General features: G+C 35.1%; 4 pseudogenes; all 4 read right to left on the bottom strand.

Annotated features, from left to right (window-relative positions):
• Nucleotides 1-14,144: 14,144 nt before the first annotated feature.
• LOC132174173 (ankyrin repeat-containing protein BDA1-like) lies at nucleotides 14,145-15,757 on the bottom strand (annotated as a pseudogene).
• Nucleotides 15,758-27,524: 11,767 nt separating this feature from the next.
• Nucleotides 27,525-28,933, bottom strand: LOC148586917 (uncharacterized; annotated as a pseudogene).
• Nucleotides 28,934-29,421: 488 nt separating this feature from the next.
• On the bottom strand, nucleotides 29,422-30,286 carry LOC148586916 (uncharacterized; annotated as a pseudogene).
• Nucleotides 30,287-37,492: 7,206 nt separating this feature from the next.
• On the bottom strand, nucleotides 37,493-51,001 carry LOC148586915 (ankyrin repeat-containing protein BDA1-like; annotated as a pseudogene).
• Between the last annotated feature and the right edge of the window lie 21,088 nt (nucleotides 51,002-72,089).

The raw sequence follows: 72,089 nt of genomic DNA, 5'->3' as shown, positions 1-72,089 counted from the left end.
CATACATAATCCAATCCAATCCAATCCAATCCAATCAAATATCCAATACATAATCCACCAAAAACATCTAACTAGAAGGAGCCATTTGAAAATGCTAATAAGATTATGAATTTCACATGCAACATTTGCAATATTTTTCAATTCATATTCAGAAATATCCAAAAACATTGTTATGCACATTCATATATAGATAATATTCAACTATGAGCAACAAAATCATTTAAGAAAAATCTAACAAAATCCATCAATTCTGACCTAACCAAAATAAAGTCCATCTACCAAATAATTAATATACTAGAGAGTACTATAACTAAACCACCACCTCATAATTTCTTTCAACATTCTTCCAAGAAACTCAATAGTGTTCATAAATGACTGCCCAGCACAAAGCTCAAATTGTTAAAAATCAAGTTAAACTAGACTTCAAGCTTCTAAGCAAGTTTCTAATATAGCTACTAATAGCTCCAGCCCACCCATTAGCAATTACAAGAATATATATATCCAACACAACTTCATTAAACAAAATCCAATATCCAATATATATATCCAACACAACACAACTTCATTAATAATATATATCAAATATCCACTAATATATATCCAACACAACACAACTTCATTAATAATATAAATCCAATATCCAACAAACATAGATCCAACACATACTTCATTAAACAAAATTCCAACACACATACTACATTTCAACACAACACATAACAAAACATATATATACATTGAAAAAAACGTTCTAACACAAGGCAAAACAAATATACAATAAAACATTTATGGACTATCTACTAGAAATAAGTTTCAATTAGTCTCAACAAACATATAGTTTGATTTAACTATATACAAAACAATAAGCAATAGTATGTATATAGAACTTAACAAATAGCGATGACCAGCCCTGTGGCGCCCAACTCAACACAATCATTCCCCAACTCCTAATTTGCATTACCTGCAAATGAGTTGTGAACCAATAATAATCAATACAAAAATTAAAAATTACTCTATAATATGATGCAAATATACGTAAGTTCTAAAGTGGATCGCTGTAACTAGGGGTTTCTAACAGTTATTTCTAACAGTTAACAATTGTTAGAAAAACAAAATAAAATATATCATTACCTCTGGGGGGCGCAGATCCAGACGTCGACCCAAACATTGCCTCGATCTGGTGGAAACGAGCCTCAATCGTAGCATCTTTCTCTGCTATCTGGGCTTTTTGTGCTTCAATCCACCTCACCATCTCATCCATTGCACTTTTTTGTGTTGCCCGCTCCTCTTCAAGTTCTCTAATTCTATCTGTCATCTGTGAGAACGAGGAGCTCCAAGAATTTTGAGACCGTGTCTGGGACGGTGTATAGTATGAATGTATGCTGCCCCGCACCGACAGCACATTCGAACCCAGCTGGCGGACCCTGCCAGCATACTCCGGCTTCTTTCCATGCGCCTGAGCATACGAGTCATCAGGTGTCCACTGTACCGTCCCTTCCGTCACGGTCTTAGTATTTGCCGGGTCAGTGGGCATCAATTCCTTCATCCTCTCCTGTACATTAAAAAACAAGTTAGTATCTCGTATAAGGAACGTTAATTATAAATAATTTATCAAAATATATATGCTTGAGTACTTACACATCTATCCCTGACCATGTCATTCGGATAGCCACCTTCCTTGTATATGTGAGTCTTGATGTAACTTTCCGCTCGAGTTGGAGGAGTGCCCCCTGCGGATACGGTCTGCATAGAAAATATATCAATACAACAACAAAAAAACAAAAAAAAATTAAGAAAATGATCGACCTAAACAACCGATTATATATATATGCAGTAAAGATATATAAAGACCTCTTGATATGTCGCTCTAGCGAAGCTCATCGACCCAGTGTAGTGAGGCGTGTTATTTTTTGCTCGCAATTCCTTCATCTTGGCAGCATACTCCTACATGTATATCACTCTTAAAATGTCAGGCCTAACCCAATTACAATTAATGAAACTAAACAATTACAATTAATTCCACTAGCCAATTACTCCTTTTGTCTTCTTATTCAAATATATTCATGTTGTTTTAAAACACAAATTAGATTGGTCATTGGGATGGATCATGGATCAAATTTATCTACCTTCATCGGGATAGTTTTTTTTTTCCCCATTTTTCCATGTTCTGTTTTTGGTTCCTAAAAGTTGTTTTTTGGGGAATAACTTAAAAATAAGAAGCATGAATATTTTTCTTTTTCTTCCTAGTTTTTCTTTAAAAAATAACTTCTATATATGTCATTCATAAAATGTTTTGAAGCTCGTGATTGCTAAAAACACTCCAGACCTACCTAATTTTTTGAGTCGCACCATCTCGCCAACAAGACATTCAAGTCCTCGGCGTCGTATTTCCTAACGGCAGCCTCACCCATTCTCGCCTTCACTGAGTCTGGAGTATCACCCGCTTGGATTTTTAATGAGCATGTTACAAAGTGTCTCAAACTCTTCAGCTTCATGCCCATACCTTTGAAGGCGTCCCTTTTAATCGCCTCAAGATCGTACTCAGGCGGCATGTAGAACTGAGTCTGCATATATAAGTCGAACAAATTAGGCGTATAATTGAACACATTAACGTTTAAAATATTGAAATACATGTGCGAAAATATGAGAAAAAATTTAACCATACCATCAAGGTGTCCCATACAACTTCCTTCGCACGGGGATGTACATGCTCCCATTCATCCCAGAGCCTAACATAAGTCCCGGCCCTTATGACGTTGCCGGCCCCCCTTCTGAATTTCATCCCGCTAAATCCTACGGGCTGCCACGCCTTATTGTACTCGCAGACGATTTTTTGGCCAAGGGGGACCTCCCACTTCTTGTTTGATTCTGGGATGTCCTCCACCTGAAATTGGGTGCTCCCATCTCCCCTGATATAACACATTAATAATTGCAAATGTTAATTATTTGAAATTTAATAGTAACTACATAAATTTTATACATATTTAAAATGAGTTTTTAAAGCATATATACTTACTTATTGTCCGGAGTTGTCGAACGCCCAACACTTCTGGAGGATCATCGGCCTCCAAGTCACCTGTGCCATCATCCACATGCTCCCCATAGTATTGTGTCTCGCTGTCATCTGGCTGCGATGGCTCACTGTATGGGATACTCGGGTTCAACTCGGGGGGGAACATTCTCTCTACCTCACCATGTGCACATACACCCAGCTCGCTCATGGTAGGATATGGAGTACCAAGATCATATGAGGCCTCCATGTGATAGGGAACCGGTTGAGACCCTTCCCCATGCTCCGGAAGTAAGGGTCTATACCCCTGGTCATCTATCTGTAGGGACCCCCGTCGTCTACTCTTCCCCCTCGTACTCATGTCAACCTGCAAAACACATAATATACTCAATTAATTATGTATATAATAGATAAAAAATTCACCACAATAACCAATCAATGTAGAAAGAAATAACATTAAATACGTCAAAATAATGTGAACGATATATATTATTAAAGTTTTAGATTTTTTTAAATCACATACGGATCTAAGTCTTGTCGGATGTAGTCAATGTCATCCTGCGGATCCACTTCATTATTACTGGTCAATAGGAGCGGCTCACACTCGTGGTAGTTGACACTTTCATCATCAGAACCTTCACCTTGTCCAACGTCGTATACGTTTCTAGGTTTAGTTCTTACAACACAAGCCCAATCAGGGTCCCTTTCATCTTGGACGTAAAAGACTTGGTCAACTTGTGACGTTAGCACATACGGCTCATCAGTAATTTCCTGGCCCTGGTGGACAAGGTTTTTGAAGCTGACAAGCAGTATGCCATACTCGTTTACTTTGTACCCCCTGTCCCTTGTGTTGTCCGCCCAATAGCACTTGAACAAAACATACTTAGTCCTGTCAAAGTACTCCACCTCAATTATTTCCATCAACTTTCCATAGTACGTTTCGCCATCAACTGTTGGCACGCACACCCCGCTGTTCTAGGTCCTTTTTCCAGCATCGAATGCAATAGTGCGAAACAGCTTTCCGTTAACCACATATCTATTATATCTGGTCGCTGTGGCCTTCGGACCTTTACAATGCATTACCAATTTGTCACCTAATTCCTTCCTTTGTCAATCGTCCAATCGATCAACCTGTTAGCACATACGTACAATTGACCATAAGAAAGGTAGTTTTGTTAGTTGTTATGAACCAATAACTAAATATAATGGGTCTGTAATAGTTAAACATCACGGTAGTCTTACGTAGTCACGGTACCAATCGAAGAACAGCTCATAATGTTGGGTTTCCAATTGATCCTCCGTCGTTCGCCCCCTATCGCATGATCGCCTAAGTGTATCCATGTGCACCCTACAATACAATGTTTAAATTATATTATAATTCACAACTAAGGGTGCAAGGTGACATTGAACTTGCATACACTACTAACACAACTTACGTCCGTAGTTGAAGGAACTCATCCGAGTTAAACATAATGTATCGGTGAATTTGTGTCAATGTGACACGGTCGAGGATGACTCGTGTTCCCGCCCCCTTTGAACCATCCAGGTTTTTTACAGTCCTATTGTGAAATGTTGGTGCGTGATCTAGATACCTTGAGCAGAACGCCACCAACTCCGTTGCTATGTAGCCCTCCGCAATGCAGCCCTCAAGAGCCGCTTTATTGTGAATATTAGATTTGAACACGCCAAGGCTTCTACATATGATCATAATTCATTCATTACAGTTAGTGACGGTTTTATATCGGATAAAAAAAAAATAAATATGAATATTAGTAAAGTTATTTTACCTTTCTGCCGGATACATCCACCTATATTGTACCGGTCCACCAAGTCGGCATTCACGGACAAGATGCACGACCAAGTGAACCATCATAGTAAAAAAACTTGGGGGGAAGACCCTTTCCATCTGGCACAAAGTAATATAAATGTCACCCTCTAATCGGTCCATATTATCTTGTGTCAATGACGTTGAACATATGCCCTGAAGAATGCAGACATCCCGACAAGTGGTCTAACCACGTTTCTTGGCAATGATCCATGCAATGCAATAGGGAAAAGTTGTTGCATAATTACGTGACTATCATGGCTCTTCAAACCGAATATCGTACGATCATTAAGTCGTACACATAGAGAAATATTTGAGGCATATCCGTCTGGCACCCTTACATTTCGAAGCACTTTCAAAAAATGTGTTTTCTCGTCCTTAGACATCGTGTGACAAGCTGCGGGCATATATGTTTGACCATCCTCGCTCGTGTACGGATGAAGTGTATGTTTCAACCCCATTTCTTGCAAGTCTGTGCGGGCTTTGATGTTGTCCTTCGTTTTGCCAAGAATGTCTAGTATTGTGCCAAGAATGTTGTCCATCACATTTTTCTCAATGTGCATGACATCAAGGTTGTGCCGTAATAAATTATCTTTCCAATACGGCAACCTAAAGAAAACACTTTTCTTCTTTCACAATACGTTAGCAGTATCGCCTTCTCTTTCTGTCGGCCCACTTTTCTTCCGTTTCTTGTCTTTTTTCTTCTTATCCGCCCTTGCCTTACCGGCATTCTCATCTCCATATGTCATATCTTGTAATTGTCTAAGAATTTCATCTCCACTTGGCACATTCAAATTCTTGTTTGCCGTCAAATGTTATTCTATTCCTCCTCCACGGATGATCAATGGGCAAGTATCGCCTGTGTCCCATATAACAAAATTTTCTGCCGTGTTTTAACCGCCTGGACCTCGTCGAGTACATATAGCAGGGACATGCCTTCTCACCCCTGTTAGGCCACCCAGACAAATCTGCGTATGCCAAGAAGTCATTAATTGTCCACATCAACTGGGCTCGTAGCACAAAGTTCTTTTTTTAGGACACGTCAAATGTGCGTACACCTACAGTCCATAATTCCTGTAACTCCTCAATTAAGGGTTGTAGGTAGACATTTAGATTCATTCCAGGTGACTTTGGGCCCGGGATTATCAGGGATAGTATAAATGAAGTTTGTTTCATGCACGTCCAAGGAGGCAAGTTGTACGGTATAAGCATTACAGGCCAAGTGCTGTGGGATGTGATCATGTTCCCGAATGGATTAAATCCATCCGAGGTTAGTCCAAGCCTGACGTTCCTGCTGTCCGCCGAAAAGTCTGGATGCAAATTATCGAATGCCCTCCATGCTTCACCATCGGCCGGATGCCTCAATACACATTCCTTAGTCCGGCCTTCTGAATGCCACCTCATATAAGGAGCAGTATGCTCTGACATAAACAATCTCTGTCGTCGTGGTATGAGTAGAAACCACCGCAACACCTTGACCAGGCGTTTCTTACTCGATGATATGGGTTGCCCATCCTCATCCAACTGAATTTCATCTTTCCACTTAGATACTCCACAAACAATACATGTATCCAAATCCTTATTGTTCTTCCAGAATAACATACAATTATTAGGACACGCCGAGATCTTCTCATACCCGAGGCCCATGTCCCTTAGAAACTTTTTTGCCTCATATGTATTAACCGGCAAAGCTTCATCACTAGGAGGCAGCAATTGATTGATGAACTCAAAAAAAAGATGAAAATATTGCGTTACTAAGTCCGCCAACACACTTCAAGTTGTACAGATGTACAGTAGCATTAAGCTTGCTATGTTTGGTCCCATCATGAAGTGGCTTCTCTGCCTTCTTAAGCAAGTTATTGTACTTTAGTACATCACCATCGTTGGCTTCTTCATTCACAGTTTCTTCATTCCCCTGCATCGCAACTTCAGGCTCATAATTGTCTTCCATGACACCATGCATGCCGAATAGATCACGCAACATTGACTGCATGTTTTCACCCTGTGCTACGCCTAAACCCTGATCTGTGTTCATGGTAGTCGACGTAGAGACTGCAACAGGAGCCCGGACAGGCTTCTCCCCGTGATAATACCAGGTTCTGTATGCAATCATTATTCCCTTACCCCCTGTCAAGTGGTCAAATACCAAATCCGGCGGGTGGCGCTGCTTATTACGACATACCTTACAGGGGCAGTGAATTTTTCCATCAGGGATTGTACAATTCTTAACTGCAAAGTCCACGAATGATCTACACCGGTCTTTGTATTCCCTCGTACCCCTAGACTTTGTCATCCAACTCTTGTCCATAGCTTTAGCTACTGGAACCCTAACTGAATAAAATAAATCTTAGTTACTTAGATGTTTTTTTTTTTTTTTTTTTTTTTGTGGTTCTTTAAGTACATCGTTTCAATTTTTTTATTTTCACTTTTAACAAACAATCACATACATTGACTTTTACTTATAACATCTACATAATCTAAATATGCAAAACCTAAACAAAATTAAGGTCCAATTTTAAAAACATTTGACGTTGCACATGGGGACCCTTGATAAAATATATGTGGCTATCTTATTTGCTGCAATTTTTTTGTTATCATTTTTTTATGACACTTACATAATATAAATTTGTAAGAACTAAATTAATTTTTTTACATATGGGCACCCTAAATAAATTACATATATATGGAGACCCTAAATAAATTACATATAACTAGTTAGGTTAAATGTTGGGTTTCTTTTTTTTTCGTTTATTATAGCATTTATGCATTTGTATGGGAAGTGTAGATAAAATAAATCCAACTTCCAATGTTAGTTGTTTTTTACTTTGTACTTACGCATCTTAGCATTTACATAATTATTCTAAATTTTCAAAATGTAAACATTAATTAACGATCGACCAAAATAGATATGCCCTTGTTAATTATTTGTTTGTTTTTTTTTTTTTTTTGGTTATGATAAGGTGCACAAGCAAAACCTACACAAAATATGGGTCTACATCCAAATGCAAAATTCCCCAAAAAAACATAATTTCAAACTATTAGGGTACGTAATTGTACATGCATGCATGCAAATACATTAAACAATATTCTCACCATATACAAACCAAACATGTGAAACAAGTAATTAATATTACAAAACATATATCTTAAGCAAATAAATTAATTACTTAACCTATAAAATTAATTTGCTAATATAACTACATCAAAAATATTTAATAATATACATTGTAAATTACATTTTTATATAATTTATTTAATTATCTAATAAATGAATAAATTACTCACATACAATATATATATAGATTAAATCAGGAATATATATATATATACCTGATTTTCGAGTCGGAGAACGAGTGAGAGCGTGAGAGGGCCTTCGGAGCTTGAGGTCGTGGTCGCCGGAGGGAGCAACGGCGGTGACGTGCGCCAGCGAGAGAGAGAACTACCAAGAGAGAGAAACACCACGTGAAAAAGCGAGAAAATGGCCGGGCTGGCTGAGAGGACGCGGGTGAGACAAATGCTGCAGAGGTGACCGACCGGGCTGAGGGAGAAAAAAAAAATGGCGGAAGAAAGTTGCAGGTGGAGGAGTTGGGCCGGGGAGAGAAAGAAATGGGAGGGAAGAAAGGTGCAGGAAAAAGCAGAAAGAAAAAAAGAAAAAAAAATATGTAGGTACATACGTAGGGGAAGGCACCTTCCCGAGGGCATGTCTTGACGTGCCACATGGCAGGTCAGGAGCTTTTGATGTTCCATGTGGCACGTCAAAAACCTTCTTGACGTGCCACATGTGGCACGTCAAGAAGGATGTTTATTTATCTATAAAATTTAAAATTATATTTATTTTAATTTTATTAAAATTATTTTTACTATATCATATAATTTCTATTAAAATTATATTTGTTCTATTATATAATTTTTTTCTCTTATACTTAGAACTAATTAGATAATAAATACAATAATATTCTAGATGTATAGATAATTAAATATATTTTTTAATAAGGGCTCAATAATCTACTCACCGACCACATATTTTGTGTTGGCCGAGTTCATATGACGTTTGCAGGTCATATTAAATAAATGTATTCGGTATGTCTTATATATTTTTAAAAAATTAATATCGCTATCATATATATTAATATTACTATACTGCATTATGCATGATAATATCATGTTCAAATTAATATTAATGTAATGGTTGATTTATATGCATGCATGTGATAATTATATTAATTGGTATATAATATATAAAATGATTATGCATGCATAGGATAATTAATATCATATATATGATATTAATTGGTATACAATATAATATTAATAATATGATATGATTATGCATGTACGTGTACACACACACACACACACACACACATATATATATATATATATATATAATATCGTTTATATGTGTGATATATATAATTTCATATATAATTTTAATAAAATAAAAATAATATGATAAATTATATATTTTTAATTATATAATATAATTAAAAGAAATTAATATAATGTGTATTATGTTTTTGACGTGCTATGCATAGCACGTCAAAAGCTTTTTGACATGGCACGTCAAAAAAATAATACAAATTATATTTAATTTAATTTCATTATATTATATAATTAAAAATATAATAATTTAGATTTATTTAAATTTTATTTCTATTAAAATTAAAATTTATATTAAAATTTATATTTATTCTATTATATAATTTTTTCCTCTTATATAACACATTATCCATACAATACAATTACAATTAATTAGAGAATAAATAAATTAATATTCTAGATGTATAGATAATTAGATGTATTCACTCACCGACCATATATTTTGTGTTGGCCGAGTTCATGTGAAGTTTGTGGATCTTATAAAATAAATGTATTCAGTATGTGTTATATATTTTTACAAAATTAATATGGCTATCATATTAATATTACTAGAATGATTTATGCATGATAATATCATGTTCAAATTAATAGTAATGAAATGGCTGATTTATATGCATGCATGTGATAATTATATTAATTGGTATATAATATATAAAATGATTATGCATGCATAGGATAATTAATATCATATATATGATATTTTAAATATCATACAATATTAATAGTATGATATGATTATGCATGTACGTACACACACACACACACACACACACACACACATATATATATATATATATATATATAATATCGTTTATATGTGTGATATATATAATTTAATATATAATTTTAATAAAATTAAAATAAATATAAATTATTATATTTTTAATTATATAATGATATTAAAAGAAATTAATATCATTTGTATTATCGTTTTGATGGCACGTCAAAAGCTTTTGACGTGCCATGTGTGGCACGTCAAAAAACTAATACAAATTATATTTTATTTAATTTAATTATATTATATAAATATAAATATAATAATTAATATTTCTTTTAATTTTATTAACATTATCTATTAAATTATATTTATATTAAAATTATAATTTATATTAAAAATTATATTTATATTAAAAATTATGTTTATTCTATTATATAATTTTTCCTCTTATATAACACATTATCCATACAACACAATTACAATTAATTAGAGAATAAATAAATTAATATTCTATATGTATAAATAATTAGATGTATTCACTCACTGATCACATATTTTGTGTTGGCCGAGTTCATGTGAAGTTTACGGGCCTTATAAAACAAATGTATTTAGTATGTTTTATATATTTTTACAAAATTAATATGGCTATCATATTAATATTACTAGACTGATTTATGCATGATAATATCATGTTCAAATTAATAGTAATGAAATGGCTGAATTAGATGCATGCATGTGATAATTATATTAATTGGTACACAATATATAGGTAGAATGATTACGCATGCATATATATACAACAAACATATATATATATATATATATATATATATATATACATAAATACCAAGTAATTTATACTAATATGATAAACTTAATTTTCCTCACCAATCAAATTTAATTTTTTATGCCAATTAAATTTAATTATTTTTTAATACATATTTTTGATATTAATTATTACTTAATTATTTACAAATTAATGTTAAAATATTATTGACGAAAGTTTTTGACGTGTCAACCTAACACGTCAAAAACTTTTGACGTGTTAGGTTGACACGTCAAAAACTTTTGACGTGTCAAAGAAACGCGTCAAAAGTTTTTGACGTGTTAGATTGACACGTCAAAAACTTTTGACGTGTTAAAATTTAGCACGTCAATAATATTTTTTTTGACGTGTCTATTTAGACACGTCAAAATGTTTTGACGTGTCAAAAATTAGTTATTGTTTGCCACGTCAAAAAAACTTTTTTTTTTTTTTGTAGTGTTGGTTTTGAAAACTTCGGTATCGGGAGTTCTGTTGTGGGGTGGTGAGTTTTGGTTAGAATGAATGAAAAAGTCTATGAGATTAATTTGAATTAAATATATGGTATTTTCATCTCTATTGTATTTGGTGTTTTTACATAATGTGTCAAATTTCTTGAAAGATGCAAACTAGGATTTTACACCACATTCTTATCGAAGGGACTTTCATTTTGTAAACTAAATTAAATATGTGGGATCTATGTGTTAGACCTATATAGATCTAATGATAATTTGTAAAATAGGAAAAATGAAAGAAGGACCACAACATATTGTATAGCATGTCTCATAAAGTAAGGACATTTGCTAGATGAGATTCATATGTACGTGAGCCTGGGTTTGTTTGGTTTGTGTTAGATTATTGATTAAATAATTAAATTTACTTTTTTCTATTAGCTTAAGTTTTTTGGATAAGTGGTAGATTCAAGTTGCAGGAGCGTTATGTTGAGAGGGGGATTATTAAGGTATAACAGTATTGCTCTGCTCACGTGGATGATTCACATAAGAGAAACATGGAATAATATATAGCTTTTTTTCTTCTTCTTCTTTTTCTGAGCAAAGTTCAAAGTTGAAATTGTCGAATAATATATAGCCATAACACTTCCGTGACAAAAGAGAAAAGAATAAAGGAAACCTTGGAGACTTGAAGGGAGAGACAGGAGGTATTCTTATCGTCGGAGGAGTTCATCATTCATGACGAATAGTGGTAGGATTAGTTGACAAGTACTGTTACACTTCATGTCTATTTATCACACTTAATTCATACAGGCTATTGTCGCATATTTTCAATATTAAAAATATCTAAAATTATCACAATTTGGACCTTAAATTATTATATGATTAGATATACTACATCTACTAATTAGAGTGTTCCTTTGAATGGAGTCGATGTAATGGAGTTGAATTATGCCATCACACCTAATTAGGGAGTAAACCTTCATAAATCATAGACCATTCTGCTCAAGGATGAATTGAAGTAAAAAAGCCAAAAAATTTAAACTCCAAATGATTTATATTAGGATTAGTAGAGGAAGGGCGGTACAAGTATTCTAGGTGCATGCCTTGAGAAATATAGTCTTAAAAGGCAAGACATAGCAAAACATAACTTAACTTGTTGGGCTTGGGTTGTCCGGTGGGTTTGGGTTCCAACAATTTTGTAGAGCGGACCAACACCCAACCAAGGCTTCAATGAAATTTTCTTCATCCAAAAGGAGATCAATTGTTTCCTAGTTAGATGATTCTCCTTAATTGCTCCTTTGTGTGTCAAGCCTTCTCTAGAACTTATTATATTAATTTCTAATTTTTTAAAACTGCTTAAATTTTTTTGATTATTCCTAGCATGTAGTTAATATACTTTTGTATTGATTTGTAAATTGAAAGCCCTATCGGTTCAAGTTCGATCTCCATTGATGGAGTGATAGCTCAGGCCGAGCTAGACCTTCATTTAGGGCCTTGCAATTATTGGCCTTCATTTACAACCTTCAAATTTAAAATTAATTTGAATAATAATTTGATTTTTTTTTTTGGTAAATATATATTTTTAATTTTATTAAAGATTAGTGATGTTTGAACGGTGCAAGTGTGTTTTATTATTTTTTTTTGGTAAATATATATTTTTAATTTTATTAAAGAGTAGTGATGTTTGAACAGTGCAAGTGTCACATTTCAAAAAGGTGACGTGTGTACTATTAACACGTCGCCTTCCAAAAGGTGACGTTTGGGCTTAAATGTCATGAAAATTTGACATTTTCACTGTTCAAACATCTCCAATTTTGAATCCAGCTACTATGTTTAAGGGCATTTGCCAAATGTCACTATGCAAACGTTACTACATCAGTAGTGACGTTTTTTGGGCTTAAGACATTACATTCCAAGTGTCACTATTTTGGATTTTTTTTTTTTTTTTTTCTGTTTTTTTTAGTGTAATGTGCTTGCTTAAACAAATGCTACACTATCATGCATGGCTGTCTTTTCCTGATTGCCTAGAACAATTAGATATGATTTGATATGGAGTAATTAATGTTATCACCTCTTCCTCTTTCTATTCTCTTAAAGCCTATGTATGTAGCGTGATTTTCATAATAATATTTGATCCTGATTTTTATAATAATATTTGATCCATGAAAATAATTAGTTTGTTGGTTGAAAGGAGCACGCCACATAAACTTTGATATTTCTATTTTGTTATCTTGTTTTACTCTTTTGAAAATATGTTTTTATATTGTTTTGGGATAGATGGGTTATAATTACTTTGAATCTTGCATTTCCTTTGAAATTTTCGATTCCAGTAATTCCATTTAATCGATCTATTCCATTATCCCAATTACTATTTCATAAATATAGAACTTTACAATTGGTATAAAAACCTCCGATATCCTACCATAGTAGTGAGTGCACGTAATTGGCAACAACAAGAATTGAAATCTTGACAAAGATTAGTTTTCGACACAAAAGAATTAAAAATAACTACTTTTTCTTATCAATAACGGGAAATGCATGGAAAAAGTAATAATTAAAATAACTGCTCAGCTACGTTGGTGGAAAAGAAAAAAGACAAGAATAAAAAATAATAATAATAACTCAAGAAACATTCATTAAAGCTTACTAATACAACACACAAGCACATCAATCAACAAAAAAAAAAAAAAAAAAAAAACAACAACAACAACACAAGTACATCACACCAATTTCCCCTTTTCCCATGATCTTCCTCGCTTGTCACGCATAATAGTGGCAATCAAATGTGAGTTGTCACCGATTTAAGAAGTCAATTCAGGCACTCCTGTTAGTGGGTACGAGAAGATTAATGTAGCGATACGGCATGAGAAAGGTAATTTGGTTTGTGGAGAAGGGCGGTAACATGGTGTAGAAAGAAATTAAAGCAACAATAATAAAACGAAAAGGATGGCGGGTGGTTAATCTATATGTATATCAAATGAAGAAACACGTTTGACGCGCTTGCCCGGGAACAGAAAGATGAAAAGATAGAGAATAATTAAAGCAAAAAACACACCAGTGGTGGCTATAAGAGGAATTTTTATTAACGGACTTGAAAAGCAAGAGCAAAAAGAGAGGAGTACAAGGAGTGAGTAGAGCACGAGTCCAATAAAATCAGGAGGGACGAGGAAGAGAAGTGTAACTGTTGTTAGGAAATAGGTTAGAGTATTAACCGAAAGGAAGGCATTCCCATTTAACACGTTCTTGTTGATGGCATTAGACGCTGCATTGATTGCGTTCCAATAAGCTCTGAGCGGGGCTGTGCTGTTGAACAGATGGGCGAGTGGGTCTCTGCTGGCGTTGATCGGGGCTGTGCCGTTGAACTGATTGGCTTTATCATGAGCTTCTGCAGGAGCGCTGAGTGCTGCTTGGTAGGTGACCGTTAATAGTAGTGCAGCAACAACCAACAGTGCATTGCGCCTCTCTTCTGTCATAACTGTTTCCTGACGACGTATTCATACGAAAAGCTTCCCACACAGTCGTTGTACGAAATTTTGGAAAGGGGTTAAAGATAATTTAACTATAGCTATTAAACGACTGACACAACGACAACATGCACGTGGTCGTAGCCTATCTCTCATCCGTTGTCTCTCAACATGTGTTTGGCGTTCCAAGATGTCAAAGACCGTATCACCCTCTAAATTCTTGGCCTTTAAATCAACTAATTTTGTAGCCATTAACAACGACACTACCTGCAACATGTAGAGAATTGGAAAGATGCCCAAGAAAAAATAAAAACCCAAATATTGCTAAATAAAATTTTACAACTACCGACAAAAATAAAGGCAAATATCACACGGCAAAGCTTACGTAAAATTTTCAAGACAATTTTTGATAGACCTCCATTATACCAACTCTATTCTCCTTTACTAGATAACTTTGAGTGGAAAGGACTTACCTCGAGTTGATTTCTGTATACTGCAACGTGCAATAGAGTGTTGCCTTCCTCATCCTGCCAAAATAACAATTTCTCCTCTAATAATTTGGCATCTTTAAACAAAGCTTGCCGTATCCAGTTTAGCAGGAGCTTAAAAGCTTGGACCATGCCATATTTCAGGGCAATATGCAGTGCATTCTCTCTTCGAATTGTTACATCTTCAAGAGACTTTGGGCAGACTTGTAGAAATTTTTTCAAAAGAGGGAGGTTACCTATTTGAGATGCATAATGCAAAGGAGTCACGCCCTCCCTTCCTCGGATGCGGACAAGTTCCTCATTATCGTCAAGTAGCCGGTGCACCAATAGGGTCTGGTGTCTTTGTAAAACACAGTCATTTTGTACGGCATAGTGCTTTTGCAAAGCAAGGTGCATGGGAGTGAAGCCATCTTCATTAAGCTTCCTAGCAAATGAGGGCTTTAACTTCATGATCTCCATGGCAAACTGGATGTACCCTAGAGATGCAGCTAGGTGTAAAGGAGTTTCAACAAATGGAATGTCATCGATCCTATCCAAAACATTTACATCTTCCCGTATCAATGCGTATAAGGCGTCAATGCTTCCTTGCTCAACAGCATTTCTCAAACTTTGATCCATTAGAATTAAGAGGAAAGTGATAGTCAGGCTAGGAAATCAAAAGAAAATTGTTGAAACCGATTAGTTGTCGCGACAACTAATGCAGATGAGGAGAGTTACTAGTTACTGGGGCAAATGAGAAGATTAGCTCGTCTTTCTTTTATAGGATTGGCTGAGTGAACAGTAATGAATCTAATTAATGACGCTAAGATGGATGGATATAGGGATTCGGGAACCGCTGTGACATCACCGACATACAAGTGGAAAAACACATGATACCTGAACCCACCTTCAGATGTGTACAAATCCAGCTTCTTTTAATTTTTTTCCGTCGATTTTCTTTTGTTTAACGAATGAACAAAGGAAAATCGGATGTGCCCATGATAAGCAGATATAAATGTGTAAAGAAGTGTCAACAAACGGAATCTTGTCCATCCTGTCCAAAACTTTTGCATCCATTGTATCAATTTGTACAAGTCGTCAATGCTTCACTAAAATGAGTTGGATTTGGATCAGATCTGCACACGTCACTCAAGCAACGAGTTTTACGTTGTTTCCAACAATGAAGCGTAAAGGACGTCCCGTGCGCTTTATTTTTTTTAAGGGGTAACGTACTAAAGATTCTAAACTTTCACTTGACAAATTTTCTTAAACTTTAAAATCTTTTAATTTAGTCTCTGAATTTTCAATTGCAATCAATTTGGACCCTTCTGTCCCATTTTCAACGTTAAATGACGTTTATACCCCTGATTTTTTTTTTAATAAAATTCTAATTTTACTCTTAATTCCAAAAATATTTTTTTATTTTAAAAAAATGAAAATCAGAGATATTTTAGTCTTTTTTGGTATTTCTAAAGGCTAAATTTGATCAAGGGGTTCATATTGAGAGCAATTGAAAGTTCAGGGGACTAAATTGAGAGATTTTAAAATTTAATTAGCAGAACTTGTCAAATCGAGTGAAAGTTCAAGGGTCTTTAGTGAAGTTACCTATTTTTTTAACATCTTAATTGGAATATTATGGGTTTGTCCAAATTAATTAATTAGCTTTTGTTTGGTTTTTTTTAGCGTCTTTGTCCCCAAAAAGATAGAAATCCTTTTTCTTTCCAAGTATATGAGATTAAGAGTGTCAAGTGAGCAAGCCACTCGTGAGCGAGCTAAGGATCGGCTTGTATAAGCTCGACTCGTATTCGACTCGATTCTTAAATGAAACGCTTCGTGAACACAAATCCTGGCTTGAATATTAAACGAAACAAGCTTGGCTCAACTCGGTTAGGCTCGTGAGGAAGCTCGTATAATCTCGTGTGTGTGTGTGTGTGTATATATATATATAAACTAAGTAACACATTAATTATAAATCTCATAATTATTAAAATCTTAAAATTGCATTTATATTTAAGCATTAGAAAATGAAAAATTCTCGACCCTTCGTCATCAAAGAGAGAGAGAGAGAGAGAGAGAGAGAGAGAGCAATCATTAAAAATCCATCAATTCAATTAGAGCAGACCCAAATGAATGGAAGAAGAATCAAGCAAAAACTATTGATGGAGATTGCGAAAGACATAAACTATTGAAGAATCAAATAGACCCAAACACTATCACTACTTGTTTAGTGAGTGAGAGTGACAGAGTGGGAAATAAGAGTTCAGGTGAAAGATGCACTATGACTGATGAGGGAGCTTGAGAGAGAGATGTTGAAAAAATATTTTTTCGTAGGGGGCGTTATCCCAATGCCGTCTGAATACAACATGTTACCTTGTCCCACATTTATAAGAAAACATCAATCCCCAAGTTTACTTATCTATAAAATAATGTATATCCTCTCTCTTTGAAACCAAGTGCCTTTCCGCATTGACTCAGGCTCCATATTCAGCTAGCCAAGCTAAGCAAATACTCATATGCAAGTTAGCTTCTTAAGCCGTTTAAGATTACTTGAAGTCAATTTTTTTTTTTTTTTTTTTTTTTTAAAAAAAAAAACACTAAATATAAGAGCCAGCTCGCGAGCTGGCTCGGCTCAACTTATTATGAGCTCAAGCGTTTTTTTATTTATTATTAATTTAATAAGGCAATGCTATTTATAGAAACGTTTCTCACTATAAATTAGTCTATAATGCATTTTTAATAATATTTTCAAATTTTGCCTGTTTTTGGCCCTATACTATTCATCACACTTTTTTAATTTTTTAATATTCTCTTACTTTTTACATCATATCAATTATTTTTTATTATTATTCAAATAAAAAAATCACTACAAAACAAAAAATTTTCATTTTTTCATATCAAATATTCTTACTTTTTCACTTTTTTAAAAAAATATATTCTTACTTTTTTTCACTTCAATCACTTCCTGCTACAGTATCGAAACAAAACCAAAACAAAATCGTTTATCAAACGAAGCCCAAATTTGAAACAAGAAACCAGCTTTCCAAACCAAACTATTTAAAATCTGATTTTTTATTTGTTTTTAATTTCACGAGTTATTTCCTTTGCCAATGAGAGAAAGAATAAAAGAAATATCTGGAGTTTTTATAACTCTCGCTTTTATTGTCCTATGTGAATGTGTCACCCTCTTAATAAAAAGAAAAGAAAAAAAAATTGGTTTGTATTAATTAATGGATTTTGTCGGAGAATATTTTCAAGGAAGTCATTTTTCCTAAAAATATTTTATGTCGAAAACATTTTACGGCGTTTACCGCGCGCACAGAAAATAAAGGGCAAAATGGCGTTTACCAAGTACCCGCGGGACCCGCACAGTACATGCCAGGGACCATGCTGAGACCCGCCCACGACTTGACTAGGACCCGCTCGGGACTTGTCCTGGACGTCATCGGTATCTGCCCGAGACTTGACCTGGACTCGCCCGGGACCTACCTGGGACTTGACTAGGACCCGACTGAGACCTCGTTAGGACTTGATCGGGACCCGCCCGGGACTTGCCTGAGACCCCGCCAGGACTTGCCCGCGACTTTATTGGAAAATATATATATATATATATATTTCGTACACGTAGTAAACGCTGTAAAATATTTTTCCCCGAGACCTGCCTGGGTCTCAGTCAATCCCCATTCAAGTCCCAGGTGGATCCCAACGAGGTCCTAGGCAAGTCCCAATTGGGTCTCGGTCAAGTTCCGGCGGGGTCCCGGTCGAGTTCCGGGCAGGTCCCAGCGGGATCCCGGTCAAGTCCCGCGCGGGTCCCGGGCAAGTCCCGTCGAGGTCCCAGGCAAGTCCTGTGCGGGTTCGGGTCAAGTCCTGGACGCGTCCTAGCGGGGTCTCGGTCGGGTCTAGGGTGGGTCTTGGGCAAGTCCTTGGCGAGTCTTGGGAAGGTCCGAGCGGGTCCCATTAAAGTCTGGTCGGGTCCCGGGCAGGTTCTGGTCGGGTCCCGGGCAGGTACTGGCGGGGTCCCGAGCGAGTCCTGGAGAGTCCTGGTCAAGTCCCGAGCGGATCCCAGGTAAGTCCCGACAAGGTTTTGGGCGGGTCTTGGCAAAGATTTGAGAATGAGATGCTTAAAGTTGGAAAATGGCTTACGGTTTTGGTCAAAAGGAAAATATTTTTCGTTGACCACTATTTTACACCAAAGTAAACATCGTAAAATGCGAAAATTATTTTCTGAAAAGCATTTACGTCGTTGTAAACGGAGCCTAAATCACTATAAAAAAGTGAAAAAAATTTATTTTGTAGTGATTTTTTTTATTTGAATAATAATAAAAAGTTGTTGATATGATGTAAAAAGTAAGAATATTGAAATTGATTTTGAGAAGAATTTTTTGAATTTTTCGGTTCGATCCGATCCGCCCTTCGCCAAACATAGCCGAAAAGAACAGGGGAACCTCTCCATGTTGCTTATAATAGGAACCTAGGCCTTGTTTGGTAAAAGGGTTGGAGTTGGCCTAGACACTATTCATCACCATTTCTCAAAAAAATCAATATCAAAACATTCTAACTGTTTTACTTTTTATATCAAATCATTCACTTTTTTTTATTATTCAAATAAAAAAATCACTACAAAACAAAATTTTTTTCAGTTTTCCATACTACTTTTTCATTTTTTTTACACCAAACATTCTTATTTTTTTTTCACATCAATCTACATCAACTACAATATTTAGACCAACCCATTTACCAAACACCACCCCAGTCACCATACCTACAAAAATGAAAAGGACAAGGGAACCTATGGGAGAATTCAGAGAAGAGGCAAGAAGTATATTCCTATAATTAATAAGCATTTGCATCCCTCCTATCAAATCAAATAGATAGACGGTTAAAGGAAATGGCTTTAAATGATGAGAAGATTGGCCTTAAAGTAGTAGTACTGTATTTATAGGATTTGGATGAATGATCTAGATCTACACGTCACTGAAGCAACGTGCATGTTTAACGTTGTTTGCTCGATGGAGATGGAGCTCTTTCAGATGAGCTTCTTTTTTTCTTCTTCTTTTCCTTGGCAAAGTTGAAAGTTCAAACCATGGAATAATAGCCAGAACACAACCGTAACAAAAGAAAGAAAAAGAAGAAAAAAGAGAAAGGTAAGCATCGTGGTACAGGCGAAACAAAAGTGGGTTTCGTGAGAGAATCGGAGGGTCCCATAAAATAGTGGGCTTGTTTATGAAGAAATCCTTTGCAGTATTTTTTTGACCCAATTTATCATGACACCACCTTTTTTTTTTCCTCAGGCAGATGTGTTTAATCTGGAAAAGCACCAAATTATTTATATTAGGATTAGCAGAGGAAGGGTGGTATAAGTATTCTCTTAAACTTTTTATATTAATTTTTTATTTTCTAAAACTATTTAAAAATTTTATGAGTATAAAGTATTCCAAGTTTGTGGTTAATATACTTTTATCTATTTATTATAAATTGAAAGTCCAATTGGGCCAAGTCCGGCTTTCATTGATGGCCTAATTGCTTAGGCCGAGCAAGGCCTTCATTTAGGGCCTAGCAGCGCACCGGGCATTTATTTAAAACCTCGCAACTTAGCCAAAAAATTCAATTACAAATATCTTTTTTTTATTATTATTTTGTTTTTACAAATATCTATTTGAAAGTACAATAAGCTTCTTTCATGAACAAACTAAACCAACTAGCATTCTTAGCAGCCTCATCAAACTAGTCTTTTTAACTATTTTGGTGAGCCAAATCATTAAAAATCACAAAACACTACTCAACAACCTCAAGAAAATAACTAGTAATTTTCGTTTGGTTCACTTAATAAATAAATAAAAAATAATAAAACTTTTCTCTCTCCCTCACTAGTCTTTGAAAAAGGTTTAGTATAGATATAATATTTATAGTAATATTCTGGGGTGGCCGACCCCCCCTCACTTGGCCCTAGGAGATATTGATAATTTTTGATAGTTTAGCATAAACATTGTAAATGAGGTACAGATTGAGAGGAGTATATGTACTTTTTTCTTTGTATAATTATTTTTTGTCTAGTGAAAATAAAGTTAAATTTATGAATTTGTACAATTAGGGTAAAAGAAAAATGACACAAACTATTTATGACATGTTTATCAAATATAATTTATTTATCGGTTCGGGTTCTAAGTTTACAAGTTCTTTTAAGAGAAAAAGGCATGACATAATTAAGAACTTGCTAGGATTAAGATTAGGGATAAATACCAAATACCCCCTGGGTTTGGTAACTTTATTTTTACCCCCCTGAGGTTTCATTTTTATCACAGGACCCCCCTGGGTTTTGATAAAAGACCAAGTTAGTCCATCCGTTAGTTGACCGTTTAGGACTGACACGTGGACCAATCAGATGTTGACACGTGGCACCAATTTAATTTTTTAATTTTTTTTTTTTAAAAAAAAAAAACAAAAAAAAAAAGAAAAACAATTGGGGGTGGCCGAGCCCCCCCCCTTTGGCCATGGGGGTGGCCTGGCCACCCCCATCTGGCTGGATGGGGGTGGCCGACCCACCCCTTGGGCACCAGGGGGTGGCTTGGCCACCCCCTTGGGCTCCAAGGGGGTGGCCGAAGCCACCCCCTTTACCCACTGGGGGTGGCCGAGCCACCCCCATGGAGCCTTGGGGGTGGCCGAAACCACCCCCATCCGGCCAGATGGGGGTGGCCAGGCCACCCCCATGGCCAAAGGGGGTGGCCGAGCCACCCCCAAATGGCCAAGGGGGTGGCTCGGCCACCCCCAATGTTTTCCGTTTCTTTTTTTTTTAAATATTTTTTTTTTAATTTTAAAAAAAAAATATATATATATATATATTTTTTTTTTTTAAAAAAAAAAAATTAATATATGTGCCACGTGTCGATGTCCGATTGGTCCACGTGTCAGTCCTAACGGTCAACTAACGGTCGGATTAATTTGGTCACTTATCAAAACCACAGGGACCTCCTATGATAAAAATGAAACCCCAGGAGGGAAAAAATAAAGTTACCAAACCCCAGGGGGGTTTGGAGTATTTAACCCTTAAGATTAACGTGGTTGATATTACTTCTTTTTGTTCGTACGAAACTAGATGTACACTTAGTTGATCCAGAAAGCTAACACTACAAAAAATGATTTTTTTTTTCCGGACAGGTAGTTTTTGACGTGTTAGGTGGTCTGACACGTCACTAAAATTTACTGACGTGTCATTATTGACGTGTGTCGGGCGTTAAAATTATGGGTGTCAAAAACGATGATTTTTTGACGTGACACTTTTAATACATCAATAATTTTTGACGTGTCAAAAAGTGGCACGTCAAAAAAAATTTCTAACGTGGCAAGAGTGGCATGTCAGAAAATTTTTTCATGTGTCAAATTGCCACATCAACAAATTTTTTGATGTGTCAGATTTAACATGTCAAAAAATTTTCTGACGTGCCATTTTCTGACACGTCAGCAATTTTTGACGTGCCAGAAAATGGTACATCAGAAATTTTTTGACATGTCAAACGTTATGACACGTCAAAAAACTGTGACATGTCATAACTTGACACGTCAAAAAAAATGGTCAGTTTTAAATTTTGTTTTTTTCCCTCTATATATTTTTTGAATTCTTCCAGGGCTGTACCCAAATTTTGGATTATAACCTGATATACAATTTATCCATCGATCTATGAAAATAACATAATACATATCCATCAATCCATGCAAATAACATAATTCATATCCATCAACGTCGATCACATACTATCAACCAAAACCAGCTTCAAGACACAAATAAAGACATAACACCAAGTGCGAATAGTCAACCACAAAAACTATACACCCATAAAACTGTACACCAACCACAAATAAAGACATATACACCAATATAACTATCTCTATTATCATATATATCTAATTACGTACATCAAGAAAACTATCACAAATGCAATTACATCAACAAAATAACTTATGTACACCAAGTGCGAATGACCAACCATTTGTTCAATCCAAGTTATCATCGATATCAATAGCATCCTCTCTATGATAGCCACTAGCTGCAAATGATAAAACAAACAATCACCAAACAATATTCTACAATATTATCAAGTCTTAATCATTGAGCAACGTCACTATATAAACGAAGGTTATCATACTCAACAAATTCAGATTTATATCTACACTCCCAACATATTTTCGTGATCAAATCAAATGGACGTCACATTCTACAAGGGCCATAGTAGTCCATCTCACAATACCAAACATTTCAAATGCAAAGCTCTAACCCACATCCACCACCAAACCAACCATGATATAAACCAAATTCAACAGAATTTGCAACATCATTAATGAGAATCACTACAACATATCCAAAATCTAAATTTAGAAGTGCACATATATAAAGGGACAGTTCTAAAACCACATTGACCATTAAAAAATGTCATTACCTGATCCACTATCGACCGATGATCTCACAACCAAAAAGGGTGGGGAAGCTCTGTCTGGCGCTCCCTTGTATTGAGTCACCTCGGGCGTAGAGCTCGACCGCATCATTTCCTCGAGCTGGCAAAAACGGGCCTCAAACATTGTTGTCATCTTAGCTTCCTTTTTCACAATATCCGCCACCATTTGAGCCTCTTTTTCAGCTAACTGCGCATCTTTCGCAGCCATCTACGAAGCCACCTACTCTGCCACTTGCAGAGCTACCTGTGCAGCTGTTTGCTCTTGCTCTGCTGCCAACAAGGCATCCATCTCTGCCTTGTGCTGTGCCCTCTTCGTCTCAAGCACTCTGTCAAGAAGTTCTTGTGAGACTGTGGAGTGTCCGGTGTTTTGTGACTGTGCCTGTGACGGTGTATAGTACAAGTGTATGGTGCCCCGAACAAGTAAAATATTCGGTCCAACCTGCCGAACCCTACCAGCATACTTAGGCTTATTTCCAAGCGCCTAGACGTATGCATTGTTCGGCACCAAACTGACTGTCCCCTCTGTCACGCTTGACGATGTTGCAGGGTTAGTGGGTCATACAACTTGTTAGGTTATGTTTTGGCACATTCGGTTTACATGTAAGTTGTTGAAAATGAAGCATCTTAGCATGTCCAGAAAGCTAATTCTAGAAGGCCCTGTCTGGACCGCCAGAAGCCGGGTCCGGACACAAAATCTAGCAAGCTGAATTTGATGTGCATGTCCGGACCGCCAGAAGCTGGGTCCGGACCCAAGTTCCAGAAAGCTGCAATTGAGAGTCAGGTCCAGACCATCAGAAGCTGGGTCCAGACCCAATTTCCAGTAAGTCCATTTTATATGGCCTGTCCGGACACAAGACTTGGATGTCCGGACACCACGTGGTTACGCATATGTAACCCTAGCTGTGTCCGAACACCCTCTTATTCTTGTCCGGACACGACTGCTGAATGGTGTTTTATTTTCTATTTAAGCAAATTGTTTTGCCTATTATACGTACGTATTTTGGAGAGCAAATCAGAGAGCTTCGAGAGAGATATTGTTGTAGCTTATTTGAGAAAAGATTAAATATGTGAAGCCAAATGGAGTTCCGGTGAAAGAAAATCTTATAGAAGAATTGTGCCAGATGTTTTGGAAAGGGCTACTGCGGTAGAAGTCAAGTGGGTCGCTTGTCGTGTGCAAAGAAGAGTTAATTGCAAAGGTTTTGTAATTCTTCTTGTATTCCTTATTCTTCTTATAGTGGATTGATTTCCTGGGTTTGGCTGCCCCGGAGAGGTTTTACATTTAAAGAGTTCTCTAAATAGTTTCCTCTTCGTAACCAAATTTCTGTATTCTTGAATCTTCATTACATATCTGTGTTTGGTTGAATATTAACTGTTAGGTTAGATCTTATTTCTCATAATCTGAATGAAACACCTAGGCAGTTGAATTGGTGTCGTTTGGAGTTGTATTATATTTTTCACAACTGTTAATCACAATTAAATTATTACATATATAAGCAAAATAACATATGAAAGGTGAGTAGCATACATATCTCTCCTTGACTATGTCATTCGGATATCGACCATCCTTCTTCTCGTGTGTGCGGATGGAAAACTGTGCTCGTGTAGGAGGAGTGCCCACACTTACGATATGCTGAAAAAATAGAACATATATATATATAAGTCTACCTGCACAAGTTCAAAATTGATAAATTAAAAAAATCAAAAATATATGTGTATATGTATATACATATATGTACAACTTAGAGCGTATATATACATGCATTAGGAGTGTTTGACAAAATAAAATACACATACCGTCAAGGCGTCCCATCACTACAAAAAAAAAAAAAAAAGGTTCTCCCAGCGTTTCCAATTCCAATGTTTCTATAAAACGCCATCTAGAACATCATATGCCGGCATGTTGTGTGGCCGCTAGTAATGGGCCAGTAATGGCAGGTTTTTTAGATGAAACACCCTCACTAGGTTTGTGTTTGCAAAAAAAACGCAGTCCATTTTGGGGTAATGCGTTTCTTTGGTAGGGTTTAATCTGAGGAGTTAAACCTAACTAGCTAAAAGATGGGACTAGGGCGAGAAGGAAGAAGGAGGAGATCGACGGCTGGTTTGTGAAAAAAGAAAGGCAGGATGGAAGTGAAAATAGGTCTGCAGCTTATTCAATCAAATTGGACACGTGAAGCTAATTGCATGGTGGGTGAAATCAGCTGGCAAGCATTATTGGTATAATGCTTAACAGCTGGCAAGCATTATTATTTTATTTTATTTTTTGTAAGTAGCTGCAGACCTATTATGAAAAGGCTTAAACGTGGTCTTTATATATATATATATATATATATATATATATATATATATATATATATATATATATATTAAAAAGTCATTATTTTAAATTGTTACTGTACACATTACTGTTCAATGCGCAATAATAGATCACTGTGCACACAGTGATCCAGAAAAATACTTCGGTCTCTGTGCACTGCACAATAAAAAAATTAAAATAAAAAAAAATCATAAATTATCACTATTTATTACCCATTAAAAAAAATATATAAAAAAATCATCACAAATTGTTACTGTATAGTACCTTTAAAAAAAAAAAAAAAAAAAAAACCCTAAAAAATCGTCATTGTGCACATCATTATGCTGTGCACAGTGACCTGGGAAAAATCATCATCTTGGTCACTGCATAATATAATTTTTTTTTAAAAGAAAAAGCCTCACATGGTTACTGTACGTACACGCACAATCACATCACTGTGCGTGTACAGTGATCTATCACTGCATACTATGATAGATTGCAGATCACTATGCATGCACGATAATCTAAATAAAATTTTGAAAAAAAAAAATCACAACTTTACTCTGTTGAAATGGTTGAAGAACATAAACGCATATATAAAAAGGCACAGTAATCATGCAAACCACATAAAACAACACTGAACACCAAACAGTGGAAAGTTTTACAAAAGTAAAGGAGTTATATGGAGAGAAAGAAAATATTAAGGTGAGATTATTACTTGGTCGAGGGGCGGAGAGATGGACAGCAGCGATGCCCAATGCTACAGGGCAGAGAAAGGATGAACAAGACAGAGAGGATGAAGAAAAAAAGATAAAAGAAGGGTTTTAATATATTTTAGGTTGGTATTCTTGGTATTTTTTCATTCTCGCTCAAAAAAAGGTAACTATTGTGCCAAATATCTTTTTAATACAAATTGTGATTGTGTTTTAAATTCGCACTTTTTCAAATAAGCGCCCCCTAATCAACTTAAAATTTAAAATCGTAGATTTTTTTGCGATTTTAAAATTTACGTTTTTAAAATCGCAATTCCAAACACCCTAAAATTGCGATTTAGTTTAAAATTGCAGATTATTTTTTTAAAAATGCACTCCCAAACGCACTCTAAGGCCCCGTTTGGGAGTGCGATTTTAAAAATTACGTTTTTAAAATCGTTACTTTTTAAAATCATACAGGCGTTTGGTAAAAGATGCTAAAAAATACTTTTTATTTTTTATTTTTTATTTTTATTTTTTTTTTTATCAATTGAGTGTTTGGATAACATTAGCATATAATTGCAGTTTCATGACCAAATTACCAACAAGGACATTTCTTTATAACAATAAAGTAACTAACATTGTCTATAAGCCTCCATTTTTAACACCAATGCAAACAAAAGTATGACTTATAATTTGACATTAACTTTGAGTTTTCTACTTAAGCAATTATATATTGCTATATTACTTGTTTCTATATGCTTTTTTTTTTTGTATTTTTTTTTTCCTTGAAACATATTCCAAACAGACATATAATAAAAAAATAGAAGAACAATCCATCAAATTAAACTAATAATATTTGTCAAATTTAACTTTTACATAATTCACCAATAATTTAAATTAGTACTTGATAAATCACCAAAAAAAACTTAAAGGACATTAAAAATTAGCCTAAAACATAAATAATAAAGCACTGTTTACAACCGACAAACAGATTGGGCTATATTGTCACAAACCACTTTCATCTCCTCGTCATGTATATTGTCAATGTTTTCCTGACTATTACTCCTTGCATCATCATCATCATCACTATCGAAGTTATCTTTATCTCACTTAAACCCTTTATCCTTTCTGTCATGTATTCTAATAAAATTATGAAGGACCGCGGTAGCAACTACAATGAGCATTTGGTCGTTAATATCATAAGATGTCATTTGCCTTAAAATATGCCACCTATTCTTCCACACACCAAAAGTTCGCTCTATAACACGTCTAAGTGATGAGTGAACATAATTAAACCTCTCCTCTATCCCATTTCCTCGACTAGCTCGTCGAAAATTGGGAAGGTGATACCTCTCCCCTTTGTAAGGTGTCAAGTACTCTTTCATTAAGGGGTATCTAGCATGAACTAAATAATATTTTCCTACACACGATAATAATAACCATCTATGAGATGTACATAAACAATATGCATTCATAATCAATAAGATTAAAAAAAAAAAAAAAAATACTATTCCTGGTGGTGGTTTCGAAAAGTTTGCAGATGGTTTATGAATAGCATCTAAAAAAATACGTGTATCATGTGCCGCACCTTCCCATCCTACCATAATAAATGTGAAAAGTAAATCAAAATTGCATGCCGCAATCACATTTTGAGTTTGTGTTCCTTTTCTTCCAATGTATGGAATTTTCTTATCCTCTCTAACAACAACTGGGATATGTGTTCCATCAATGGCACTGAAACAGTCCTAAAATACACATGTCATTAAATTTTAGATACTTATTAAGTTACTTTAACAAAATGTAAAGACACATTGAGCAATACTGATAAACAAATAAAATAAGTACCTTAAAATGTGGCCAATACAATAGATTGTGCAAAATTTTTTTGGGAACTTCACTGAAGGTGGGATCAGAAGGTTTGATGAGATCCATTACCATTAGGTTAAGCGCTTTTAGAACTGTATGAAAAATGTCTATGTATAGTCTCACCAGAATGTTGGAACCTTGCTTGAACCATTCTATTACATGATCCTTGTGCAAGAATAAACAAACATATACCTATTGACTCTTCTAGTCTAATATGCCTCGTGTGCTGAAGTCTATATGTATGTTGCAGAACATTACATAATTGAAAGAAAATACGTGGTTTCATTCTAAACATATCATGACATATAGCCTCATTTCTAGTCATCATATGTATCAACCACCTATATCCATTTTCTTTAGAATTTCTACAAGGTTGTTTATCAATGTATTTAGTGGCATATGTCACCACTGCACGACATCTAGCAAAAACAAGATGGTAAAATTCATCATCACTATCATCATCATTATTCTCGTCATTATCATGAAAATGATCATAATTACCATAATCCATATAATCATCATAGTGAGTGATACCTAAAAAATATTAACAATTAATAAGATAAAAGACATAAAACTATCCTTTAAAGAAATTGTTCAACAATCACACTTATCAAATTTGCATTATTCAAATATAAAATAACATAAGTCATATCAAGTGGAGAAACTAAAATTACATTGTCCAAATATAATAATAATAATAATAAAAAAAAAAAACATAGTTCAAACATCCCAACACCGAAAATAACAAATGTCTTATTGCAAATTTATCCACTTGCTAATCAAGTAAAGAAATAGCGGTTGTCTATCGATTTTGCTTCATCTTTTAGAGACATAAGCTGCAAATGTTGTTTTTCCAACACAACAAACACCTCTCTTTTCTTTATTCTGAAAAATACGAGCTGCCATACGATGGAAATCAGAACCCTCCTCAACACCATCCAAGGTGCACACGCGCTTCAAGAGATCACGAATATTGTTGCTTGAATTTGCTTGACTTGTGGTCTTTCACTCAACAGCATTACTTATTTTACTAAGCTCGTTTAGTAGCTTTGACACAGTTCCTGCTTTCTTTCCTTTACTTTGCATGATGGTACCTACTCGCTTCTTTCTCATTTCTTGGGGAGGCTGTGTAGGATTAGGTGGCTGTGTTGGATTAGCTGTTTGTGTAGAATTAGGTGGCTGTGTAGGATTAGGTGTCTATGTAAGACTAAGTGTCTCAATATCATCATGATTATATTGAGGACTCAACTCACTAGACGAGTCACCTGACACCTCCACAGGGGTCTCAAAATTAGTAGGTAAACCACATGTAGAGGGAGTCCATGCACTTTCTCTAGTAGCTGCAGTGTCTCTGAATATTATGTCTAATAAATGAAGGTTATCTAAACCTTTTTCCCAGAATTTTGAAGCCTTGGGAACCTCCTACATAAGTAAAATGATTATATTAATAACTAAAAGTGCAAACTATTACTAAAAAAATCATATTAATTGATGATGAGAGACACACCTTTAACTTCCTTTCCCACCATTCATTCGTTGCAACTATTGTTCCTTTGGTTGCATCCGATCCTAATCCAGCTTCACTTCCTTTCAATTTGTTCCAAGCAATCCAATCTTTTTTCAATGTGTCCCACTTATTCTTGAACTTACGATATTCCCATGACTTACCGGTCTTATTTCTAAATGCTACCTCAATATTCTTCCAACTATGTTTTGTAAAGTAGGTATTTGGTCGATTACCTTGAAACACCTCATCCACACAGAGTTCACAAAAGATTGTAGTAAATTGTGATGTCCAAAGAGCTCTAGCATCTGAGTTACTTTGTTTTGATTTAGGGTTAGGATTGGATATCTTATTTTGTTTATCCATCTACAAAATTATAATTTTAGAAACCTAGTAAGACACTAATATATTAACCATCTCATATACCAATAAAAACCAAAAGAATTATTAACATAAAAGTATGGCATTCAACTATATATAAACCATCAAAGCTTTATTTAAGTCTTTACTTTCGTCATTTTTAGCTTATAAGTTGCAACATGTTTCTTTAATATATAAATAATGTTTGAATTTATCTTTCATTATATTTTATATATGGACATGTGGAGTTGATATAAACATTGAAATGAAACAATACTAAAAAAAAATTAAAAAGTCATTATTTTAAATTGTTACTGTGCACATCACTGTGCAATGCACAGTAACGGATCACTGTGCACTACACAATAAAAAAATTAAAATTAAAAAAAATCACAAATTATCATTGTTTATTACCCATTAAAAAAATATATAAAAAAAAATCATCACAAATTGTTACGGTGCAAGACCCATTAAAAAATAAAAATAAAAATCCATCACAAATTGTTACTGTACAATACTGATAAAACCCAAGAAAATAAGTGAGAGAATGAAGAAGAAAATACTTGTATATTACTTGATGATTATTGATTTACATGAGGATCTATTTATATAGAAAATTTGGTTTACGTAGCCATTAAGAATTGTTGTTGTGATCTTCTATATGTTTTGTTCTTTCATGAAAGACGGGATTTGAGGCGATATGGATAGCCACCTTGTTGTCGCAATAGAATTTCGCTGGTTATGGATGTGGGATATGAAGGTCTGCTAACAGTTGTTTTAACTAGGTGATTTCACAGTAGGTTGAGTCCATAGCTCTGTATTCTGCTTCAGCTGAAGAACGGGATACTATTGTTTGTTTCTTTCTTTTCCAAGATATTGGTGAGCTTCCAAGGAGTATACAATATCCAGTGACTGAACGTCGAGTGTCTCTGCATCATGCCCAATCTGCATCACATAATGCATGCAATTGAATGTTGCTTGTGGCTGATAAGAGAATTCCTTGTCCTGGAGATTGCTTGATGTAGCGTAATACTCCATGTGCTGCATCTAAATGAGATGTGCGTGGCTTGTCCATAAACTGACTCAACACCTGCACTGCATATGCCAAATCTGGTATGGTGATGGTTAAATAAATCAACTTACCAACTAGTTGACGATATGACGAGGGATCCGCAATGAGGTCTCCATCATGTTTACTGAGTGTCAGATTTTGCTCCATGAGAAAAGTGTTGGGTTTGGCACCAAGGGAGCCTGTGTCTTCAAGTACTTCAAGAGCATACTTTCTTTGTGATAGAAAGATGCCTTTCTTTGAACGAGCCACTTCAATGCCCAAAAAATACTTTAGGTTGCCCAGATATTTGAGTTTGAAATGGTCACCCAAATGTTTCTTAAGCTACTGAATTTGCTCCAAGTTATTGCCTACCAATATAATATCATCTACATATACGAGAATAGCTGTGAAGTTACCTTCGTGGGATCGAACGAATAGTGAGTAGTCGGCCTTGGACTGTTTATATCCTGCATTAATGAAAGTGGAAGAGAGTTTTGCATACCATCGTCTTGAAGCTTGTTTAAGCCCATACAGGCATTTATTGAGTTTGCAAACTTTAGTCCCCCTTTCATCCGAAACTAGGAGGAAAGTGCATGTAGACTTCTTCATGAAGGTCACCATGAAGGAAGGCATTGTTTACATCAAGTTGATGCAAATGCCATCCGTATGAAGCAGCAAGTGCATGGAGAGAGAGTGGACAGTTACCATTTTAGCGACGGGAGCAAAGGTCTCCGTATAAGCAAGGCATGCCTGTTGGTTGTAATCCTTAGCCACTAAGCGAGCTTTATACCGTTCCACGGAACCATCTGGGTGATATTTGATTTTATAAACCCATTTGTAGCCAATGGATTTCTTTCCGAGTGGAAGAGGAGTTAAAGTTCATGTTTAAGTCGACTCAAGAGCATCCACCTCAGCACGCATAACATCACTCCATTTGGAATCTTGCATGGCCTGCAAAAACGACTTTGGCTCTTGTGCAAGGGAAATAGCAGTGGTAAAGGCACGATGGTGGTTAGAAAGGCATGTATAAGATAAAAATGCATCAAGGCAGTAATGGTTAGCTGATGAACGCACCAACACTGATTCAGATGATTGAGTGGTACGAGATGGCAGAGCCTGTGCAAGGTGAAAATCACATAAGTATGCAGGTGACTGGGTCGACCGAGTGGATCGCCAAGTGACCAGACAAGGAGAGGGGGCAGTCTGGAAGGTGGAAGGGGCAACTTGAGCTTCAACAACAGGTGACAACGAGGTAGCGACATCATCAGGAAGATCAAAAGGGATAGGTAAGACCTGTAAAGATTGCTTAGGGGAGGTTTGGGCAAAAGGGAAATGATCTTCATGAAAAAGGAGATCACAAGAGATGAAGGTTTTGTGATGATCAAGATCATATAGACGGTGTCCTTTCTGACCATAAGGATTGATGCGGTATTTTTGTGACCAAAAATATCAATTATAAAAATAACCACTCGCAATAGGACGAATCTTTGTAGGATACGGCTATAGAGAGGGTGTCGAACCTCAAGGACTGCAGGGGTTTAATTATCAAAATTAAAAGATCAAAGTTAACTTAATTAAAAGGGGTTTTGATTTGATTTGCTTAAAAACTAAAGTGCATGAAAATAAAAGAGATTTAAAATAAGAGAGAGAGAGAGTAGGGTATTGACTTCACCTCTATCCGCACAACAATGGCTAATTATAATTATTCCCAGAAATTCATTCTATACATGTTATAAATAAACAAGAAACTACCTTATTAAAGAATAAGCATAATCTATCTTCGGTTGGCACGGATCGTCCACCTAACCACTAAGATGCGGTACGACCCGTCTTCCCTAGGTATAAATTATCAAATTCTTTAAAAGGATACATACAATCAATGAATAAGTGTAACCCATCTTCGGTTGGCACGGATTGTCTACCTAAATTACACTAAACTAGGGTGTAGTACAATCCGTCTTCCCTAGGCATGGCCTATCAAATCCTATTGATCATATGTCAATTAAACCCATTGTATAACCATCATCCTCATAATCACAGAAAACAAGAATGATTCGATTTCAATAAAAGTAAAATACTTTCTAAGACAAGAGAAGAATTTCACAAATATTGATATTGGAATTTAAGAACAATTGCATTTAATAATTAAGAACATAAATCAATTGTAGCAATCCTCAGAGTTATACAATCAACATGCATAAATTGAAAATCTAGAAAGTAAATACAATCAAACCATTGTGCTTGGATAGGGCTACATCAACACCCTATTATAGAATTAGCCGCTCATCGGGGTGCTAGGATGGCCTCCTGCCATAGATTATCTCCTCTTCAACTTGTCAAGCCTCCAAGAAGATTTTTGTATCTAAAACTAAGCACACCTTCTCTTGAAGGTTAAGGGTCTATTTATAGGGAGCAAGCCAGTCCTAGAAGCCCTAGGAAACCTAGAAATTTCGGAGATTTAAGTCCAAGTCCAATTAGGATAAAGAAAACCTAAGTCCAAATCGGAATAGGATTCGCCCAGAATTGCGTTCCTATCTTGTGGGGCGATTTTGGCAATGTGGTGCTCCGAATTAGGAAAATGCTATTTCACAATGATTTGTAGAAATTTGAGTTAGCTTTCCAGTGCCGCTTGAATCACCTCAATCAGATATTTGAGCTAAAAGTTATGGCCAAAATACCAAGACGTATGCAGAATCCAAAATTGAATCCAATCCGATTTTGACTCCAATTTGAGAAATTCCGAATTAATCCTTTTCTTTATTTGATTTAAACTTAACCATGATTGGTTAAGTTTAACCATATCTTATAGGTCTTCTCAAAGTGTGCTTTTAAGCCCAAAATCAATGGAATTAATTGCATCTTGATTTATAACCTGAAAACACAAAAACAAAACAAAATCAAACAAATAACAACGCTAAGGAATTAACATATGCAAATTAAGGGGCTTGAATGTGCAACATTCGGCGCTTATCAAGGATAACCAAGGAAGACACATTGTATGGCACGAGAGTCAAATTTTGATGGATTTTGTGAATGAGTGGAAGCAAGCATAAACAACCGAAAACTCGTAAGTGATTGTATTGAGGTTTCGAATTGTGTAACTTCTCATATGGAGATTTTCCAGATAGGAGGGGGGTAGGGGTTCTATTGATCAAATAGGTAGGGGAAAGGATAGCGTCTCTCCAGAAACGTGTGGGTAAGTGGGCTTGAAAGAGTAAGGCTCGGGACATATTGAGAAGGTGACGATGCTTACGTTCAACAACTCCATTCTGTTGGAGAGTAGAGACACAACTGGTCTGATGGATGATTCCTTTGTTAGAATAAAAGGATAGAATATTGAATTCAGAGCCATTGTCACTACGAATAATTTTGATGGTAGTTGAGAATTGGTTCTCGACAAGGTTAATGAAGGATTGTAGAAGAAAGCGAGCCTTAGATTTGTGTTGCATCAAATATACCCATGTACATTGGGTGTAGTCATCAACAATGGTCAGAAAATAATGTGCCCCATTAATGGACGATGTGCGGTAACCACCCCAAATATCAACATGTATTAATGCAAAAGGTGCAATAGAATAAATTTGACTAGTTGGAAATGGAATACGTGTTTGCTTAGCTAGAGGACAAACAAAACATTGTTCTGAATTTGAACTACAAATTTCAGATACATTATTGGAAAGAAATGACAAAACTTTATTGGAGAGGTGACCTAATCGGCGATGCCAAAGCTGTGGGGTTGACTTTGCCACTTGACACCGTGAGGGTCTCGTGTTGGTGAAGTAATATAGGCCATCCTGCTTAGTGCCCAGACCAATCATCTTCATCGAGCGAAGGTCCTAGATGAAACAAAAATTAGAAGAAAAAATAATGAGACAATGCAATGTCCTACATAGTGTACGCATAGAGATCAGGTTAAAATGAAAAGTAGGAACACAAAGGACATTATGAAGGATGAGTGATGGGGAAAAAGTCACAGATCCAATGTGAGTTACGGAAGCATATGAGCCATCAGGTAATTAGATAGTACGACCATGAATAGGATAGGACTGGGTCAAGGCAGTGGGAGAACATACCATATGATCAGTAGCACCACTATCAAGAATCCATAATGAATCATCAGATAAGACAGAAGACGTACCTGATAGAGATGGTTCGGTACTACTTGCTTGGTGGGCCATGGACTATTATGGAGTGACATTATTCAAAATTGCAAGGAGCTGTTGGCATTGATCAGGTGTAAAAGGAAAACTGTTGGTATTGGAAACCTGATGAGCATGGGGCTTAAGACTAGAGCCTAAGCCTGAGTCAATCTTGCGATGAGTAGGAGGGAATTCGTAAAGTTGGTAGCACCGCTCAGTAGTATGACCATCACGACCGCAATAAGTGCATTTCGGTCTTTCCTTCTTCTGAAAGCCATATCGGTTGTCCTTCCATGATGGTAGATTGCCTTTTGCAGCCAAGGCAATGTCCTCAATGGTGGGTGGGATGGTAATGCTGCGTTGGCGTTCCTCTTGAAGGACCAAGGCATATGCAGGACTGACTGAAGGCAATGGTTCTATCAAGAGGATATGTCCCCGAACAGCTGCATATGACTCATTGAGATCCATGAGGAACTTGATAGTACGTTGACATTGCTGTAGTTTAAGGCCCTCCTTTAGTGCACCACAGGTGCAAAGAGAGCTGGGCTAAAGTGCTGATAATTCATCCCATAACCCTTTGAGTTTTGTGAAGTATGTGGCGATAAGCATGGTGCCTTGAACGAGGGTGCTGATATCTTGCTCTAGTTGGAACATGCGAGGACCATTCACTTGAGAAAATCGCTCTTTAAGATCCAACCAAATGTCGCTCGTAAGGTTGCAATAAATAACACTAGCGCAAATGTCATTAGAAATGGAATTTAATAACCAAGATTTTACCATATTGTTGCAACCGCTTCATTGCGGATAATCTTCAAAGGAGGTCATTGGTGAAGAGATGGTCCCATCATTGAATTCGAGCTTGTTCTTGGCGCTGAGAGCCATAATGATTGCCCGGTTCCAAGTTTGATAATTTTCTCCATTAAGAGATGAGATGCCAATACTACACCAAGGTGATCGGAGTGGTGGAGGTATAGATGATGATTGGGATCTTGGGAGGGAGGTATGGAAATGATAGAAGGTGTGGTTTCAGTCATGTTGAAGACTATGGTTTTTTTTTTTTTTTCGTTGAAGGGAACACTAAACGATCTATAGCTTAGGGAGGATGGCTAAACTACCTGTAGTTTATGACATGAAAGACATGGAAGTGTATTGGTTTGTGTAGATGGGCTTAAAAAAAATTGTTCAATGTAAGAATTGGGCTAGGTCTAAAAGTCAAAACAAAATGAGTAACAACAAATAAAAATAATTAAATAAATTAAAAAAAGAAAAAAGGATAGTGGGTTAGGAATGAAAGCACCTGCTGACAGTGATTTACCCAGAAGCAATTGCTTTTTCTTGTGCAGAGTGTTTAACCACAGTGGAAAAAAAAAAAATTGACCCTCCCGAGAGCAATTTTTCTTTTCTTCTTGTCTTACAGCAATCAACAGATCCAGCAGAAAAAAATTTGAACCAACGGAGAAACTGAGGGATGGGTGGGGCAAATCTGACAACACAAAGTGGTGGGCTTGCTACGGCTTGGGCGTTCGACGGGAGTGATGAAACCGGCTGCACAATGCCACTGAATCAGAATTTGGGTACTGATCGGAGTGGGCTCTGACCAAACGAGTACCACACTGATGTAGATGGTGTCCTCTGACCAACGAGGATCACTGGAATGGGTAGAGAATGGCCAACACGTTTTTTGACCGGCGAAAGCATGTGGGACGAGTACCCAAAATCTTGCAAGAATGTTGCCGACAGTAGGGCTGTCAAAAATTACACGGAAAGCGGTTCCGGTTGTTTCCTGGTTCCAGTTCCAGTTGCAAAAAAAAAATAAAAATTCGGGACCCCGATTCCGGTCCCGGTTTTTGGCACCCGGTAAAAACCGGGAAACCGGAACCGGGTGTATATATATATATATTGTTTTTAGCAATTTAACCACTGAGGGTTCACTTTACAGTTCACGCCTCTCTTCTTCCTTACACACACACTCTGTCTCTTTCTCTTTCTTCTAAAACTCCTAAAACCACTTTTTACCCCTTTTTATTTATATAGGGGTATGCTAAACAGTCCACTTCTAAAACCACCTGGCAGGAGGACGTATATTGTAAAGATCGTTACACAAAAGGATGTCAGATTTAAAATCGAAAGTACAATGAAACGGGCTAAACCCATGGTTGTTTGGCCCACATGGTGTGAGGTCGGGGCAATACTATTGGAGTTATTGGTTGTAGGAAGCGGAGGGCAGTCCTCTTGCAAAACTCCTCAAGGAGGGTTCACCGTTGCTTGGAAGGTGACTGCTACAAGCAACGCAGCAGCCACCAACAAAATATTGCGCGTGTCATTTTTCATTTTTGTTCTTTGACTGAAGAATAATATGTATATCTTCTTGTCAAATCTGACTGGAGATTTCAAGTAATCTACAAGAGACTCAATTCTCGGAAGATGCAAAATACTAAAACATCTGGCACGACATAGCATGTCCTTGATTTGTTGGGTGTGCTTGTCTCGTGTGTGCCCTTGTAATAGGTCAAACACTGTAAAACCCCCTGAATTCTTGGCACTTACATCAAGTTTACAATGGAAGAAGGACCTAAAATTCAATAATAGTCGAACAATATGCAAGATATATATAAAGATGCATAATCATGATCTCATCAATGCATAATAGCCTATATATATATACTATTCAACCCCCCAAACACTAAAGCAAACTTGAAAAAAAAAAACAAAAATAAAAGCAAATGATATCAATTAAGGAGAATAAAAATAAAAAAAAAAACAAATTAACACAAAATATCCCAACCAGAAGTTGAAGTAAAATTATTGGAGGAAAATATATTTTCACATGTTTCTGTAATTAAAACCTTACAGTAACCCTTTGCACGTTAAGATATATATATATATATACAGTAACCTTACAATTTTGATATATATATATATATATCAAAACTCGTTAAGGAGTTTAAAATCGTTACAGATTAAAGATAGGCTTACAAAAGAAAGCGTTAGTGCTTACTGAAGTAAGAGGCAGAAGACAGGAGAATGGCAAGATAGTTCTTATGGGAGAGTACTGAAGGACTCTAGAAAACCTCTCGAAAAACCACTGCCTTACAATGGGGGAGGGGAGCCCGTTATATAGGCTGATTACAAAGCATAAAACAAAATACAATTGATTACAATAAAGTAAAAGCTGGCGCCGCATCAGTGCGGTCACATGTGAACAGTGAAAGTCGCCAATCTGGAACAGTTGCTGTCGGCAGACAAAACTTGAACAGTGAAGTGAACAGTGCGTCTGAACAGTAATCCTGCACAATGTCGTCTGGACAATGAACAGTAATTTTGCACAGTAACTTCGAAAACAATCTGAATAGTGACCCGTTTGAGATCACAAATTTCTTTTGCTGGCGTTATGACTAGTGAACTGTGAACGACCCGTCAATGGAATGGTTCAATTCTTTTTTCTCTGGGAACATAGTGGTTGTTAGGGACCAAATAGGAGAACCAGGAGCTAACCGTTAGTGGCTAGTCTGAAGCAATTGTATCCCAAACTATTCTTCGTCATCATCAATAGAATCAATAGAGTCAAGGTAAGTCTGAACCCATTGTTTCTTCTTGGAAGAATATTTAGGAACTGGGGGAAGAGGAGGAGGTGTTGTGACTGGCACAATGGCATCATATCTTCGAGTCATTAATTCAACTTTTTTGACAATGGGTTCAATCTTGGGGGACATTTCCCAAGTTTTGCATTGGAACCGATGTCTCTCAATCTTTTCATGATTTCTGACATATTTCCACTTGAGGAACCAAGGAATTCTGAATTTTTTTGAAAAATAGAGCATGGGGGGAAAGATAGGGTTAAAATGCTCAACGAAACCTTTACAGGCGACGTGAGAGGAAAACAGGTGAAAAGCATAGACAAGAGGAGAGGGAAGAACATCAATGGTTATGCCAAAATGGTCCCACCATTGTTTAAACCATGCGGGGAGAAGACAATTAAAGTTTTCATCAAAAGTAATGAACCAGAAGTGCTTGGACTCAGGGTTCTGGAAGAACATAAAACGAAACCAGGCGTTAACATAATCATAATATGAATAAGGAATTTGAGAATTGGAAGAGGGAAGAAGTTGAGAGGGGTGGGAGCCCCATTCTTCGACAGAAATGAATTTGACAATATAGGCAATGGTCCCAACAATCATTTGAGGATTGTCTTTTTTGGCAATAGGTCGAAATTTGACAGATTTGGTTTGAATTAATATATCAGTGAAAAATGACAAATCTTTCAAAGGATGTTCAGGGATCCAATGAAAATGAGCAGGAAAATAATTAAGAGCTAATTCCCTAGGAGTTCTGGAAAGATCTTCAGAGGAAAACAGATGGCGCAGGTTAATTATAGTACTATTAAGAAAGAAATTCTTTCTGTTGTTTTATGTATTACTAAATTTCAATCTGATTTGCTCAACCAAAAATTTCTTTTGCGTATCGATTGTAAATCTGGCAAATATATTTTGAAAAAAGAGGTTGAAAGTATTGCATCAAAACAAATTTTTGCCAGATGGCAAGCCATTTTAAGTGTTTTTGATTTTGATATTGAATACATTAAAGGCTCAAACAATTCTATACCTGATTTTCTTACCCGTGAATTCTTGCAGAGCCACAATGGCCAGCAAAAAGGGAAAGGAAAAGGTTAATTCTGTTTTGAAGCCTAGAGCTTCTATTCCTCTTGATTCCCCGGATGATCCTTTGACGGCTCATTCATTCCTTTCAATTTCTTTCTTAATAGTACTATAATTAACCTGCGCAGAATTCCAGGATCTAGAATGGAATCGAACAATTTGTTCGGGGGATTCTGGGTTAGACCCTGGGGAAACAACTTGTTTTAGAATACCTCCAAATCCAATTTCAGAGGCATCAGTATCAACAATTTTGAAAGAATTATCAGAAGGGATGCCTAAACAATGAAGAGTTTTGACATGGATCTTAATTTCTTTGACAAGAGAAGTATGAATATCAGACCAGGGAGGAGGATTGCCTTGTAACCTTTCAAATAAAGGTTTACAATGTTTTCGCAAATCCTTATAGAAATCAGCAATATAATTCAAAGAACCAAGAAATCGTTGCAGTTGTGATTTCTCAGTAATGACATCAGGGAATTTGTCAGCAAACTGAATTGCCCTGTCAATAGGACGAATTTGACCTTTGGAAATATCAAACCCAAGAAATCTGATTTTATCTTGGAAGAGTTTGATCTTTTTGGCAGAAACAACAAGCCCGTTATATCTGATGGTTTCTAGAAACGATTTCAAATGTTTCCAGTGTTCATCGATGGACTTTGAGAAAACAAGGACATCATCAATATAGACAATAGTGAAATGGCTGAATGGGTTGAAAATATCGTTCATGATATTCTGGAACTCACTCGGGGCATTTTTCAAACCAAAAGGCATGACATTCCATTCATAGTGTCCAAAGGGGGTAGTAAAGGCCATTTTGTACCTATCACTATCCTTAATCTGGACTTGCCAAAATCCTGACTTCATATCAAACATAGAGAAGACAACAGCGTCATTAAGACGACTGACCAGGTCCTTCCTATTGGGGATAGGATACCTAATCCACTCTAACACATCATTGAGGGGCTTGTAGTTAATGACTAACCTTGGAGCACGTCTTTCTAACTCGGCATTTTTCATGACATAAAAAGCAGCACAAGACCAAGGAGACTTACTCTTACAAATAATACCTTTAGCAAGTAAATCAGCAATTTCTTTTTAACAAAATTCTAAAGTTTCGATCTTCATTTGAATAGGCCTAGCTTTAGTTGGAATTTTGTTTTCAGAAAAGTCTTTCATTTAAGGCAAAGAAACAATATGCTTTTTCCTATGCCAAAAAGCATTAGGACGTTCAGAGCAAACAGAGTCAACAATCAAGGTATTAAAAGCAGAAACTTTTTATTGCAAAAGCTCGTCAGAGAGTTGTTCAGCAATCTTTTTGTACCTTAATTCTTGTTTGAGAAAATTAAGTTGTTTATGTTTGGCAGAGACCAAATTTAAACAACTATCATCAATATCAAATTTTGAAGCAAAAGGAAATTTCACTTCAAATCCCATTTTAACAGTTGAGACACCAGTGTCATCAATTGTTATAGGGTAAAGCATGGCAATGAAAGGCAGACCAAGAATGACTTTATCAGTCATGTTCTTGACCAAAACAGTAGGAATATGAAAACAAACATTGTTTTGACAAACATGGACATTGTTTAACTCATACTTGATGTTCAATTTTTCTCCATTGGCTGAATGCAACCGTTCTGTGGATTTTTCAAAAATATTTGCTGGGAATCAATCCTTCTTGGATACAATTCAAATCAGCACCAGAATCAATCAAAGCAACAACATCAAGGGTAAAATCAGGAGAGACAATGATATGCACTTTAGACTGCCATTTGGGAGGAACAACCTTGTTGATCAAGTTGACAAAATGAACATTATTAGAAACAGGAAGTTGCTTATCCCTTTTTAGGTTAACCATATCTTTCCTGATGTTACGAATCTCGTATTTTAAATCAAAGATTGTAACTACTTTGGATTTCTGTTTTGAAATTTTTTCCAAAGGATTTTCAGGAGATGTTTTAGCATTATTTTGTTCTTCAGATTTGGTCAGAACAGAACAATTACTAATACAATCATGGTCAATCTCATCAGGAGGAGCAGGTTCAAAATCTTTCGTAGGATTGACGGATCCGTCAAAGATCCTTTGGACTTTTGGCTCCATTTCAATCTTACCAAAGTTTTGTTCAAGAATTCTGACGTTAGAATCAGTGGATTCTTGAGAAGAATTTTGAAAATTGCCAATATTCTGTTCTGAAGAATTGGTTCGGGCAGTAGTCAAATCAGAAAGCAATATGTTGACATTCTCAAGGTTTATTTGAGAAGTTTTTTCCAAATCAGAAGGTTTTGGCAAATTAGGGAGAGAAATCAAGGATCTTTCAATCTTTGGAGGAACAGAGGAAACTTGTGGATCAGAAGAGAGAGAGGAAAGTTTTTCTTCGATACGATCCATCTGTTGTCCTAAAATATGCAAAGATTGAGCACAAAAATTGTTTTGTTCGATAATTTTCCTATCGTTAGTAATAGGATCCTTATCTGGGGTTTTAAAAGGAGAACATTTGACAATGACCTTTTTGCAATTAATAAGAGTATTTTCAAGAGGAGGATGAGAAGATTTAACGATAGATTTATCTTCTTTGACAAAATTCTTTTTGACAACATTTAAAACATTATTGACAGGGAAATGTTTTTGAAGATAATCAAAAACAAAATATGTTTTTGGGACTCAATCATCATCTCATTCCATTTGACTTTGATGAGATCTTGTTCCTTGGAAGAATATTTGGCACGGAAAGCATGCCGAAGAGCACGATTTTCTTTTGACAAAAAATCTTTTGACAAAGCAGGCCAATCAATGACAGAAAAGAAATCTTTGATTGGGGAGGTAGAGGTGATGACATTACACTGATGATGAGCAGTGGGAAGAGGAGCATCAAAATCAGAAGCAGGAGGAGAAGTAGATCTACCTTCGTCATCCGTTAGGGGATGATTTCTAGTAGAGTAAAAAGCAGAAAAAACTTGGGAATCGGTAGAAATTCCTTTGAGTTTCAAATCAGACATTTTTAAATCAGGGTTAACCGGACAAAGAGGAGGAGAGTCGTTTAGAGACTCATCCACATCTTTATCACGACGACGAAATCCTTCTGAGGTTGTAGAACCCGCAAAAGAATTCCTTCGTTCGTTAACCAACAGAGGCCTTTCGTACAGGGGTCTTTCGATCCTGCTAGAAAGTCCTAAATCAGAAAAATTGATTTTGACAGATCCATCCATATATTGTTGGATGTAATCAAGATTAGAGGCATCGTTTACTACTCGAGAAGGTTTTGCAACACCTTCCAAAAGCCACTCGTTGGGGAGGTCAATCTCATCCCAGCGAATCATTTTTGGAGTTTTGATCTTCGCATTCTGAGTAGAACTTTGAATTAACAAAGTTGATTCACCTGGATTCTTGATCACAGCTTGTGGATCTAGATTTGTCTTCATCAATTTATAATAAACACGATAGATGATAGCAAGGGGCCTGCTACCTTCTTCCATGTTATAACCAAAAGACAGAATATTAAACGTCAGAGCTTTCAAAATATGCAAATCAGACAAAGCAAGAGAAATGTTGGGAAAGACATCAAAATGGACAGGACCAACAAACAAGGAAGATTGAATCATTCCAAGAATACTGGTCTTAAAATCAAGAAATCTTGCGTCACGCAAGCAAAGCAAAACAGAAGCATTAATTCCAAGTCGAGTCAATGGCTTGACAGCAACTTGAACACAACCAACATGCAAAAACTTATAACCTTTAGCAAGAGAGTCGTTAATGAACCTCTTGTTGAATAGGGTTATAGTTTGATCTTTGCCGGTAATAGCAAAGGTTTGTTCGACAGTTTTGACAGAAAATTGAGATTTAAAAGAAGATTTAAACCAAGAAGTAGTGTAAACATCCTTAGCGTCCAGCTTAGGGATGTTCCATTTATCAAAACATAAATTATTATCAGATTTGACAGAAAAATTTTCGAAGTTAACCACGTCCGGTGGCAAACTGGAATTAGAGCTAACAGAAGAATTAGATCTCCACATTTTGACACACAAACTAAACTCAAAATTACACACTAGGTAAAGTCTTAAAGGATCTCATCCTAGGTACTCACTCACTGGGTAAACTTCCTAAGCATGTCCTTCCTAGACGCTAGGTTTATCCACACATACCCTTGGCCGCGAAACAGCGCTACACATACCCTTGGCTACTCTCTACAGTCTCTTCTTCACGCCCTAGATGCCAAACCCAGGCTTAAGCGGGACTTACAGGTACCTCGACAACTATAGTAACGGGGTGGTAGGCAAACTGCACTGACGGGGTGGTGGACTACCAACCAACAGCTAGGATCTCGACACAGAGAAAGGTTAACAGGGGGTAAGCAAAGAGGAGGAGAGCAAGACTATACTCAGGGGGTTCAAAGGAGAGCAGGGTGTACATCAAGCAGCAAAGAGACCGGAACTCTTATGGCTCTGATACTAAGGAGGGTAGGGGAGGAAGCGCAGTATGCATAAGATGCAAGGGATAGGGGAGAGTGATGTACATGCATATAGATAAATTAAATCAAAGCAGATAAAACCGACCAAGGAGGCAGATAAGCCTATCTTCTGAGCAAGATGCCTCTAATCTTGATTACATCCAACAATATATGGATGGATCTGTCAAAATCAATTTTTCTGATTTAGGACTTTCTAGTAGGATCGAAAGACCCCTGTACGAAAGGCCTCTGTTGGTTAACGAATGAAGGAATTCTTTTGCGGGTTCAACAACCTCAGAAGGATTTCGTCGTCATGATAAAGATGTGGACGCGTCACTTAACTCCTCTCCTCCTCTTTGTCAGGTTAACCCTGATTTGAAACTCAAAGGAATTTCTACCGATTCCCAAGTTTCTTCTGCTTTTTACTCTACTAGAAATCATCCCCAAACGGATGACGAAGGTAGATCTACTTCTCCTTCTGCTTCTGATTTTGATGCTCCTCTTCCCACTGCTCCTCATCAATGTAATGTCATCACTTCCACCTCCCCAGTCAATGATTTCTTTTTTGTCATTGATTGGCCTGCTTTGTCAAAAGAAAATCCTGCTCTTCGGCATGCTTTTCGTGCCAAATATTCTTCCAAGGAACAAGATCTCATCAAGGTCAAATGGACTGAGATGATGATTGAGTCCCAAAAACATATTTTGTTTTTTGATTATCTTCAAAAACATTTCCCTGTCGATAATGTTTTGAATGTTGTCAAAAAGAATTTTGTCAAAGAAGATAAAACTGTCATCAAATCTTCTCATCCTCCTCTTAAAAACACTCTTCTTGATGTCAACAAAATTGTTGTCAAATGTTCTCCTTTTAAAATTCCAGATAAGGATCCTATTACTAACGATAGGAAAATTATCGAACAAAACAATTTTTGTGCCCAATCTTTGCATATTTTAGGGCAACAATTGGATCGTATCGAAGAGAAACTTCCCTCTCTCTCTTTTCTGATTCAAAAGATTCCTCTGTCCCTCCAAAGATTGAAAAACCTCTAATTTCTCTCCCTAATTTGTCAAAATCCTCTGGTTTGAAAACGACTTCTCAAATGAACCTTGAGAAAGTCAACAAATTGCTTTCTGAATTGACTAATGCTCGTGCCAGTTCTTCTGGACAAAATTTTGTTATCAAAAAAGTTTCATCTTCTGATTCTGAAACTTTTTCTCAAGAATCCACTGATTCTGACATCAGAATTCTTGAACAAAACTTTGGAAAGATTGAAATGGAGCCAAAACTCCAAAGGATCTATGACGAATCTAAACCCTTCAATCTTACAAAGAATTTTTATTCCAAACCTACTCCTCCTGATTTACAATTTGAGGAAAGGTTTCTCCAATCTCAATTCTCTGTGTCTGCTGACAAATTGTATGAATGGAATATTGACGGTTTATCTGAGCAAGAATTGCTCAATAAGATGAATCATATGTCCATGGTTGCTAATGCCTATCTCACGAATCACAATAAAAGCCAAGCTGATATTGTGGATTTACTTGCTACTGGATTTTCTGGTACTCTGACAAATTGGTGGGATAATTATCTCACTGAAGATCGAAGAGATCAGGTCAAGAAAGCAGTAAAGAGTGATGAAGAAGGATTGCCCATTTTCGATGAAAAAATTGGTATAGGTGAACCTGATGGCGTTAACTCCCTGATCTATACAATTATCAAACATTTTGTCGGAACTCCTTCCAATATCACTTCCCGTATTTATGATTATTTGAACAATCTTCGATGCCCTACTATGTCTGACTATAGATGGCATCAAGATGTCTTTCTTTCCCGTGTCATAGTTAGACTTGATAGTCAAAAACCTTATTGGAAAGAAAAATTCATTGACGGATTGCCTTCATTATTTGCTCACAAAGTCAAAGATGAATTGATCAGTACCGACACTGGTCTCATTGATTTTGAAAATTTAACTTATGGTGATTTGTTTTCAACTGTCAAAAAACTTGGTATTAAGATGTGCATCGATCAAAAGATGATCAGACAGCAGCTTAAAAATGCCAAGAAAGCTAAATATGAAATGGAAAATTTCTGTGAACAGTTTGGATTACCTCCGATGGCTCCCTCCAAAACGCATAGGAAGAAGTCTAAAGCTCTCATGAAATCATCCCCTCCATATTACAATAGTAACAAGAGAAGAAAATTTAATAAACCTAAATTTTCTAAACCTCCTCCTAAACGGAGTAAAGAATCTAAATTTGAAAAATATTTTTCAAAAAATAGATGTTTCAATTGTGGAGAAACAGGACACTATGCTGACAAGTGCCCAAAGCCTCCCAAAAAGATTAAAAAAGAAATTAATGGTTTAAACATCAATGATGATGAAAAGCAAAAAATCTTTAGAATTTTTCAAAACAATGCCTTTTCAGATTATTCTTCTGATAATGATCTTCTAGAATCCTCTGATTTTGAATATTGATTTGCCTTAGAAATTTCTAAAACTGTTTTCAAATTGGTTGCACTGATGCCTACTGCAATTCAAAAACCTGCTCTGTTTTAACGAAATCAGAAGAACAAGAAGATTTGCTTCTTACCTTGATTTCAAAAATTGAAAACCCTGATTTGAAAGAAGAATATCTTAAAAAACTTAAGAAACTCATGACAAAAGATGTTGTTGAAAAACCTGTCGGCACTATATCTCTTGAGGATACCTTAAAACGATTTTCAAAACAAAAATCCAAGGTAGTTACTATCTTAGACTTGCAGCATGAGATTAGTACCATCAAGAAAGATATTGTCAACTTGCAAATTGCTTTGCAAAATGTCAATCATGAAAATAAAGATTTACAACAAAAGCTTTTGCTTTTAAATCTTAAACAAATTTTTCCTGGAAGTATTTCTGATAACGAAAATACTTCTGAGCATGATGATGAAGAATCCTGTCATAAATCTTTGTCCAATGAGATTAAGATTGTCAGTATGATCAGCAAATTTGTCCCTCCGAGATGGTATTCAAATGTCAGAATTACCATTTCTCCTGATTATTCTTTTGATGTTTTTGCTTTGATTGATTCCGAATCTGATTTAAATTGCATTCAAGAAGGTTTCATTCCTAGCAAATACTTTGAAAAATCCACACAACGGTTGTATTCAGCCAGTGGAAGCAAATTGCACATTGATTTTGAATTAAAAAATGCATATATCTGTTTTGATAATATTCATTTTCATATTGCCACTGTGCTTGTCAAAAACATGGGTGAAAAGGTAATTCTTGGTATGCCTTTTCTTGCTTTACTTTATCCATTTTCAGTTAACGAAATTGGTGTTTCAACTGTTAAATTTGATGTTAATATTCAAATACCTTTTGCGTCAAAATTTGAAATTGATGTTAATAGGTTGGATATTAAGTTTAGGCAGTCCTTAGATCTAGAAATGGATGAGGACCCAATTACCATCAGAATTTTGTCTTGTCTAAACACCCCCCTGACGGTCGTGTTTACCCAGAATTCTTTGTTCATACCTATCCCTGTCATATGGCGCATATTATTATTTCTGTTTTACAAAGAATAATTTTAACGTTATTCTGCATATATTTTATAAAGGTTTTCACCTTTTTGATTTTAATTATTTTCCTTTTGAATTTTTGCAATGCCACCATGGCCAGCAAAAAAGATAAAGAGAAAACTGTTCCTAAAGCCCTGACTATAAAGTCAGAATCCTCCCCCCTTGCTTCTTCCCTGCCAATTTCATCTGTTGCCATAACCAACAGATTTGCTCCCTTTGCTCCTTCTTATGATTCCCAAATGACGTACTCAAGTACGCTTGCCTCCTCTTATGATCCCTTTTCTGATAAACCCAAAAATCCCTTCTTAAGGTATGATAAAACGTCTACCTTAAAGTCGGATTACATAATTCTCCCTTATTTCCATAACTTGTTCTTTGTCGAACTAAATTGTTCTGCTTCCTCTAAATCTCCCAGAGATATTGCTGTCTCCTACTTCCCTCCAAATTTTCATTGGATTCCTGAACATCCTCAGAAAAATTTGGCTTTCTATTCAGCTGTCTTAAAATAGACTAACTCCGTCTCTTTCAAATCTATTCCTGATAGGATTAATCCAAATAAGATACTTTATCATAGTGTCTATTTCAAACGGATTATATCTGAAAAGGAATGGGGTAACCATCCCTCTGTCACGAGATCCCTTAACGGATTTTCAATTCCTTGTACCTACTATGATTATGTTGATGCCTGGTTTAAATTCTTACTTTATCAAACCTCTGTCTTTGATCATTCTTGGTTTGTTAATTTTGATAAGAACTTTACCGGTATCTTTCCCCTTTGGTTCGCCAGATGGTGGAACCAATTTGGTTTGATTCCTGATATCCTCCCCCTCCAGCTAGTTGAAGCTTTCCAACTATTTAAGAACAGCTACAAAGTTGATTCTTATGGTGCCAAGTTTCCAACTATTCTTTATTTTGTCAATAAATACAAAATTCCATGGATTCTGAAATGAAATTACCACCTGTCAGATGACAAGATTCAACGACAATGGTTTATCAAATGGTGGGATAAATGCTCACTAACTGATGACATTGTCCTCTCTGTCAAAAGCATGTCTCAGGCCCTTAAGGCCCAGCCACTAATGGCTAAACCCCCTCTCCTTGTCACCCCCAGTATATTTTCTTCTCCAAAAGAAGAAAAAGAAGTTTCTCCTGCTTCTTCCCCTTCATCCAGTTCCTCCAAGAAGAAATCTTCCTCCAAAAAAGAGAAGATTAAAGCCCTTCTTGCTGCCCTTGATGATGATTTTGACAACGACGAAGAAGACGAAAAGTCTGCATCTCCCAGAAGAAATCCCTCTTGAATCCCCTCCAGAATCCCTACTATGAGGATACTCAAGAATATTATCCTTATCCTGGGATTGAAGATATGTGAAAAGGCCTCTGACGGCTCCTATTTTGGTCCCTAACGACCACAAAGTTCCCAAGAAAAAGAACTGGAACTATTCCACTGACGAGTCGTATTCAGTTCACTGTCCATAACGACAGCAAAGAAGTTTGGTGATCTCAAACGGGTCACTGTTCAGATTGTCTTCGAAGTTACTGTGCAAAATCACTGTTCACTTTTACTGTTCATTGTACGGACAACACTGTACAGGATTACTGTTCAGACGCACTGTTCACTTCACTGTTCATGTTTTGTCTGCCGACACTACAGTGCCGACAGCAACTGTTCATGATTGGCGACTTTCACTGTTCAAGATTGGCATCGAACGTGCCTCTACTGTTCACATGTGACCGCACTGACGCGGCGCCAGCTTTTACTGTTTTGTAATTGATTGTAATTTGTTTTATGCTTTATGCTCAGCCTATATAACGGGCTCCCCTCCCCCATTGTAAGGCAGTGGTTTTTCGAGAGGTTTTCTAGAGTCCTTCAGTACTCTCCCTCAAGAACTATCTTGCCATTCCCCTGTCTTCTGCCTCTTACTTCAGTAAGCACTAACGCTTTCTTTTGTAAGCCTATCTTTAATCTGTAACGATTTTAAACTCCTTAACGAGTTTTTTATCGAGATTTGTTTATCTTATCTCCTGTCTTTTATATCTTTATTTATCAACTGTCATACCGCCTCCTTGGTCGGTTTTATTTGCTTTGATTTAATTTATCTATATGCACGTACATCACTCTCCCCTATCCCCTGCATCTTATGCATACTGCGCTTCCTCCCCTACCCTCCTTGGTATATATATATATATATATATATATATATATATATATATATCTTCATTGGTCGTACCAACTCTATTCGCTCTCTTTAGTAGAAAACATAAGTGGAGACTACTTACCTGGGGGTTGATTTTTGAATACCGCAATTTGCAATAGAGTGTTGCCTTCCTCATCCTGCCAATTGAGCAAATTCTTCTCCCACAGTGAGGCATATCTAAACCAGGCCCGCCGAAGCCATCCCAACAGGAGCTGAAAAGCATTGAACATGTTGTATTTGAGGGCAATATGCAAGACAGTCTCTCTTCGAACTGTTACAAATTCAATAGATTTAGGGCATACTTTTAAAAATTCAGCCAAAAGATGAACGTTTCCTATTTCAGCTACGTAATGCAAGTGAGTCACACCCTCCCTTCCTTAGACACGAACAAGGTCTTCATCAACATCAAGTAGCAGGAGTGTCACTTGGGTTTGTGTTTTTTGTAAAGCAAGGTGCATTGTGGTGAAGCCATCTTGATTAAGCTTCCTAGCAAATGAATGCTTTAACCTCACAATCACCATGGCAAATTGAGTTTGCCCTGCAGATGCAGCTGTGTGTAAAGGAGTCTCAACAAATGAAATCGTATCGATCCTATCCAAAACATATCCATCTTTCTGTATCAAAGAATACAAGGCATCAACACTTCTTTGCTGAGCAGCACCCCTCAAACTCTGCTCCATTCCTATTGCTGAAATGAGAAGATTGGGTGTCCTCTATTTATACGATTGGATCATATATACTAGCACAGTCACTCAAGCAATGAGTAGATTTTTTTTTTTTTTTTCGAGCAAAAAGGGTAGGCCAGGGAAACTAATTGTAGCTATCCTACCTGGCCATGACCATAGTAGTACCTACCCACTGGGAGCCATGCAGGAGAGGCCTAGATGGTGGGAACCACAGGCGATTCCACAAATCCGACTGAGCCATACCCTGACCCAGGCGATTCCACATATCCGACTAAGCCATACACTGACCCATCCAAGGTATATGCATGGCTAAAACTAATCAGGCATATGTGGCAATTATTCATTGCGGAGATTTAAACCCATGCTCTAATATATGCCCTGACTACTTAAAAACTTCCTTGGGTCATTGACCTACCACCCTTGATAGTCAAACAACGAGTTTTAACGTATGTACATTTGGTTCCATATTGTTCACTCCGATCATGACTAGTAGAAAGTGGAAGGAAAATGATTAGTATGGAAGACAAAAATTAATGCTACAACAATCTTTACCCTTTCATGTTCCATGCATGCCTCATTCACTACAAAAAATCAAATGGTTTCTAACGTGGCAAACAAATTTTGCCACGTCAGTAAACACTTTTGGCACGTCAACAAATGTTTTTTTTTTTACGTGTTGAATGTGCCACGTCAATATTTATTGACGTGTTACAATCAACACATCAGGATTTCCTGACGTGTCAATATTTGACACGTCAAGAAATTTAAATTCAATTTAATTTTTTTTATATATATATATATATATCAGGTTTTTGACGTGCTATTTTTAGCATGTCAGAAACCTGATATAAAATATATATATATATATATATATATATATATATATATATATATATATATATATATAAAGCATATATTGATTTGTTAAACTCGCTTATGTCAGGTCAGGAAAACAGTCAAAAATATTACAAAAAACCAAAAAATGAAAAATATGATAAAAAGAAATTAAAATGCATCAAATGTGGAAAAACAAGCCATTAAAAAAATGAGTGCAAAGTAAAAGATAAAATCAACCAATTAAAAATGTTCAACAAAGAAGAAGAAGGTTTGTATAAAATCTTAGAACTCAGAAATTCAGATTCTAGTGACAATGAAAATGAAATTTTTAATACCTCAACAGATTATGCATCAAGTCAAAATTCTAGTAATTCAGAGATAGAACTAGGTTGCAAAGATTCATGTAGTAAAACTAAAGCTAAATGTACTAACTAAACATGAAGAAATGCTAATTGATTTGATAGAAGGAATAGAAGACCCAGAAACTAAAGCCAAATACCTTAAAAAATGAAACAAAAAATGGACCAACAAAAATTATAGAACCACAAATTAGTATTGATAAAATCCTCAACAGATTTAAATCAAAACAAAGGGAAGTAACCCTCCAAGACTTACAGCATGAAATCAATCAAATCAAAATATAAATAAAAGATTTAAAAGCCAAAAACAAAGAATTGGAACAAGGAGTAATGATTTTAAAGATTAATAAAAAAAATTTCTGAACAGAGTCAATCTGAAAGTGAACAAGAATCAGAAAACGAAAAATCTACAAAATCTTCAACCAAAAGTTTAATCTTTAAAGAAACTACAGATGAAAAATCCTTAAACATAATTGATAGAATCCTTTTCCAAAAATGGCACTCTAGAGTAACAATAATCATTAATGGTGAATTCGAATTTGAAGTTATAGCTTTGATAGATTCAAGTGCAGATTAAAACTGTACTCAGGAAGGAATGATACCTACTAAATATTATTCAAAAACTACAGAACATTTATCATCAGCCAATGGCAGTGAAATGCAGATAGATTACAAGTTACTTAAAGCACATGTCTGTCAAGATTATGTTTGTTTCAAAACTTCATTTGTCTTAATAAAAAACATGCCTGATTCAAAGGTCATATTAGGAAATCCCTTTTTATGTCTTTTGTATCATTTTACTACATATCACAAAGGAATTATCACAGATGTCTTAGGAGAGAAAGTAAAATTTAAATTCTTCAAAAGACCCCATACTAAAGATCTCAATATGTTAAAAGAAGTTTCAATTTTTAAAACAATTAACATTTTACAGAATAAGAGCAAGCATTTGAACTCCCTAAAAGAAGAAATTAAAAATAAAAGAATCGAACAACAACTATCAAGTGACATCCTTTTACAGAAAATTGAAAGATTCAAAGAAAAAATACAAAATGAAGTTTGTTCTGATCTCCCCAATGCCTTTTGGCATAGGAAAAAGCATATAGTAAAACTCCCTTATGTAAAAGATTTCAGTGAAAGAAATATTCCTACTAAAGCTAGACCCATCCAAATGAATCAAGATTTAATGGAACTTTGTAAAATTGAAATTAAAGAATTGCTTAACAGGGGAATAATTAGAAAAAGCAAGTACCCTTGGTCTTGTTCAGCCTTTTACCTACAGAAAAATGCAGAATTAGAAAGAGGAGCTCCAAGATTAGTAATAAACTACAAACCTCTTAATAAAGTCTTACAGTGGATAAGATATCCTATTCCAAACAAAAAGGACCTGATAAACATAATAGGTCAAGCCAATGTTTTTTCAAAATTTGATATGAAAAGTGGATTCTGGAAGATCCAAATCCATGAACATGATAGATACAAAACAACATTTGTTACACTATTTGGCCACTATGAATGGAATGTCATGCCCTTTGGGTTAAAAAATGCCCCAAGTGAATTTCAAAACATCATGAATGAAATCTTTGACACTATAGCACATTTCTCAATTGCTTATATAGATGATGCCCTCATATTTTCAAAGTCAATTGATGACCACTGGAAACATCTTCATTTGTTTCTCAGTATCATCAAAGTTAGTGGTTTAGTTGTTTCAGCTACAAAAATCAATTTGTTTCATACAAAAATCAATTTGTTTCAAACAAAAATCAAATTTCTAGGATTCAACATCAGTCAAGGAATGGTTAAACCCATTGATTGGGCCATTCAATTTGCAGACAAATTTCCTGATATCATCCTTAATAAAAACCAGCTTCAAAGGTTCCTAGGATCTTTAAATTATGTTGCTGAATTTTATCAAAATCCTAGAAAACATTGTAAACCATTGTATGATCGTCTTAAAAGCAACCCTCCACCTTGGACAGATCTTCATACTTGAATTGTCTAAGAAGTCAAAAAATATGTCAAGACTTTGCCCTGTCTTGGCATTCCTAACGTAAAAGCTTTCAAAATTGTAGAAACAGACGCCTCCAACATTGGATATAGGGGTATTCTCAAACAGAAAATCTCTCCAGATTCTCTTGAACAAATTGTTTGATTCCATTCAGGAATTTGGAATTCAGCACAAAGTAATTATAGTACTATTAAAAAAGAGATTTTATCTATAGTATTATGCATCTCAAAGTTTCAAAGTGATTTGTTAAACCAAAAATTTTTAATTCGAGTCGATTGCAAAAGTGCAAAACATGTTTTAGAAAAAGATGTTCAAAATATAGCAAGTAAATAGATTTTTGCCAGATGGCAATCAATTTTAAGCATCTTTGATTTTGATATTGAATACATCAAAGGAGATCAAAATTTTATACCTGATTTCCTCACTCGTGAATTTTTACAAGGAAAAGATGGCTAAAAAGCCACAATCTAGTAAAAACAAAAATAAAACACCTTTCATAAAGTCACAACCAAGTCACCATATAGTCCTGAGCCTAGGAAATGTAAACCCCTATGACACATGTTCACCCATTAACATGTTAAAAAAGTTTGAAGTTCTTGGTTCCCCAGGACCTACTTTTTCATCCACTTTAGCATCCCCAAGTCATCCGGACCCTTACCAGTTGGTAGAATGTCCTACAGCAACCGTTATCCCTACCCATTAGAACTCTTCAAAACTCATACAGCAGCAAAAATTCTATACCAACCAGCCAATTACCAATACCAATAGATCTATGTTTCTCCAAAAAACCTATATAAAAAACCTGTTTTTTATAGAACATGACCGGTGTCATCTCAAGAATCCTTTGGATCTTGTAAAGAATTATTTCCCTCCTGGAATTTCATTCCATTTCACCCATCTAAATCCATCAATTTCTATAGAGACATTTTACTCCAAACAACATCAATTACCAAAGACTTTGTCCCAGACAAATTTTATCCAGAACATAAAAGAATAATTTTTGATAAAATGCATATCACAAAGATCATTTCAGCAAAAGAATGGGGTCACCCAGCTAATCTTAAAGTCCTACAGGGCCACCAAGTTCAATACAACTACTATGATTACATTGAAGCATGGTCAAAAGTACTTCTTTATCAAAACAATCATAACAATCATTCTTGGTATCTTTGTTTTGATAACAACTTCAGCAGTCAGCTCCCTATTTGGTTCAACAGATGGTGGCAAAGTCATGGGATTATTCCTGAGATTTTACTCCCAAAACTTGCAGATGCATTACAGCAGTTCTCTGCAGCCTACAGAGTTAATGAAGCAGAAAGTCAATTTCCTTCGTTGCTCCATATGGCAAAGAAATATAAAATCCTATGGCTCTTCAAATGGGATTATGCCATTGATCAAGGAATTTACAGAAGAAACAGATATGTCCGCTGGTGGGACAAATTCAACATTCAAAAAATACTTTCATCAATACAGAGAGAATTCTCTTCCTTCACCACTCAAAGCCAATTCTTGGCAAGCAAATCACATCTACAGACAAAAATTGCAGCAGCCATGGCCCATATCCAATGTAAAGAAGACCTCAAAGACCTTTACAGAAGCCTTCTCCTTAAAGCTGAAGGCATTGAAGAACAAGGAGAACAAAGCCCAGCTTCGTCCTCCTCTTCAACAAACCAAGTACAGCCCATTTACTAGGAAGCCCAAGACCCCTACGATCTTGGTGAAGATTGAGACATAGAGAAGCCCAAATACAGCAATCACTATTCTCAAATACAGCACTGTTCATGTCACTGTTCTAGCGGTCATTATTGTTTGGCGGCCATTACTGTTTAACACTGTTCATGCCACTGTTCCCGTACTGTTCATGTCAGCAGCTACTGTTCATAACACTATTCAGCACTATTCACCCCGACAAAACACTATTCCTCTACAGTATTCAGCTTTTAATTTTTTATTTAAAGCTCCTTCAGCTCTTGTAAACGAAGCTCGGGTTCTTCCGAACTTAATTCTCTTTTCTTTTCTCCCTCTCTAATCATTTGTGAAATCTCACAATATGTATGTCAGAGTTTCATCTATGTATTACAGAATGTTTCTTTCAATGAAAGCTTATTCAAGCTACTTTTACAGCATCATATTTTCGTAAGTACTTATTTTTGTATATGTTATTTTCATTATGTATATTCTTGAATTTATAGTTCCAATTGAAGTATCTTCAACATTTGATATTCATATTTATGTTTATATTTTTGTGTATCCATCCAGAGATTCTGTTCATATTCTGCCTAGAATCTTATCTGCAGTCTTTGTTTAAATTTATCATTATGTCTTCAATCCTTCAGCTTATGTCAACTCATATATATATATATATATCAGGTTTATTTATATTATATATATTTTATCTTTTTTTTTTATGTTTTATTATTATTATTATTTTTTATACAGGTTTCTAATGTGCTATTTTTAACACGTCAGAAATATATATATATATATCAGATTTTTTTTTTTTAAAAAAAAATTTACAGGTTTCTGACGTGGTTGTTGTGAGTGCCTGGATGGTAACCCTGAATAAAGATTGCTGGAGGGTTGATCATACACCTGATGGGCAGAACCCATGTAAAAATTTTGGGAGGGTGGTGGAGCAGTGGCAGGTGCACGATGGCTAGGTGGACAATGTGCTTGGGGGTTGCCAAAGCTGAGAGGCGGGTGTAGGTGTGGTGGCAGCTGGGTTAACTGTGTGATTGGGGGAAGTTGAGGTGCTGGGTGATAATGATTGTGTGGTGCTGGAGATGGTTGCTGAGAGTAGTGCTGCGTTGGAGGCATGTGGTATTGCTGATCTGTAGATTCAGGCGGTGAATAGTAAGACTCAGGGTGAGGCAGAGAGGGAATTTGGTTCTGGGATAACATGGTGGGAAGCCTTATAGGTGTTGCTGAAGCTGCTGTTGATGCAGTTTGAAGAGGTACGTTTGCTGTTGATATATATATATATATATATATATATATCAGGTTTATTTATATTATATATATTTCATCTTTTTTTTTTTCTTTTTTTTTTTTTATTATTATTATTTTTTTATACAAGTTTCTGACGTGCTAAAAATAGCACGTCAGAAATAAATAAATAAATAAATATATATATATCAAATTTATTTATATTATATATATTTCATCTTTTTTTTGTTTTTTTAATTAGGATTCTGACGTGTTAAAGGTTGGCACATCTCATCCTTTTCGTCTTCTTTTCCCTTAATTTATTCTTTTATTAATCTTTCCCTTTATTCTTTTATTCAACTTTCCCTAGCCTTTTCTTTTATTTACCCAGACACATGAGCTCTCTCTCTCTCTCCGGTTCCTCTCTCAATTTGCTCCCTCTTCTCTTTGCAGATGCAGCCGGCCGGCCAGCTCCCTCTAGAGGGAAGAAGAAAAGGAAAAAGAGAAGAGAAAAAGAAGAGAAGAAGAAGAAGAAGAAGAAGAAAAAAAAAATGGAGAAGAGAAGATAAGAAGATTTTTTGGGTTTTTGAAGATTTGTTGGGTTTGACGTTTGGGTTTTTGATTTTTTGATTATGTTGATTTTTTGATTTGAGTTTTTGATTTTTTGAAGATTTTTTGGTTTTGGGTTTTTGAAAATGGAGGAAAGAAGAGAGAGAGTGAGTGAGAAAATGGAGAAAAGAAGAGAGGGAGAGCTAACTGGAGAGAGTGATCAGAAAATGGAGAAAATGGAGAAAAGAAGATGGGTTTGGGTTTTTGAAAATGGAGGAAAGAAGAGAGGGAGAGCTAACTGGAGAGAGTGATCAGAAAATGGAGAAAAAAAGAGAGGGAGAGCTAGCTAGAGAGAGTGATCAGAAAATGGAGAAAAGAAGAGATCAGGGAGAGAGCTGGCCGGGAGAACGTCGACGGTGGAGCAAAGAATTAAAAAAATATATATTATTTTAATTGCAAAATAATTTAAATTAATAAATTTTTTAATTGAAAAAACAAATCCAGAAAAATTTTTAAAAAAAGAAAAATTATTATTTTTTAATAACTTTTAAATTACTGACGTGTCAATTTTGACACGTCAGGAAATTTATTGACGTGTCAAAATTTGGCACGTCAGAAAAAATTTTGACGTGTTAGAAAGTGACATATCAGACAATTTTCTGACGTGCCAATTTTGACAAGTCAGAAAATTCTGACGTGTTACATCTGGGACGTCAGAAATTTTTCGTTTCTGACACCCAAAATTTTAACGCCTGAAACACGTCAAATATGCCCCGTCAGGAAAATTTTCTGACGTGCTAGACCACCTGCACGCCAGAAAACCCATGTCAACAAAAAATTCGTTTTTTGTAGTGATTATATATTAATTAAACTTTTATCATCTCTTTTCCTTTGCACTTATACCAATCTTAATTGATTTGTCTCTACGAGGTAGCTCAATCGGCTGGGACCACATCTAATGAAGTGGAGGTCACTAGTTCGAATCATCTCCTCTTGTAAAGACATGTCAAAAAAAAAAAAAAAAAAAAAATCAATTGAAGACTTGAAGTTGATTGGTAGTATTCATTGCTGGTAACGCTTCCTTGCATTTTCTGAGTGTTTTTTATTTTTAAGATTTGCCTCCACGACATGGAGTTCTTATTTTTTAAAGAAAAAATAGATTTTTTTTGGAGTATAATTACTAGAGAATAATTTTTATAAGGACATAGCATAAACTAAGTCTTTTGTACCCACCAATAAACAAAAGACACATTAGCATGTTATACAAAATACCATAACAACGAAAACACAAGATCAAACCCCCTCTCCCTTGGCCTTAACAAATGTGTGGTGGATAAATTTTATTTTATTTTTTTATATGTTTGCACAAAAGGAAAAAAATAGTTAAAAAGGATTTGAATTAATAACCTTCTTTATTATGTGTGGTGGATAGATTTTTTTGTACCTATATACGGCTCTTGTGAATCCGTATTAGGGTTAACTACTTTATTAGTACATCGGTTTACACTTTTTTATTTTTTATCCCCTATGTTTGCAAAACAGCAAAGCGATGAATCTTTGGCCGCCAACCTTCATCACGCCGGCAAAGCGAGATCGTCGATTGAGGTGGACCCAGATATTTTTAGTTGATTTTTTATTATTATTATTTTTTTTATTTTAAATTATTTTAAATTTTTAGGACACGTGGCATATTTTGGGAGTGACAAGTGTCGATGGCGTGAAATTCTGTTAATTTAAACTGATAAAAACTAATGAGGTATCGATTTTGATATTTCCCATATATAGGTCGGGTATCACATTTTGCTGTTTTACAAACATAAGGAGAAAAAAATAAAAAAAGTGTAAACCAATGTATTAATAAAGTAGTTAACCCTTATTATAATAAGGGTTATCACATTTTCAAGTAATGTCACTTTTCAAACAAATAAAAAAAAAAATTGCAATTCACTCTCTTTTATTTAAAAAAAAAAAAAAAAAGACTAAAACTGATAATCCACGCCAGTGGCCATGAGTAACTACTAATCTTCACAAATGTGTGGTGGATAGATTTCAAGTACATATGTGGGGTCTTTGTTTTTTTTTTTTCTAAGCACATATATAACTACAAGTGTGTGAAATTTCATATGAGAATCCAACGTAAAATAAAATTGACAAGAAATTTTGGCTCTATTCTTTTGTTTTTTCTTCTCAAAACAAAAAAATATATATAAAAAAACTTAAACACAAAAAATTATTAAAAATATGAAACAATTTTTACATTTATATCATATCAAAATATATTTTCAAACAAAAAAAACAAAATATACTTTTCGAAATACACATCACATAATATACTTTTCAAAACACACATCACATGACTAACTATTAATCTTTAATCTTTACAAATGTGTGGTGGATAGATTTCAAGTACAAATGTGGGGTCTTATTTTTTTATTTTTCCTTCTAAGCACATATATATGAGGTCCCTATACAAATGTGTGGTGGATAGAATTTTTTATTTATTGTATTTATTTTTAAGTGTTAATTTGCACAAAAAAAAGAAAAAAAGGAAAAAGAAAAAAAAGAAGGCCATTCGTTTCATGTGTGATGCATAGATTTGAAGTAAATATATGGGTCTTGTGAATTCGTATTAATATTATTGTACTAACGTTTCTCAACTAAGTGCAATAGTTAATAGATTATTTTAGGAGAAAGTAGACAAATTTCTTACAAAGTACAAACTATTGTAATGTCTTTTCCAAATTTTTAATTAAGTAATGTCACTTCTCAAATTATTAAAAAATTGTAATAACCTCTCTTTTACCAACAAAAAAAAAAACCCTACAGGCCTTTTGTTTTTTTTTTTTTTTTTCAATACATTAAAAAAAACAAGTGATCTACATCAGTGGTCATGGTCTTCATAACAATATAAATAACAATATAACTATAACAGGTACAAATATTAAATCTAGGTATCCATTTTATGATGACTCTAGATACCTTACCCTCTATTTTGGTGCCTTTAGTGGCCCTATTCTTTCCGGCAATTGCGATAGTTTCTTTACTTCTTCATGTTCAAAAAAATAAGACGTTTTAGATATAGATATGATGGGACCAAATCTCATCTATTTTTTTTTTCAAGACTTAGACTTAGACCATAACACATATATCTTTTTATTAGAATAAAATATGTGATGTGGTTTCCCCCGAGCATAAGCTATTATACATATGCGAACATGATATATACGTAAATGAATTATATATATTTATATTTGAAAAAATCGGGAATCGGGGCGAATGTCCGAAATGTAAAGTTAATGTATTCATATGTAGATATCTATAGGGAATCATACGAAGCGGATGTTATTATTTTAGATCTAAGCAATTCGATGAATTACTCCTAAAAGTTCACATCGGATTCATTTGGGTTATTCTCTCAATTTCAATAAAATGCAACTAGATCTAGTATGAAATGGTGATCAGAACATATATGGATAGACCTTATAGCGGGGTCTCGAAAAAACAAGTAATTTCTGCTGGGCCTTTATCCTTTTTTTAGGTTCATTAGGGTCTTTATTTATTGGAATTTCCAGTTATCTTGGTAGGAATTTTATATCTTTATTTTCGTCTCCACAAATAATTTTTTTTTCCACAGGGGATCGTGATGTCTTTCTATGGGATTGCGGGTCTCTTTATTAGCTCCTATTTGTGGTGCACAATTTCATGGAATGTAGGTAGTGGTTATGATCGATTCGATAGAAAGGAGGGAATAGTGTGTATTTTTCGTTGGGGATTTCCTGGAAAAAATCGTCACATCTTACTTCAATTCCTTGTGAAAGACATCTAGTCCATCAGAATAGAAGTTAAAGAGGGTATTTATGCTCGTCATGTCCTTTATATGGAAATCAGAGGACGTGAGGCTATTCCCTTGACTTGTACTGATGAGAATTTGACTTCACGAGAAATTGAGCAAAAGGGTGCTGAATTGGCTTATTTCTTCCGTGTACCAACTGAAGTATTTTGAAAAATGAACTGAAAATAGTGAAAGCTTTTTTCTTTTTCTTTTTTTTTTTTCAAAAAAATTGATATTTTGATAGAAAGAGAGTTCTTTCCAATAAGCTCTCTTTTACCAAAAAAAAAAACCCTACAATTTTTTTTTTTTTTTTTTCGTGATTATCTTTGTAGAGCTGTGCATTTGAAGTTGTTATGATTAAATCACTCGATTTCTTTATATATATATATATATATCGGTCTTGAGAATCCGTATTACTATTATTCTACTAACCTTTTCTAATTAAGAGGTGTAATAGTTAGTATATTATATTAGGAGAAAGGATACCCATACTTCTTACAAAGTATTAATTGTACCGTCTTTTCCAAATTTTTAATTGAAGTAATGTCTTTTCTCAAGCTAATAAAAATTAAAATACACTCTTTAAACAAAAATGGCAAAATACCCTTATAAATGTTTTTAGAAAAAATACAAAAAAATCAGAAAAAAAACTGGTGATCCATAGCAGCGGCCATGGGTCTTCACTAGACCTACGGTCACCGTGAGTTTTTTTTTCTTTATTTATTTTTTTTCAAAATTATAAGGATATTTTTGTTTTTGAGAAATTTTAAGGATTTTTTTATTTAGAAAAAAAAAAATACGTTGCAATTTTCTGGAGTTTTGAAGAACATTGTTTCAAGTGAAAGTTTAGAATGAAGGTTACAAATGATCTGAATGTGTACTTTTCCAATTATATTTATAACATAGAGTTGTATCCTAACCCAATCTAGATATCAACCTAACCTAACCCAAGGTAAGTAGCCCAAGTCCAATAAAAAACCACTGGGCTCCATTTTAGTTGTACAAGTTGAAGAACGGGCTTGGCTAGGTTGGGACTCAATGTTTGAAAACTTGGGTTAAGCCTGCGTGCCACATCCAACCGGACCAGGCTAGCTAAATTGCAATTCTAATAACTTGACCATAACCTTAAATTCTTAATCCCTTTGAGATAAACTGCATAATGAAAGTTATGTGATCCTCTCTATTTTAAATGAAATCAATATTATCTATTTTATAATTAGAATTTAAAGTTGATTCAGTTAACAGTTTATTTTAGATGCATTAACTTTAAATTATGACATGAAATAAAGAATATTTATGTTATTTGAAATTGAAAGGATTCTTGTCCCTGCCCTTGGGTAACACTTAACCTCAACTGCCATGTCATTATAACAAAACTAGTAGTAGTAATCACCATTGAATCTGTATGAGTCCTAATGATTGATTAAAAAAAACAGATGTAATAATTAAGGAACATATACAAGAGATATACATATATATTACAGGTCTTCCCAATAATATCAACAATCAAACTTGGGCTATAGGAAGCTTCTTTATTCGTATTCATTGTGCAAATTAAATCACTACAAAAAACAGGATGATTATTGACGTGGCAAATAGTAACCAAATTTTGCTACGTTAGTAATTATTGACGTGCCAAAAGTGGCACGTTAACAAATTTTTTTTTTGACATGTTGAATATGACACGTCAATATTTATTGATGTGTTACATTCAACACGTCAGGATTTCCTGAAGTGTCAATATTTGACACGTCAGGAAATTTAAATTAATTTAATTTATAAAAATTATATATATATATATATATATATATATATATATATATATATATATATATATATATATAAGATACCAATGAGGGGATAAAGATGGGAGTGTAAAATAATTAAAAATAATTAAATAAAGCAGTAAAACCTTCCATGCAGGAGGTAGAACCATCCATGTATGAGGTATATGCAATTAAAATAAACATGATGCAAGAATTTTCAAAGCGCGAAATTGAAGTGTATAAAAGAGTAATAGAACAAGTAGATAATGAAAAGATATCAAAAGATTTGATTAATGATTAACAAGAGTACTTACAGATTGGAATGTAAATTGGAAGTATTGAAGTTACACAAGAACGGAAAGGATTACAAGTAGAAAACAGCAAGATAGTTGCAGAGGGATTTTAGGTGTTTGGGCTAAAAGCTTCTGTCTTACAATGAAGGGGACTTGACATTTTATAGACAGGGTCCAGCAGGTAAAATAAAATTACATCAAAAAATAAAACAGTAAATACTGTAGTGTCGGTAAATACTGTAATGTCAGCAGGCACTGTAACACACTATAGCAAGTACTGTATTGTAGGCAGGGACTGTAGAGTAACTGTGCCAAGATGACTTGGCAAATGTCTTCAATAAAATTCAATAAATTTTACGAGCGGTGCCACGGAGGGCAAATGAGCTGTCAATGGTGCCATGGAGGGCAAATGAGCTGTCAATGGTGCCACGGAGGGCAAATGAGTTATAAAATTTTCAAGTCCAGGGTAATAATTTTCACTGTCTCTGGGAAAACCAGAATTCCCGAACTAATCGCGTATGGGATTGAAAGTTGCTTTAGAAGATGCATCGGATTTTCTAATCATCGGATTTTTTATCTTCATCAGAACTGGAGCTGTCATCAAGAGAATTGAGTAATGACTTTAAAATTTCCTTCTTCTCTTTTTTCTTCGAAGATGATTTTTTCTTAGAAGAACTGGAAGAAGTAGCAGGGGCATCGGTCTCTTTGGGAGGAGAAAGGAAAGCACTGGGGGTTATCAATTGGGCAGGTTTGCCAATGGTTAATGGTTTAGGAGCAAGAGGAGCTTGGATTTTTGGTAACTAGGATAGTGCTTTGACATTGTCAATCAAATGATCAGTTCGTGAGTAATTATCCCCTTATTGGTATCAGAGCCATAAGAGTTGTTGATCCGTGTTTCCATTAGCTCCGATCTTTTATTTTCTTTAACTCATATCTCTTTTCTCTCAGTTATAAACCAACCACCCCGTTAGGTAACCTCGATTGACCTTTAAGTCCCGTCTTAAGCCTGGGTTTGGCGTTTTAGGGCATGGTGAAGGGTTAGTTTTAGCCAAGGGTATGTGTTGAGAGTTCTTGGAGAAGAGCTTATGATTAAAAGAAAGTTTTAGATTTTAGCTTTTGAAGATGTGAAGATCCAGTTCTTCTGTTAGCTCTAGGTCTTTGTTACCACTAGATGTTGTTAATTCTGAACATTTCTCTGTTCAAGATGATAATTCTTTTAGCTTTGACAAATGGAATATTCCTAAGCTTTCCCCTAATGAAGTTTACACCACTTCTTGGATAAAATCAACTTTTAAGGCTGAATACTCTGTTAAAACTGTTGAACAAACATTTGTTATTTCTAGCAATAATGAGAAATTTCAATTGTATAATAAAAAGTTTGTCAATGACTCGCTTGCTAAAGAATTTAAATTCTTGCATGTTGGTTATGTCCAAGTTGCTGTTAAACCATTAACTAGATTAGGCATTAATGCCTCTATTTTATTATGTCTTCGTGATGCTCGATTTGTTAATTTTCATACTAGTATTCTTGGTATGATTAAATCTTCTCTGTTTAATGGTCCCATTCATTTTGATACTTTCCCTAATTTAACCCTTGCTTTGAATGATATTCATATTCTTAAAGCACTAACTTTGAATGTACTAACCTCTGGTTCTGATATGGAAGAAGGTAGCAGACCTCTTGCTATCATCTACCGTATTTATTATAAATTGTTGAAAACCAATCTAAATCCTTAGGCTATTATTAAGAATTCTGGTAGTTCTACTGTTTTGATCCAAAGTTCTACTCAGGATGCTAATATACGAACTCCTAGAATGATTTGATGGGAAGAAATTGATCTTCCCAATGATTGGCTCTTGGAGAATGTATCTAAGCTTGCCAGAGTAGTAAACGATACCAGTAATCTTGATTATATCCAGCAGTATTTAGATGAATCTGTAAAAATCAGTTTTTCTGATCTGAACCGTACTAACAGAATTGAACGGCCTCCTTTATTAATCAATGAACGAAGAAATTCTTTTGCTGGCTCAACCACTTCAAAAGGTCTCAGACGAAGAGACCAAGATATTGGCAAATTTCTTGCTCACCCTGATTTAAAACTGAAAGGTGTTTCTGAAAACTCTCAAATTTCTTCTGCTTTTTATACTACTAAGCAAACTCCTCATCCCACTCAAGCTGATGATGATGGAGGTTCTCTTTCTCCTTCCGCCTCAGATTTTAATGCACCTCTCCCTCCTCCTCATCAATTAAATGTTCTTCATGCTCCTGTCAAAGATTTCTTTCCCAAATTGGTTGGCCTGCTTTGCAAAAAAAAATTTCTTCAAAAGAAAATCAACCATTAAGGCATGCTTACCGTCTTAATTTTTCTGAAAAAGAAAGATCTAGTATCAAGATTTATTGGACTGAAAAAATGATTAAAGAGCAAAAACATATTTTGTTTTTTGATTTTCTTCAAAACCATTACCTTAACAATAATGCTTTAAATGTTGTTAAAAAATCTTTTGTTAAAGAAGATAAAACCATTGTCAGGGCTTCTCACCCACCTTTTGAAAATTTATTAATCAAGACTTATGGAACTGACACAACTGTTAAGGCCTCCCCTTTTAAAAATCCTGATTCTGCCCCTGCTCATAATGAAACCAGAAAAATTATTGAGCAAAACAATTTTATAAACCAATCCCTTCATGTCATTGGCCAATAATTAGATCGTATTGAAGATAAAATAGATTCTCCCACTTCCTCTGGTTGTAAAACTGAAAAGCCAATCATTTCTCTCCCAGAAGAAAGAAAAAATCTTGGATTGAAAACCACTAACCAAAGAAATGTTGACAGAATTGACAAAATGTTGAAAGATCTAAAAACTAGCCAAGCTTCTAGCTCAGGACAAGCTTGTGTTGTCCAAAAAATCAATGAAACATCTGATTCTGAGGATTCTGAATATTCTCAATATCCTTCTGATTTCAACATTAAAATGATTGAAGAAAATTTTGGTCAAGATCAAAAACTCCAAAGAATTTTTGATTAAGCCAAACCCATTAATCTCACAAAAAATTTGTTTTCAAAACCCACTTCTCCTGATTTACAGTTTGAAGAAAGATTTTTTCAATCCCAGTTTTCTGTTTTTGCTGATAAACTTTATGAATGGAACATTGATGGTTTGTCTGAACAAGAAATATTGAATAAAATGAATCACATGTCTATGGTTGCTAATGCTTATATTACTAATCATAATTTAAGCCAATCAGAAATTGTTGATTTGCTTTTTACTGGCTTGTCTGAAACTCTTCGGAATTGGTGGGATAAACACCTCACTGAAGAATCCCAAAAAACAATTAGGAAAGCTATCAAAAAAGATGAAGATGGCTTACCAATATTTGATGAGCAACATGGCACTGGTGAACCTAATAGTGTTAACACATTGATTTACACAATCATTAAGGATTTTATTGGAACACCTTCTAACATCACTTCTCGCATTTTTGATTTCTTGAATAATCTTCGTTGCCTTACTATGTCTGATTATAGATAGTATCAAGATGTTTTTCTTTCTCGTGTTATGGTTAGATCTGGTAGTCAAAATTTACTGTTTCATTTTTTGATGTAAATTTATTTTACCTGCTGGACTCTGTCTATAAAAGGACAAGTTCTCTTCATTGTAAGGCAGAAGCTTTCAGCCAAACACCTGAAATCCCTCTGCAACTATCCTGCTGTTTTCTACTTGTAATCCTTTCCGTTCTCGTGTAACTTCACTACTTCTAGTTTACATTCCAATCTATAAATACTCTTTTGTTAATTATATAATCAAATCTTGCATCATGTTTATTTTAATTGTATATACCTCCTACATGGATGGTTCTACCTCCTGCATGGAAGGTTTTACTGCTTTATTTAATTATTTTATACTCCCATCTTTATCCCCTCATTGGTATCTTTATATATATATATATATATATAATTTTTAAAAATTTCTTTCAATTTTTTTTTTTTTAAAATTAAATTAATTTAAATTTCCTGACGTGTCAAATATTAACACTTCAAGAAATACTGAAGTGTTGAATGTAACATGTCAATAAATATTGACGTGTCATATTCAATTGCATATACCTCCTACATGGATGGGTCTACCTCCTACATGGAAGGTTTTACCGCTTTATTTAATTATTTTTAATTATTTGATACTCCCATCTTTATCCCCTCATTGGTATATATATATATAATTTTTAAAAATTTCTTTCAAATTTTTTTTTTTTAAAATTAAATTAATTTAAATTTCCAGACGTGTCAAATATTAACACTTCAAGAAATCCTGACGTGTTGAATGTAATACGTCAATAAATATTGATGTGTCATATTCAATTGCATATACCTCCTACATGGATGGTTCTACCTCCTACATGGAAGGTTTTACTGCTTTATTTAATTATTTTTTATTATTTTATACTCCCATGTTTATCCCCCCATTGGTATCTTTATATATATATATATATATATATATATATATATATATATATATATAATTTTTAAAAATTAAATTAATTTAAATTTTCTGACGTGTTGAATGTAACACGTCAATAAATATTGATGTGTCATATTCAATTGCATATACCTCCTACTTGGATGGTTTTACCTCCAGCATGGAAAGTTTTACTGCTTTATTTAATTATTTTTAATTGTTTTATACTCCCATCTTTATCCCCTCATATATATATATGGTCCATTTTTGACGTGCTGGTTTTAGTACATCAGAAATTTCTAACGTGCTAAAACCAGCACGCCAGTATTTTTATTTTATTTTTTTTGTTTTAATATCAGGTTTATATATATAAAATTATCCTTTAAGTATAACTTGGAATTCTCTTGGCTCTGATACCAAGAGGGGACTCGCAGAAATAGTTGACATAAGCGGAAGAATTGAAGACATAATGATAAATTTAAACAGAGACTGCAGATAAGATTCTAGGCTGAATATGAACAGAATGTCTAGATGGATACACAAAGATATAAACATAAATATGAATATGAAATGTTGAAGATACTTTAGTTGAAACCATAAATTCAAGAATATATATAATGAAAAAAAGATATATGAAAATAAAGACTTACGAAAATATGATGCTATAAAATTAGCTTGAAGAAGCTTTCATTGAATGAAACATTCTATAATACATATATAAAACTCTGACATACATATTGTGTGATTTCACAGATGATCAGAGAGGGAGAAAAGAAAAGAGAATTTGGTTCGGAAGAACCCGAGCTCCGTTTACAAGAGCTGAAGGGGCTTTAAATAAAAAATTAAAAGCTGAACACTGTAGATGAACAGTGATTTGTTGGGTGAATAGTGCTATGAACAGTAGCTGCAGACATGAACAGTACGTGAACAATGGCATGAACAGTAATGACTACCAGAACAGTGACATGATGCTGTATTTGGGAACAGTGTTTGCTGTATTTTGAAATAGTGATTGCTTGTATTTGGGCTTTTCTAAGTCTCAATCTTCACCAAGATCATAGGGGTCTTGGGCATCCTGGTAAATGGGCTGTACTTGGTTTGTTGAAGAGAAGGACGAAGCTGGGCTTTGTTCTCCTTGTTCTTCAATGCCTTCAACTTTAAGGAGAAGGCTTCTGCAAAGGTTCTTGAGGTCTTCTTTACATTGGACCTGGGCCATGGCTACTGCAATTTCTGTCTGTAGATGTGATTTGCTTGCCAAGAATTGGCTTTGAGTGGTGAATGAAGGAAATTCTCTCTGTATTGATGAAAGTATTTTTTGAATGTTGAATTTGTCCCACCAGCGGACATATCTGTTTCTTCTGCAAATTCCTTGATCAATGACATAATCCCATTTAAAGAGCCATGGGATTTTATATTTGTTTGCCATATGGAGCAAGGAAGGAAATTGATTTTCTGCTTCATTAACTCTGTAGGCTGTAGAGAACTACTGTAATGCATCTGCAAGTTCTGGGGGTAAAATCTCGGGAATCATCCCATGACTTTGCCACCATCTGTTGAACCAAATAGGGAGTTGACTGCTGAAATTGTTATCCAAACAAAGATACTCAATGTAATCATAGTAGTTGTATAGAACTTGGTGGCCCTGCAGGATTTTGAGATTAGCTGGGTGACCCCATTCTTTTGCTGAAATGATCTTTGTGATATACATTTTATCAAAGATTACTCTTTTCTGTTCTAGATCATATTTGTCTGGGATAGAGTCTTTGGTAATTGATGTTGTTTGGAGTAAAATGTCTTTGTAGAAATTGATGGACTTAGATGGGTGAAATGGAATGAAATTCCATCTAGGAGGGAAATAATTCTTTACATGATCCAAAGGATTCTTGAGATGACGCTGGTCATGTTCTACAAAAAACAGGCTTTCTATATAGGTTTTTTGGACAAACTTAGATCTATTGGTATGGGTAATTGGCTGGTTGGTATAGAATTTTTGCTGTTGTATGAGTTTTGAAGAGTTCTGTTGGGTAGGGATAACTGTTGTTGTAGGACATTCTACCAACTGGTAAGGGTCCGGATGACTTGGGGATGCTAAAGTGGATGAAAAAGTAGGTTTTGGGGAACCAAGAACCTGAAACTTGTTTAACATGTTAATGGGTGAACATGTGTCATAAGGGTTTACATTTCTTGGGCTCAGGACTATATGGTGACTGGGTTGTGACTTGATGGAAGGTGTTTTATTTTTGTTTTTACTGGATTGTAGCTTTTCAGCCATCTTTTCCCTGCAAAAATTCACGAGTGAGGAAATCAGGTATAGAATTTTGATCTCCTTTGATGTATTCAATCTCAAAATCAAAGATGCTTAAAATTGATTGCCATCTGGCAAAAATTTTTGGTTTAACAAATCACTTTGAAACTTTGAAATGCTTAATACTATAGATAAAATATCTTTTTTAATAGTACTATAATTACTTTGTGCTGAATTCCAAATTCCTGAATGGAAACAAACAATTTGTTCAGGAGAATCTGGAGCGATTTTCTGTTTGAGAATACCCCCATATCTAATGTTGGAGGCGTCTGTTTCTACAATTTTGAAAGCTTTTACGTCAGGAATGCCAAGACAGGGCAAAGTCTTAACATATTTTTTGACTTCTTGGACAATTGAAGTATGAAGATCTGTCCAAGGTGGAGGGTTGTTTTTAAGACGATCATATAATGGCTTACAATGTTTTCTAAGATTTTGATAAAATTCAGCCACATAATTTAAAGATCCTAAGAAACTTTGAAGCTGGTTTTTATCAAGGATGATATCAGGAAATTTGTCTGCAAATTGAATGGCTCGATCAATGGGTTAACCATTCCTTGACTAATGTTGAATCCTAGAAATCTGATTTTTGTTTGAAACAAATTGATTTTTGTAGCTGAAACAACTAAACCACTAACTTTGATGATACTAAGAAACGAGTAAAGATGTTTCCAGTGTTCATCAATTGACTTTGAAAATATGAGGACATCATCTATATAAACAATTGAGAAATGTGCTACAGGGTCAAAGATTTCATTCATGATGTTTTGAAATTCACTTGGGGCATTTTTTAACCCAAAGGGCATGACATTCCGTTCATAGTGGCCAAACGGTGTAATAAATGTTGTTTTGTATCTATCTTGTTCATGGATTTGGATCTGCCAGAATCCACTTTTCATATCAAATTTTGAAAAAACATTGGCTTGACCTATTCTGTTTATCAGGTCCTTTTTGTTTGGAATTGGATATCTTATCCACTGTAAGACTTTATTAAGAGGTTTCTAATTTATTACTAATCTTGGAGCTCCTCTTTCTAATTCTGCATTTTTCTGTACGTAAAAGGCTGAACAAGACCAAGAGGATTTGCTTTTTCTAATTATTCCCTTGTTAAGCAATTCTTTAATTTCAATTTTACAAAGTTCCATTAAATCTTAATTCATTTGGATGGGTCTTGCTTTAGTAGGAATATTTCTTTCACTGAAGTCTTTTACATAAGGGAGTTTTACAATATGCTTTTTCCTATGCCAAAAGGCATTGGGGAGATCAGAACAAACTTCATTTTGTATTTTTTCTTTGAATCTTTCAATTTTCTGTAAAAGGATGTCACTTGATAGTTGTTCTTCTATTCTTTTATGTTTAATTTCTTCTTTTAGGGAGTTCAAATGCTTTCTTTTATTCTGGAAAATGTTAATTGTTTTAGAAATTGAAACTTCTTCTAATATATTGAGATCTTTAGTATGTGGTCTTTTGAAGAATTTAAATTTTACTTTTTCTCCTAAGACTTCTATGGTAATTCCTTTGTGATCTGTAGTAAAGGGATACAAAAGACATAAAAAAGAATTTTCTAATATGACCTTTGAATCAGGCGTGTTTTTTGTTAAGATAAATGAAGTTTGGAAACAAACATGATCTTGACAGACATGTGCTTTAGGTAACTTGTAATCTATCTGCATTTCATTGCCATTGGCTGATGATAAATGTTCTGTAGTTTTTGAATAATATATAGTAGGTATCATTCCTTCCTGAATACAATT

Source organism: Corylus avellana, chromosome 3 (genome assembly GCF_965113065.1).
Source record: "Corylus avellana chromosome 3, dhCorAvel1.hap1.2, whole genome shotgun sequence".
NCBI lineage: Eukaryota > Viridiplantae > Streptophyta > Magnoliopsida > Fagales > Betulaceae > Corylus > Corylus avellana.
This window is presented reverse-complemented; position numbering and strand designations above follow the sequence as displayed.